Consider the following 72,089-nt stretch of genomic DNA (forward strand, 5'->3'; position numbering starts at 1 on the left):
TTTGTTGGATTTAAGGATCCAGTTCTTTCCATAAGTTTGGGAAGTTCTTATCGACTACTTGTTTGCATATATTCTCTGTTCCCTTCTCTCTTTCTTCCCCTTCTGGTATGCCCATTATTCTTATATTGCTCTTTCTGATGGAGTCAGAAAGTTCTTGTAGAGTTCTTTCATTTCTTTTAAGTCTCAAGTCTCTTTCTTCTTCCATCCCTGTGATTTCCAGATTTCTAGCTTCGATGTCACCGATTCTTTCCTCCATCTGGTCAACTCTACGACCTAAACTGGCTGTTTCATTTGTCATTTCTTTTGATTTCTTAATCTCCAGAAATTCTATTTGGTTCTTTTTTAAAATTTCAGTCTCTTTTGTAAAATACTCATTTTGTTCTTGATTATGTTTCTGAATTCATTAAACTGCCTGTCTGTGTTTTCTTGCATCTCATTGAGTTTTTTCAGAACTGTAATCTTGAATTCTCTGTCATTTAAGTCACATATTTCCATATCTTTAAGTTTATTTTCTGGAGACTTTTCAATTTCTTTCTGAGCTGTGTTGTTGCCATGGCTATTCATGGCAATTGATGATTTATTATTTCTCTTCCTAGACATCTATAGGAGTGGGTTGTGCAACAGGTTGATAGAAAGAGGTCTTTCTTTTGCTTTCCAGTAGGTTTTGGGATAATGTTTTATTTTCTGTGCGACTGCAGCCGTTTGTTCTGTCTCACACTGTAGTGTTATGTTTTCTGTGCGCTATTCCGGCTTCTCACACAGTGGTGGGATTCCCTGGAAGGCGGGCGTCTCCTCTGTGAACAGTTCGCTGGGGTCACAAGGCCCTGCCTCCGTGGGGAAATGCGGAGAACTTCTGAAGTTCCAAAGCTCTTCCTGCACCAGATTCAGAGCCCCTGCATTTCAGCAGTTCTGTTTATTCCTGCAGGGGTCCACCCAGATAGGTGGGGACAGGGGTGGCACCGGTGGGTTGTGAGAGATGGCCCAGAGCAATGGTGGTGACAACCACCTCAGCGGGTCCTGCTTCCACAGCTCCCTCCTCTTTGCTGGAAGTACTTGGGCTGTGAGTCCTTGACTGCAGACCACAGTTCTCAGAACTGCAAATATTCTGTTCTTTTGATCTGACACTGCTACTGTTCTGCTTCTAGCACTGGGCAGGTGGGGGCGGGTCGAGCTCTGGGAGGGTTGGGAGGGGGCAGCTAGTCTCAGTGTCTGAGTCTTCCATTCTTTACTCTGCAGTGAGGGCTTACCACTGTTTTCATCCTTCTTCCCTCAGTCTTTGCTCTGAGGTCTCTGCCATTAACGTTGGGTTCAGCTGTGTTATATGCTGTCCTCTCAGCCCTGTGGGCCATAAGCGGAGCCCTAGTAGCACGAGTTCTTTCCTCTTCTGTAGCTGTACTAGTTCCGGGACTCAGGGAGCTCGGAGCACTAAGCTAGGTCTGGGTCCTGAGCCTGCATGGCCCCGTCTCCGCACTTCTCCCTTCTCTCCTCCACCGCTCGAGCAATTTGTCCACCTGTAGGCTATTGCAGTAGTACGCCCCTTAGTCTAGCCGGTCTGCTGCGCAGGGAGTCCTTTGTGGAGTGATAGTTGTTCAACTTGTTGTAAATTCCAGGGAAGATTTCAAGAGGCACACCTCACACTGCCATTTTCACGACATCACTCTTTCTTTTTTCCCCTTAACTTTAGGAAGTATTGAACATGGTGACTGAAAAAAAGAAGGGGCTGGGAAATACATAGTGATAGTTAAATTTTATTGGGAGGTTTCCCACAGTGATGGAGCTATGCAATTTGGTTAAGGGTAAGGAATCTTAATGTGACTTTTACATTACATCAGTGGGTCTTTTATAATACTCGTGCCTACGTGAAATCTGTAATGGATTCATTTACTTATTGTAATAGTCATGAAATCTTCCTGATACATTTCAGTTTTTAAAACTATGTAGCATGTAATATATAGTTTTTATTTTATTACACTTTGTATTTTGGTATCACATAGTTGGTAGGCGTGAGTGTTTTCTCTATGTTTTTTTTTCTTTTTTTAAGTTATATTCAGTTGACATTCAATATTATTTTATATTAGTTTCAGGTATTCTGGGTTCATCATTTAGACTAAAATAATAGAAACTTTGAAAATTTAGAACTCAAGTTCTCTATCTCAAAACCCATATTACAAAGGGATTCCACTATGTCCTCAATCATTACATTATGAATATATTTAACTGTCTTCATCTAATTGAAGAGTACATGTTTTGCTTAAAATAATAACTAATTTTAGAAGCAGAGGTTCTTAAACCATATACTAAAATGTCAAATTTCAGAAGGTTTTTAGTTTCGCTTCTTAAATGTAAAATTTTTCATTTCTGTTATAGTTGACATTCCATGATGTCAGCCTCAAGTATACAGCATAGTGGGTAGGCATTTATATAATGTGTAAACTGGTACCCCGATTAGTGTGGTATCCCTGACACCGTACTTAGTTATTACAATGTTATTTACTGTATTCTCTGTGCTGTGCTTGACATCTTCATGACTATTTTATAACTGCCACTTTGTACTTCTTAATCCTTTTTCCATTTCAAGCATTCCCCCAACAATTCTCGAACCGGGCAACGATCAGTTAGTTCTCTGCATCTATAAGTTTGTTTCTCTTTTCTATGTTCATTTATTTTTTATTTTTTGCATATCACCAATACGTGAAATCAGGTGGTATTTGTCTTTCTCTATCTGACTTTTATCACTTAGAATAATACCCTCTAGGCCCACACATGTCACAAACGATAAGTACTTATTGTTTATTACAGACAAGTAGTATTTTGTTATATATATGTCCCACTTCTTCTTTATCCAAGATGATGGATCCTTTGGTTACTTTCTTATCTGGACTATTGAAAATAATGCGGCAACAACCATAGAAATGCATATTGCTTTTCAAATTAGTGTTTTGTGTTTCTGTGGAGGAAAACCCAGAAGAGGGACTGCTGTGCCACATGGTACTTCTATTTCTAAATTTTTGAGGAACTTCCATATTGTTTTCCATTGTCTGCTTGGATTTGCAGTCTCACCAACAGTGCACAAGGACTCTTTTCTTCACATCCTCAACAACACTTGTTGCTTGTTGATTCATGGATGATGGCCATTCTGACAGTTGTGAGGTGGTAGCTCATTGTGTTTTTAATTTGCATTGCTCTGATGATTAGTGACACGGAGCATGTTTTCGTATGTTTCTTGGCTATCTGTGTGACCTCTTTGGAGAAAAGTCTATTCAGGTACTCTTCTCATTTTGTAATCGCATTGTTTGTCTTTTGGTGTTAAGGTTTATGAGTTCCTTATATGTTTTGGATGTCAACCCTTTATCAAATATATCATTGGCAAATATCTTCTCCATTCACCCGCTCGTGACTTCATGTTGTTGTTGGTTTCCTTTGCTGTGCAGAAATTTTGTAGTTTGATTGTCGTGTATATGGGTCTTGCATTCTTAACCATTCAGCTACCTTATGTCTTTTCTGGAGCATTTAATCTATTTACATTTAAAGTAATTATTTGTAGGTACATAGTTATTGGCATTTTATTATTCACTTTTCTTCTCCTCCTCCTGCTCTTCCTCCTGCTCTTTTTCCGTCTTCTCCTCCTTCTCTTCCTCCTCCTCCTCCTACTTCTCCTCCTCCTTTTTTTTCTAGTCGTGGTTTTACATTTCTTGTAATAGTGGTTTCCTGGGGCTGAACTGCATCACCTCCTTTTTCTCTGGCAAGCTCTTTACCTCTCGTTTGATTCTAAATGAGAGCCTTGCCGGATACAGTGCTCTTGGTTGTAAATTATTGCGTTTCATCACATTTCTATATTTCTTGCCCATTCCTCTGGCCTTCAGATTTACTTTTGAGAGATCACCTGACAGTCTTATGCGAGCTCCCTTGTATATAACTAACTGCTTTTCTCTTGCTGGTTTTAATATTCTCTCTGTGTCTTTACCTTTTGGCGTTTTAATTCTGGTATGTCTTGGTGTGGGCCTGTTTGGCTTTATTTTGTTTGGAACTCTCTGTGTTTCCTACACTTGTGTTTCCTTCAACACGTTAGGGAAGATTTCCGTCATTATTTATTCAAATAGGTTTTCAATTCCTTTCTGTCTCTCTCTTCTCCTTTTGATAGCCCTACGAGTTCTGTTACACTTTATCTTGTCCCAGAAGTCCCTTAAAGTATTCTCTATCTCTTTTTTTTTTACTCATAATCATTTTTCATATCTTTTTCTTCTGTTCTGATTGTGTGTTTTCTGCTATCTTGTCTTCCAAATCACTGATTTGAACGTCTGCCTCAACCAAATCTGGTGCCGATTCCATCTATTAATTACTCTTTTCAGATGTTGTATTTTTCATAGTTGAGTTTTGTTAATGATTTCCATGTCCATTTTTTATGTTTGCTGTCTCGGTTGAAGTGTTACAACGTTTATCTATTTTTCCCCAAAGTTCACTGAGCGTCCTTAGAAGTAGTATTTTGAACTCTGTGTCTGGTAGATAGCTTGTGTCCATTAGTTCTTGTGTTTAGTTCTTTCTCTAGAGTTTTTTCCTGGTCTTTCGTTAGAGAAATGTTTCTTTCTGTCTTCTTTTTTCACTGCATCTTTATTGTTGTTTCTCTGTATTCTGTAGATTGCTAATTCTCCTCATCTTGACAGTATTGCCTTACATACCAGGTGTCGCATGGGGCCCAGTGGTACAGTCTCCCCGGTCACCTGAGCCGGGTGCTCCAGAAGCTCGTGTGGGTGGTGTGTGCCCTCCTGTTGTACTTGAGCCTTATTGCTGTTGGCACATCTGGGTGTGGAATTGACCCTCAGGACGACTGGCTGTGACTACAGTAGATGAACCTTTGTGTGTGGGCTGACCCCACAGAGTGAGATCGGCTGTAGCAGGGCTCCGGTGTCTGCTCAGTCCATGGCTTGGGCGTGTCATTTGTGAAGCTAATTTGGTGATGTTCTGGTGTCACTTGAAGCTGGTCCAAGGTGTGTTGGATTTGGGGCCTCTTGGGAGGGGCTGTGGGGCAGGCCCAGGTCAGCTGCTGCTTGTGCCCAACCGGGAGCCACCTAGGGGAAGCTACAAAGTGACCTGCTATGGATAGCTGCGTTTGTGAGTTTGTAGGCACCTGCGAGGCGCTATGTTGTGAAGCAAGACAGGCTGATGGATAGGATCCTAGAAAGAAACGGAAGTCCTCAATATCATAAATTGCAGCCCGAGTGGCTGTTGTAAACTAGAATTGTGATGATGCAACACCTCTGCTTCCTGAGTGACTCCCCATTACGTGAGTGTAGAATTCATCTGCTAGCATGACATGCGCCTTCTTTGATTTGGTTCTGATTCTGCAGTTGTCTCTCCATCCCTTTCTCAGAGTTCCAGGCTAACCCCATTCTTCTTCTGCCCTCACCTACAATATGTTATTTTATACGCAGGCTTTTGCGCCCGCTGCCCTTTCTGGACTCTCCTTCATGGTTTCCCTCAGTACCTCGTATGTCTTTCAAGATGCAGCCCTATTTTTGCAGCATCTGGTACAACTGATTGTTGTTTCTTTTGTGCCCGTACTCTACTTTCTTCATCTGAGGTGTAGAACTGGAGAGTGGTACTTTCCTTTCTGATTGTTTTCACGAATTGTAATATATCGACCCCTACTAGAATATAGGACAAAATCTTTCATTTCTATTTCCAGCTTCCCCTGGGTCTATGCCTATGATTCGATGGCTACGATAGCGGTTTGTTGTCTTACTGACAGAAGGACTGAGTGAGCGAGTGAACGAGTAAATGAATATGATGTTTGCTGAAGTTGGGTTTTTCTTTTCTTTTTTTTAATAGAAAGAAGCAACCAAGCCGGCAACTGGAAAAAGAGAAAATGGTGTGGATATTATTGAAAGTGCTCCACAAGAGCAAACAAAAACTGATATCTTGACTTGTGTTGATGGAGCATACCAAAATAATACAAGTGATAATTTAGTGACTATCTATGAATTCTTTCTAGCTTAAGTGCTGCTATACACAAATCTAACACGTGTAGATCCAACTGTGATTTTCATTTCTTATAAGCATTTCTTCCTATCTTTTTTGCAAAAGTATCCCCACTACTAACAACTGCTTCTTCTTGCAAATGCTTCAGCCCCCCGAAATTCTTTTCTGCTATTACTTTTATGGAAATATTTTTGAATGTGTATTTAAAATTCGTAGTGATATATGTTCATATTAATGTTCTGTGACTACATTTTATAGTTAAAATATCAGCATTAAGATTCGGAAAAGGAGCTGTGAAATCATGTTGGGATTCTGAGGTACTGTCATTTTTTATCATTATTATTTTAAATATCACCATTCAGTGATGTTAAAACGTAAAAGGTATGCTTTGACTATACTTTCTCACCTCTGCATTTCCCCACCTAAATTATTTTCTTATGGTTTAGCCTATAATTAATAAAATACATATGTGCTTAATATAATGAGACAGCGTAGTACAATTCTGCTAACTTGCAAGGTTCACTTAAGGCGGTCGGTGTAGAATAGTATAAAACAAGAAGGCTTCCAAGTCATAAGGAATCAGTTGGGTTCTGAAGTTAAGTTCACCTAAAAGCTAAAGCATTATTCCAGCTTGAAGTATGTCCAAATGCATGATTCTGTGGTTTTTATGGTTGTGTAAATGTCCTAATGAGATTCAGAAAGAAAGAATTTGGAATTTAGGGTTTTTTATACCTTGGAACTTGAAAAGATAATGCCTGCTATATGCAAGTATTATTGTATTTGTATTCTGCAATAGATCTGCAAGGAACTTTTCCAGGGAAGGAAGAGCATTGTTAATAGTAATACTATGTAGGATCATACTAACAACAATCGGCCGAGTGCTGCTTTAATACACAACAACTGCCCTGTTCAGTTAAAATAGCATGCATTGAGTATCTTGATGGCAACCATGCTTGTAGTAATAGAAGTACAAAGTAATGATGAGCCAATGTGAGATGACAGCTGTGAAAAGAGAGAGGAGGAGTGTGATCTTCTGATATAGGCAACTGCTGCCTACTGGTGTAGACACTGTGTTTGAAGATAAGAACACACTAGAACCCTGGATAGGTCACTTACTAGCTGTGGGATCTGGGGGAAACTTCTTTTTAATCTGTTGGATGTCAGTGACCTCATTCATCATAAAGGTACTTATGCCTACCTTTCAGGGTGTGAAATGAACTAATGTGGTAACAAATGTGAAAACACTTTGCGAAGTGTAAAGGGAGCTATAGAAATGTAAAATCAATGATCACAGTGGGCGGTAGTGACTTACCAAATGGTGGGGACACTTTTTGTAAACCTGAAGGACAATCAAATGGCAGTAGTGTCAAGAATAGAGTGGAAAAGTTAGAAGGGGCATGTGGATTTCTAATCTGGGGGATGCTAAACTTCAGGAGACTGTGATAGGCGATACCCTGTTGATGTGTAGTGTTTCGGTACTTGAGGCTCTGTTGGTGTGAGCTCAGTGTTTTGACCTGAAGTAAATGTCTGTGTGGGATACTGCCACGTGAAGCATGAGAAGGAGCCAGTCATTTGAAGGTCTAGGAGCGAAACCTGCTGGGCAGGGACAGCAATGGATCGTGTGGGTTCATCATTTTATTCTAGTGTCTTGGAATGGTCAGGAAGCAGGAAGAGGGCTAACCAGCATCAAACCATTTTTATATTTGTTGTTTGTGTGGAAAAGAAATAAACTGTGCATGGCAGATGCCCAGTATATTTGAGATGGTTAGTAAATAAATGTTCTTATCTTTTCCTGATTAGAATTTATTAAACTTTTTTGAAAAGTTGCATAACTATATATAATGTTTTTCCTATTGTTTATTTAAATATAATTTAACAAAAAGCTTTTCTTACAACTTTGTCATTCTATTTAATCATTTTTCCTATCAAAATTTTTATCAAATAAGAGTTTGGTTTTTCCAAGCTCTTGTTGACCTAGATGAAGTAGGTTCTAAAATGTTCTGTTTACACTCAACAGGACATACACCAAGGTTTCTTACCATGTCAAGCAAGTATCTTGTTTTAACACTAAAAAAACAAACAAACAAAAAGAATGTATCATTAGAAATATTTCAAGTTATAGGAAATACACTTTTCAAGGTATTAGTTCGGTGCAAGAGTAATTGCGGTTTACAACGTTTAAAAAAAATTGCACAAACTGCACTATCACTTGTACCAAACTAATATTTGCTTAAATACATATTTTTCAAAAAGTCCTTTTCTTGGAGATTATAACATTAATATTGTTATCCTGAATTGTTAACTAGAGATTGCATGAAGTGTCCATTAGTTACTAATCATGTTGTTTCCTAACCCCTTCAGCCGAGCATTGAAGTGGAAGATCCTGTTCCGTACAAACCTATAGGAATGGACGATGTGCAACCCTTCAGACCAGGTACACTTTGTAATACCAATTTAATTTTGGGAAGGAGTACGCAAGGACATGTGACATGCTTGCAGTCTTCTCTTCCTCATTCCTTTTTTTTGTTACAAATTTAATGGAAGGATTTGACATAAATAACGTGATGTCATTGTTAGTATCGGTGTTTGATGAAAAGGTATTCACAGGAATAAGAAAATGAGATTTTAAAACGGTGACTTCACTAAGATAGTTCTCCGTTTGTTCGATACCCTAAATGTCCCAGTTTGGAATCCCTGTACTTAATACGGGTTACCAATGATCACACTGGAAGATTTTTCCAGCGTTTTCAAATGGTCATTTGAATTTTAACATTTACCCAAGTAATCTCCAGTTGCTACCATGACAATTCTTTTTAACTTTACTTCCTCTTAGTGTTGTAACACTGATGGTCTTAAAACCAGATGTTCTGCTGAGCAGACACTGGCTATGTGTGTACGTGCGCCTATGGTGTCTTCGATTATTAAAAATGGGAGAGGTAATTAATGGTAATGAATATTTGGTAGACACAATCTTTGAAAATAACAATTCTGAAGCTTTTGTGCCTTGGGATGCTTTTATGCTATTAAAAATTATTGAGAATTCCAAAGAATATTTTTAAGTCGGTAGTCTCCATAGATAGTTACAATATTGGAAATAAAAACTGAACAATTTAAAATAGGAGCACACACAGTCATGCATTCCGTGAGCCATTGGAGCTACGACCCAGTAACCATAGAGCTATGATGTCACCATCAGAGCTGTGATATCACGGCTGTGGAAAGCTCTACTGTACACTTAGAAGAGAATGAGAGTGAAAATGGCAAATGACATTCAGTCTTTCTGTGAAAATAGCTTTGACCTTTTCGGGCCCCTCGACTGACAGACCTTGGGACTTCACGGATTCTCGCATGACATTGGAAACCACCGTTTTAAATGATTTACGGGCTTCCTGGATGTGAAGTGATAAAAGAGGATTTAAAGCTTCACTTCTACAATTGTGTTTTTCTTTCACTTGTCTTAAAAAGTTATAAGCTGAGAATATTGTTTAAAAAACAAAAGGAAAATAGTTTTGTTATATATTCATTTTCTGTCTCATGGTACCCTGTACTCTTTGGAGCTCATGGGGACCTCGTTTGATCCCATTTTTCTTTGTAAACAATAAGGTCGCCCAGGACTGTAATTTGTCATGTGAATATCTGTTTATCTAAGGCTTAAAAATGAATTCTGAAGATATTGGGGTATTTAGAAAAGACCATTTTCTTGTAATAAGTAGTTTCTTATTTGGAATTGTACCATTCAATGAAAGTTTTTTAAATCCATGTTTGTCACACATATTTAAAATTAAGATAAGCGGTTAGACATAACTTTTGATAATGACAAAAAATGTCACACACAGCACCATGTTAAGTAATAAGAAGAAAAGCTTTAATTGGAACCACATTATATAACAGAAATTGCTGAGTGACAATAGTTAATTCAACTTAACTTACGTGAATGGCAAGTATAGGACACCTAAAATAAAATGAGCTCTGAAGGAGTAGAGTGTTTGGGATAAAGGAGGACGTGGGACTGCTTCTCTGAAGAAGGAAGTTTTACAATATGGTCAACTTTGTGTTATTTTTACCTCCTCATAAACGAAAATTTTATTTTCAGATTTTTCCAGCTGGGATTCTACTTCTTTGACTTTCAATCATGGAACTTGTCAAATATCCGGGGATTCGAAATTTGGTGATAAAAGGCCATTTGCCACACACTCAATGAGACCTCTGTCAGCACCCACAGAGTTTGGACAGATGCCCGTAATAGACAAACGAAAGACGCAGGTTGTAGGTGTGTTCCTCTTACATAATTCTTCCCTCCATGAATTGTGTGAATCACAGCTACAAGAAAACAGAGAAAGCAAAGAAGGAAATAAAAAAAACAGAAAGAGTTCAACCCTAGCCCACCTCTGTGTAGGTTGATCGTAGTTATGAATTTCCTATAGTCATTTTGTAGCAAAATCTGCTTTATGTTTACGCAACTCACAGCCAAATGGAATAAGTTTTAGCAAGACATTGGCATTCTTCCTCAATCAGAGTAACATAAGGAAATAAGAAAGGGAATAAGGAGAAAGGGTGAATCCATTTAGACTAGTATTTCACGTACCCTGGGGAGTATATATGCATACATGCACACATATATAGGTACATATGTATATATGTGTATATATATATATATATATATATATATATATATATCTGTGTATATGTGTATGTATATAAATATATAAATATAAATATATACACACACACACACACAGATATACAGCAGAGGAAGTAAAAGTTCTTCATGTATTAATTGCCCACCAGTTGTATCAGTAACATTCACTCTACTATAGTCTTCAGGGGTGTTCCCAAACAAATATTTTTACATCACTTGAATCTGACGCTTTCAAAGTTCTGTGTTTTTCTATTGTGTATTTACAATGTATTTGAATTTTTTTTCTTTTAACAGTGGATGAGTGTTCTCAATGCGACCCTGCAAGCAGGTAGGATTTTATGGATTTCTAAAATTGCATGTTAACTAAGAGACTGCGGAGAGAAGCCAGTAAGCTTTAATGAGTGTTCTGCTCTGGGCTAGACCCTATACTATGTGCCTACCATTGGTTATCCCAGGTCGTCGGCACAGTAGATTTGCAAAGTAGCTGTGCTGTTCGGCCGTTTTTATTCATTAGAGGAGTGTGGTTCCAGGAGGTGGATTAATTGACACTTGGTTCCATAGTTACCAAGTGGCTGACCCGTGATGTGACCTTCAGCCTGCTTGGCTTCCCAAGTCCGTTCTCTTGTCCCTCAGCCTGTACTGAGAAGTGCCTGGACAGGTCTGGATTCAAGATTCAGGTGCACGTCAGGTGGCCTCAGAGAGTCCCGTTTAGTGATGCCTTAATGCTGATTTAGAAGTTTCCTATCAAGCCCAGTTAGCCCAAGCTTTTGTCTTAATGTACTTGACAATTGCAGCAGTCACGAGAACCTTGTTTTCACCATCAGTGTTGAGGGCAGATGTCAGTTCGCTGTACATAAGCAAGACCTAATCAGATAAATGTTTTCAGGTATAATGCGATGTACCCTTCTTGGGACGAATTGTTGTTCTGTAAGTGAAGATCATCTATGTATAGACTGTTGTGCTAATTCAGCACAAATTGAGAGGATATTTCTAATTGACTTCTCTACTTACTGACTCCTCAGACTGTGTTTTCCTTCTGGCTAATACCTTTACCTTGTTCTAGGAAGTTTTTTCTCTTTTTCCAGAGTCTTTCTTCCTTCTTCCATGACTTTTCTTGATTTTTTACCTTTTTCTCTGCTTTACTCGGGGTAGTTTTGTTGCTGTTGTTGTGTTATTTTTTTCCACTTCTGCCAGCTAAGTGTTCTCCATTTTTCTTGACAGAATCAAAAGTACATAGAATTCCAGGTGTTGAATGAATGTTATCAATTAATTATTCAAAACACCCCCTAGTACTTCATGCTGCCATTAATGTTTTGGTCAAGTGGTTGATCACATGAGGAGTTTGAACTGTAAGAGATTGAAGTGACTTCTTTGAGTACAGTGAGTGATGAAATGAGATTAGTATAGGTTTCTAAGCCCAGTACACTTCCTTCTTTATCATCCTTTGGGTGAGTGTTTTAATTATGGAAAGCTCTAGTGAATGCAATGGAAGAGGCTAAGAATGGAATTAGCAGGGGAATCCACGTTTCAAGAGGAACAACACAGGTTGGGATAGGAATAAGGCTCTTAGAGCAGAGATTAGATAGAGATCAGATGAGGGAAAAGAGATCAGAATGGGAGGGTATGACAAGGTAAAGAGAAATTACAGGAAGGAAGGACACAGGATGTTGGTAGTTGTCTAAAAAAGCAGATTAAAATAAGGGGCTCAAGGGCGTCCTGCCTGAACAGGTTGCTGCTGTTTTGTTTGTTGAATTGGAGGAACCAGCAAAATTTAAGGTTGGTATGAAAACATATTAAACCTTTGAGCCTCTGGAAACATTCTCTTTATAGCAAGTAGGAATGTGGTATCATCCACCTGCACCCGAAATTACAGAGGGGGTCCCCTTGAGTCCAAAGGCACTGGAGATTGCTGAACTACATAGATCAGCACAAGACACCACGGCAGGTGTCTTGTCACCTCTACCTCTTTGCCCAACGCGCTGATGTCCTTCCCATGGAGATGGAGGGTTGGGCAGAGGGAGGACTGATTGTGAAACCAGTAATGGAGTTGGGTAGGTGGTAACGTGCCTGTGTTGGGAGTGGATGACTGAGGCTCCATTTAGCTTGTTTTCCAGGAACAGGGAAATAGAGAACTCCTACTGTGGGTCATTTGAGCCCAACCTTGTTTCAGGAGTCTATGCCTTCGTAGGCTGAAGTTTTCAAGGTTGGAGATTGCCAGGAAGCTTTGCGGACAAGTGATCTGGGAGTGGGGAGGCTAACAACGTACATATTTGTTCTTTGACTTTTGTACATGTAAGTTGCAAACATTTCATGCATTTCAGGGACCTCACTGTAGTGTTTTTGAGTGAAAACAAGGAATGGGATAAGTTTAGTAACTGCTTTCTATGTTAAAGAAGCAAGACTGCCGTTTTTGACCCACACAGATTAATCTTTGAACCAGGGACAGACCTTGGAGAAGGCTCAGTGTATCATTCTATCTTGATTTAGGTCATTGCTTTTGTCCCAGTTCAGGTTCCTATTGTCAGCTATTAATTGCGTTTTCAATTCAGCCTTCAGGACTTTGGTGAAAACAAGGTACTCTCAGGTGTTGCCAACATGTTTGCTGTCGTTTTTTGTTATGGAAACTTAGAGTGTATCTTCATTAAATATTGCACGAGTTGGGAGTGGTGGAGGCAGCAATAGATAACTGATAGCTTTTCTAGAACATCATCTAAATTTTAATCGTATCAAGAAACTTCATTTCATATGCAGATAGCTGAATTGTACTCCTTTTGTTGTTGTTGTTGCTGCCTTTGTAAAGAAATGAACTCACTTGTGTCTGTTGTGTATCTTTCCCCGGAAGTCTTTCCTGGAAACCTGGCAGTGATGATTCATGGTCTACGTCAGACGATGGACTCTTCGATGTTGGTACCAAGGTAAAAGGCTCCTGTGTGAAATTAACTGTTGTGCTCTTAATTTAGTTTTGTGTAGCGCCGAGTTGTAAAATTTAGTAGTGCTCCACCTATCATTGTTTTATGTTTGTTATGGAAAATTGGTCAGCATGAACCATTTTATAACATATGACCATTTGATGCTTCGTTGTTTTGTTGTTGTTCTTTTAACTTTAGTAAGTATCGAAGTTGGGAGCTGAGAAAAGAAGGGTCTGGGAAATGTATTGTGATAGTAAAATTCTATAGGGAGTTTTCCCACAGTGACGGAGATATGCAATTTGGTTAAAGGTAAGGATTCTTAATGTGACTTTTACGTTATACCAGCCTGACTTTTATCATACTCGTGCCTAAATGGAATCTTTAATGGATCAGGTACTCATTGTAACAGTCATGAATTCTTCCTGATACCTTTCAGTTTTAAAACTATATAGCATATGACATATAGTTTTATTTTTTTACGCTATGTATGTTGGTATGGTATACTTGTTAGGAGGGAGTGTTTTCTCCATTATTTTTTCACTTACATCCCGTGGACATTCCATATTATTTTATATTAGTTTCCGGTATACCAGGTTCATCATTTAGACTTAAAATAATAGTAGAAGTTTTGAAAGTTTAGAATTCATGTTGTCTATCTCAAAACCCATATTACAAAGGGATTCCACTATGTTCTAAATCATTGCATTGTGAATATTTTAAATGTCTTTATCTAATTGAAGAGTATATGTTTTGTATAAAATAATAACCAATTTGAAAAGCAGAGATTCTTTTTTTTTTTTTTCAAGTTTAGTGTTTTAATGGCGTGTTTGATTACATGGTTTTTGATGCGTGGGCCCCTGTGCCCGTATAAGCAAGAGCGACACAGATTTTCATTTAACTGATATGCTGAAATACTCCATAGTCAAATCAACACTTGTTCTGTACCTATTCTGTAACAAGCATGATCTGATTTAATCCTCAGAATAGCTTTGTCAAGGAAGGGAATCCTCATGTTCAGAGATAAGGAAATGGAGTCCAAGGCAATCTAGGCAGCATGTCTTGCAGTAGCCAGGGAGAAGTTTGAGGGTTTGATGCAAAATCCACTTGGCTCCAAAGCTGATGATGCTCTTAGCTGCTCCCTATAAAAACATGTCCGTGAGATTTTATGCCCATTGACCATGATGCATTGACCAAAGTAAAGAAAGGAGCCGTGTCTGCAAAAGACAGGATCCTTTCTTTACTCTGGTGAAAAGCAGAGATTCTTAAAAACTACATAATAAAATATCAAATTTCAGAAAGTTTTTAGTTTAAATGTAAAATTTTTCATTTCTGTTACAGTTGACATTCAATGATGTCAGCCTCAGGTGTACAGCATAGTAGTTAGGCATTTCTATAATGTGTAAAGTGGTACCCTGATTAGTGTGGTATACCTGACACCATACTTAGTTATTACAGTGTTATTTACTATATCTTTGTGCTGTACTTGACATCTACATGACTATTTTATAACTGCCAATTTGTACTTCTTAACCCTTTAACCTTTTCAGTTTGTTCCCCAATACTCTTCCCTCTGAGCAACGATCAGTTAGTTCTCTGCACCTATGAGTTTGTTTCTTTTTTCTATGTTCATTTATTTTTTTTTACATATCACCAATAGGTGAAATCATGTGGTGTTTGCCTTTCTCTATCTGACTTTTTTCACTTCGAATAATACCCTCTAGGTCCACGCACACTGTCGCAAATGGTAAGATTTTGTTCTTTGTTTACAGCCAAGTAGTATGTTGTTGTGTATATGTACCACTTCTTCTTTATCCACTACGATGGATACTTCAGTTATTTCTTTATCTGGAGTATTGTAACTAATGTAAATAGAACCATACAGATGCATACATGTTTCAAATCAGTGTTTGGGATTTCTGCGGAGAAAAACCCAGAAGTGGGATTGCTATGCCACCTGGTAGTTCTATTTTCAAATTTTTGAGGAGCTTCCATATTGTTTTCCATTGTGTCTGGTCAGATTTGCAGTCCCACCAACAGTGCACGGGGCTTCCCTTCACATCCTCATCAACATTGGTTGTTTGTTGATTTATTGATGACGGCCATTCTGACAGGTGTGAGGTGGTAGCTCATTGTGCTTTTAATTTGCATCGCTCTGATGATTAGTGGCACTGAGCGTGTTTTCGTATGTCTCTTGGCTATCTGTGTGACCTCTTTGGAGAAAAGTCTATTCAAGTACTCTTCTCATTTTGTAATTGCATTGTCTTTTGGTGTTACGTTTTATGAGTTCCTTATGTGTTTTGGATATCTTCTCCCATTCATCTGGTCGTGTTTTCATTTTGTTGATGGTTTCTATTACTGTGCAAAAATTTTTGAGTTTGATGTCATATATATGGCTCTTGTAGTCCTATCCATTCTGCCACCTTATGTCTTGACTGAAACATTTAACCTATTTACATTTAAAGTAATTTTTATACGTATGTAATTATTGCCATTTTATTATTCATATTTCTCCTCCTCCTCCTCCTCCTCCTCCTCCTCCTCTTCCTCCTCCTCCTCCTCTTCCTCTTTCTACTTCTACTTCTTTTTTCAAGTCCTCGTTTCACATTTCTTGATACTGGTTTGTTGGTGCTGATGCCATCATCTTTTTCTCTGGCAAGTCTTTACCTCTCCTTTGATTCGAAATGAGAGCCTGGCCGGATGCAGTAATAGTAATCTTGGTTGTAGATTATTGCTTTTCATCACTTTCAATATTTCTTGCCAATCTCTTCTGACCTGCAAATTTTCTCTTGAGAGATCACCTGACAGTCTTATGAGATCTCCATTGTACGTGACTAACTACTTTTCTCTTGATAGTTTTAATATTCTCTCCATGTCCTAACCCTTTGGAATTTTAATTATGATATGTTTTGGTGTGGACCTGTTTGGGTTCATTTTGTTTGGAACTCTTTGTGTTTCCTACGCTTGTGTGTCTATCTCCTTCTCCAGGTTAGGAAAGGTTTCCATCATTGTGTATTCCAATAGGTTTTCAATTCCTGCTCTCTCTCTCTCTTCTCCTTTAGATAGCCTTACGTATGTTGTTACACCTGATATTGTCCCAGACATCCCTTAAAGCACTTTCTGTTTTATTTATATTTTTATATTCATTTTTTCTCTGTTCTGATTGGGTGTTTGTGCTACCTTGTCTACCAAATCACTATTGAACCTCTGCTTCACCAAATGTGGTGCTGATTCCATCTATAAATTATTCATTTCAGATATTGTATTTTTCATTTCAGACTTTTTTTAAACGATTTCTGTGTCCTTTTTATGTTTGCTGTCTCTCCGTTGAAGTTTTACTTACTTTGTCTATTCTTCCCCTAATTTCATCTAGCATCCCTATAATCAGTATTTTGAACTCTTATCTGGTATATTGCTTGTCTCCGTTTGGTTTACCTCTTTTTCTAGAGTTTTATCCTGTTCTTTCATTAGAGAAATGTTTCTTTCTCTCCTTTTTTCACTGCCTCTCTGTGTTTGTTTCTCTGTATTCTGTAGATCTGCTAATTCTCCTCGTCTTGACAGTATTGCCTTACATACCAGGAGTCGTGTGGGGCCCAGTGGTACAGTCTCCCCGGTCACCTGAGCCGGGTGCTCCAGAAGCTCGTGTGGGTGGTGTGTGCCCTCCTGTTGTACTTGAGCCTTATTGCTGTTGGCACATCTGGGTGTGGAATTGACCCTCAGGACGACTGGCTGTGACTACAGTAGATGAACCCCTGTGTGTGGGCTGACCCCACAGAGTGAGATCGGCTGTAGCAGGGCTCCCGTGTCTGCTCAGTCCATGGATTGGGCGTGTCATTATGGAGCTATTTTGGTGATGTTCTGGTGTTGCTGAAACTGATCCCCAGGTGTGTTGGATTTGGGGCCTCTTGGGAGGGGCTGTGGGGCAGGCCCAAGTCAGCTGCTGTTTGTGCCCAACCAGGAGCCACCTAGGGGAAGCTACAAAGTGACCTATTGTTGGCAGCTGCCTTTGTGGGTTTGGAGGCACCGGGGAGAGGCTATGCTGTGACACAAGACAGGCTGATGGATAGGATCCTAGAAAGAAACGGAAGTCCTCAATATCATAAATTGCAGCCCAAGTGGCTGTTGTAAACTAGAATTGTGATGATGCAACACCTCTGCTTCCTGAGTGACTCCCCATTACGTGAGGGTAGAATTCATCTGCTAGCATGACATGCGCCTTCTTTGATTTGGTTCTGATTCTGCAGTTGTCTCTCCATCCCTTTCTCAGAGTTCCAGGCTTACCTCATTCCTTTGCTGCCCTCACTTACAATATGTTGTTTCACACCTCCGGCTTTTGCACCTGCTGCCCTTCTGGAATCCCCTTCATGCCTTCCCTCAGCACCTTGTATAACTTTCAAGATGCAGCCCTATCTTTGCAGTATCTGCTGAGCTTCCCTTATACAACGGATTGTCGTCTCTTTTGTGCCCTTACTATACTTTATTCACGTCAGGTGTCGAAGTGGAGAGCGGTACTTTTCTGTTGTTATTTTTCATGTATTATACTCCTACTAGAATGTAGGACAAAATGTTTCATTTCTATTTCCAGCTTCCCCTGGGTCTGTGCCTATGACGGCTACAGTAAAGTTTTCTTGTCTTACCTACGGATGGACTGAGTGAGTGAGTCAATGAGTAAATGAATAGGATGTTTTCTGAAGTTGGGTTTTTCTTTTCTTTTTTCTTTCTTTTTTTAATAGAAAGAAGCAACCAAGCCAGCCATTCGAAAAAGAGAAAATCGTGTGGATATTATTGAAAGTGCTCCACAAGACCAAGCAAACAATGGTAATTTGACTTGTGTTGATGGAGCACACCAGAATAATATAAGTGGTAATTTAGTGACTATCTATGAATTCTTTCTAGCTTAAGCTCTGCTATAAAGAAATCTAACATGTGTCGATCCAAATGTGATATTCATTTCTTTTAAGCATTTTTTCCTATCTTTTGGGCAAAAGTATCCCCACTACTAACAACTGCTTCTTCTTGCAAATGCTTCGTTCCCCTGAATTCTTTTCTGCTATTACTTTTATGGAAATAAGCACGACTGAATGTGTACTTAAAATGCATAGTAATATATGTTCACATTAATGTACCTGTGACTACATTTTATAGTTATAAAGTCATCATTAGGATTAGGACAAGATGAAGATGAAGAATCACCTTGGGATTCTGAGGTACTGTCTTACACTATTATTATTATCATTACTATTTTAAATATCACCATTGAGTGATGTTAAAATGAAAAAGGTATGCTTTGACTTTACTTTCTCGCCTCTGCATTTCCTCATACAAATCATTTTTTATGGTTTATCCTATAATGAATAAACTAGCTATGTGCGTAATATAATAAGACAGCGTAGTACAATTCTGCTAACTTGCAAGTGTCACTTAAGAAAGTCAGTGTGGAATAGCATAAAACACTAAGGCTTCCAAGTCATAAGGAATCAGTTTGGGTTGTGAAGTTAAGTTCACCTAAAAGCTAAAGAATTATTCCCGGTCAACCTATGCCCAAATGCATGACTCTGTGGTTTTTGTAGATGTGCAAATGTCCTAATGAGTCAGAAAGAAAGATTTTGGATTGTAGGGTGTTTATTTTTTAATAATTTGGAACTTGAAAAGATAATGCCTGGGACATCAAAGTATTATTATATTTGTAATGTCGAATAGATCTGCAAGAAACCGTTCCAATGAAAAAAGACCATAGTGAATAGTAATAATACGTAGGATTATACTAACAGTAATCAGCTGAGCGCTGTTTTAATACAGGACAACTGTCTTGTTCAGTTAAAATAGCATGCATTGAGTGTCTTGATGGCAACCATACTTGTAGTAATAGAAGTACAAAGTAATGATGAGCTGATGCGAGGTGACAGCTGTGGAAAGAGATAAGAAAGGTGTGATCTCCTGATACAGGCAACTGCAGCCTACTGGTCTAGACACTGTGTTTGAGGAAAGAACAGAATGGAATCCTGGATGGGTAACTCAATAGCTACAGAATCTTGGGAATAGTATAAAACACGTAGGCTTCCAAGTCATAAGGAATCGGTTTGGGTTGTGAAGTTAACTTTACCTAAAAATTAAAGTTATTCCAGTTCGAACTATGCCCAAATGCATGACTTTGTGGTTTTTGTGGATGTGTAAATATCCTAATGAAATTCAGAAAGAATTTGGATAGTAGGGTTTGTTTGTAACTTGGAACTAGGAAACATAATGTCTGGGATATCAAAGTATCATTATATTTGTATTGTCAAATAGGTCCGCAAGGACATTTTCTACAGTAGGAAAAGCCTGGTGAATACTAATAATATGTTGGATTACACTAACAACAATTTGGCTGAGTGCTGCTTTAATATGTAACAACTGTCGTGTTCAGTTAAAATAGCAAGCATTGAGTAACTTGATGGCGACCGTACTCGTAGTACTAGAAGTACAATGTAATGATGAGCCAATGTGAGATGACAGCTGTTGAAAAATATAAGAAAGGTGTGATCCTCTGATATAGGCAACTGCAGCCTACTGGTGTAGGCACTGTGTTTGACGATAAGAACACACTAGAATCCTGGATCGGTCACTTACTAGCTGTGGGATCTTGGGGAAACTTCTTTTTAACCTGTCGGATGTCAGTGACCTCATTTGTCGTAATGGTACTTATGCCTACCTTTCAGTATGTGGAATGAACTAATGTGGTAACAAATGTGAAAACACTTTGCGAAGTGTAAAGGGAGCTATAGAAATATAAAATCAATGATCACAGTGGGCCGTAGTGACTTACTAAATGGTGAGGACACTTTCTGTAAACCTGAAGGACAATCAAATGGCAGTAGTGTCAAGAATAGAGTGGAAAAGTTAGAAGGGGCATGTGGATTTCTAATCTGGGGGATTCTAAACTTCAGGAGACTGTGATAGGCGATACCCTGTAGATGTGTAGTGTTTCGGTACTTGAGGCTCTGTTGGTGCGAGCTCAGTGTTTCACCTTGAGTAAATTTCTAGTTAGATACCAGCTTTGTGCTGGGCAGTTAGACACTGAATGGGGAAGTTCAGGGGTTCAGCTGTAGCTGTAGGAGCAGAAAAACAAATGAACAGTCCATTGTAAGTCACTATATCTGGGTCATTTAAAGAGAATGGAGAATGCTGGGTTAGAGAATATTGTCATGGGGGGGGCACGGTTGTAGTTGGAATAGGAGTGGGAGTGCAGTTTCGGTGGTCAGGAAAGATCTTTCTGAGGGTGACAAAAACGGCCAAGTGAAGCATGAGAAGGAGCCAGTCATGTGAAGATCTAGGAGCAAAACCTGCTGGGCAGAGACAACAATGGATCACATCTGTTCATCATTTCATTCTAATGTCTTGGAATGGCCACCAAGCAGGAAGTGGGGTAACCATCATCAAACTGTTTTCATATTTGTTGTTTTGGGTGGAAAAGAAATAAAATGTGCATAGTAAGTGTCTGGTACATTTCAGATGACTATAATAAATAAATGTTCTTATTTTTCCCTGATTAGAAATTATTATACTTTTTTGAAAAGTTGCATAACTATATATAACATTTTTCCTATCATTTATTGAAACACAATTTAATGAAAAGTTTTTCTTATCTCTTTGCCACTTGGTTCAATCATGTTTTTCTATCAAATTTTTTGTCCAATAAGAGTTCGGTTTTTCCTAGCTCTTGTTGACATAGATGAAGTAGGTTCTAAAATGTTCTGTCTAAACTCAACTGGACATACACCAAGGGTTCTTACCATGTCAAGCAAGTATCTTGTTTTAACACTAAAAAACAAATCTGTCATTAGAAATATTTAACAGTTATATCAAGTACACTTATCAAAGTATTAGGTTGTTGTGAAAGTAATTGAGGTTTAAAAGGTTAAAAAAAATTGCAAATCTGCAATTACGTTTGCACGAACCTAATATATGCTTAAACACATATTTTTCAAAAAATCCTTTTCTTGGAGGTGATAACTTTAACATTTTCATCCTGAATTATTAACTAGAGATGGTGTGAAGTGTCCATTAATTACTAATCATCTTGTTTCCTAACCCCTTCAGCCGAGCATTGAAGTGGAAGATCCTGTTCCTAACAGAGCTGTAGGAATGGACGATGTGCAACCCTTCAGACCAGGTACACTGTGTAATACCAATTTAATTTTGGGAAGGAGTACGCAAGGACATTTGACATGCTCACAGTCTTCTATTCAGACTTACTTTCCTTTGTTACAAATTTAATTGAAGTATTTCACATAAACAACGTGATGTCATTGTTGGTATCGATGTTTGAGAAAAAAGACATCGACAGGAATAAGAAAACAAGATTTTAAAAGGGTGACTTCACTAAAATGTTTCTCCTCTTGTTTCGATATCCTAAATGTCCCAGTTTGGAACCCCTGTACTTAATAGGGGTTCTCAGAGGTTAATAATCAAACTGGAAGATACTTCCAGCGTTTCAAATGGTCATTTGAATTTTGACGTTTACCCAAGTAAGCCTCAGTTGCTACCATGTCATTTGTGTTTTAACTTTACTTCCTCTTAGTGTTGTGACACTGATGGTCTTAAGCCAACCAGATGTTCTGCTGAGCAGACACTGGCTATGTGTGTACGTGCGCCTATGGTGTCTTCGATTATTAAAAATGGGAGAAGTAATTAATGATAATGAATATTTGGTAGACACAATCTTTGAAAAAAGGCATTCTGAAGCTTTTGTGCCTTGGGATGCTTTTATGCTATTAAAAATTATTGAGAATTCCAAAGAATATTTTTAAGTCGGTAGTCTCCATAGATAGTTACAATATTAGAAATAAAAACTGAACAATTTAAAATACGAGCACACACAGTCATGCATTGCGTGAGCCATTGGAGCTACGACCCAGTAACCATAGAGCTATGATGTCACCATCAGAGCTGTGATATCACGGCTGTGGAAAACTCTACTGTACACTTAGAAGAGAATGAGAGTGAAAATGGCAAATGACATTCAGTCTTTCTGTGAAAATAGCTTTGACCTTTTCGGGCCCCTCGACTGACAGACCTTGGGACTTCACGGATTCTCACATGACATTGGAAACCACCGTTTTAAATGATGTACGGGCTTCCTGGATGTGAAGTGATAAAAGAGGCTTTAAAGCTTCACTTGTACAGTTGTTGTGGTTTTCTTTCACTTGTCTCATAGATTTAAGCTGAGATTGTGTTTAAAAAGCAAAAGGAAAATGTTTTGTTATGTATTTGTTTTCTGTCTCATGGTGCCCTGTACTCTTTGGAGCTCATGGGGACCCAGTTTGATCCCATTTTTCCTTGGAAACAATAAGGTCGCCCAGGACTGTAATTTGTCATATGAATATCTATTTATCTAAGGTTTAAAAACGAATTCTGAAGATATTGGAGCATTTAGAAAAGACCATTTTCTTATAATAAATAGTTTCTTATTTGAAGTAGTACGATTCATTAAAAGTTTTTGTAAACCCATGTTTGTCATGCATATTTAAACTTAAGTGGTTACACATAACTTTTGACAGTAACAAAAAAAAGCATACCCTGCACCATCTTAACTATTAAGAAGGAAATATTTAATTGGAAACACATTATGTAATAGAAATTGCTGCGTGACAATAGTTAATTAAACTTACCTATGTAAATGGCAAGTGTAGGACACCTAAAATAAAATGTATTCTGAAGGAATAGTGTGTTTGGGGGAAAAGAGGACGTGTGACTGCTTCTCTGAAAAAGGAAGTTTTACAAGATAGTCAACTTTGTGTTATTTTTACATCCTGATAAATGAAAACTTAATCCCAGAATTCAGATTGGGATTCTACTTCTTTGACCTCCAATCATGAAACTGGTCAAAGATGCAGGGATTGGAAAGTTGGTGATAAAAGGCCATTTGCATCACACTCCATGAGCAAAACTCTGTCAGCATCCACAGAGTTTGGACAGATGACCGTAATAGATAAACTAGAGACTCAGATTGTAGGTGTGTTTCTGTTATGTAATTATAGGCTCCATGACTTGAGTGAATCACAGCTACCAGAAAACAGAGAAAGCAAAGAAGGAAATAAAGAAACAGAAAGTGTTCAACTCTAGCCCACCTCTATGTAGGTTGATCGTAGTTCTGACTTTCCAATAGTCATTTTGTGGCAAAATCTACTTCATGTTTACTCTGTTTATGGAACTTAACAGCCAAACAGAATGACTTTTAGCAAGACATTGGCATTCTTCCTGAACCACAATAACATATGGAAATAAGAAAGATAATGAGGTGAAAGCGTGATTTCCTTTAGACTAGTATTTAGCATACTCTGGGGAGTGGGCAGCAGAATTATACTTAGAACATTAGGACCAGATGGGAAAACTTCATAAAGACCTAAAGGTTGCCTAGTGAAACAAAACATAGTTTCTTAGCTTTAGTTTTATATTCTGAATTCAAAAGTATCAGTTAAAACTGTATGTATTGTAAATGAAAAAGCACCTTCCGAAACCAACAATCAAATATTTCTTGGATTTTCTATGGCTTTATATATTTTAGAATTGACTTTCCCAGCAGTGATGGGAATCTCAGCTGTGTCCGCAGTCTGTCTCCTCTTCTCTGTCTTCTTCCTTAAACCCCAGTGCTGAATCCTCAAAGGTGAAAAGAAATTTTCAGAATAGTAGAGGAAAACATTTCAGATATAAGGAAGGGTGTACACTGATAAATGCATCAGAAGTAAGTCATTCTGGAAACAATGAATGACATTGCAGTTGAATCTTAGGGTGTTGTTCAAAAGGTATATTACGAGGTAGAGAACAGAGTATATAGTGCAACTCGATGTGTTTGTACTGCATTTCTAAATTGTAGGGTTTTTTTCTGATTGTTTTTCTATCGATGTTCATTGAATGAATTTGTGGATGAATTTTTGACATGTTTGTATGCCTTTCACTTTGTGACATCTCATATTTCCCAAATGGTTTGTTAGCTAATTAGAAGTGTTAGCTAATTAGAAGTATTTCTTAAGTAAAGTAAATATTCAGGAAAAGATGACGCTTAATTTGAAGTCTCAGTTGATAAGATGTTATTTTCTGTATTTATAAAGATTATAGCTTTTATCTAATTGTTCTAAGTAGTTCGTTTTAACTAATACATAGATTTGTCAGCAGGACAACACCTAGGAATGACATCAGAGGAAGGACAAGCGAGGCTTGATGGAAATGAAAAGAACTACACACATGTATGTGAAATTTAATTTTAAATTTCTAGTATAATATGGTTTTCTGTGCTTTAATAATATAATAGAGTCCAATTGAAATTACCTTCCATGCTAGCCTTTTAGAGTCAAAAGGTCATAACTGAATGATATTTATAACATTTGAACTAGTTACAAAACTTAAAATGTTGTTAGAATCTATAGATATTCATAGCTCAACTTTATCTTTGGATTGAGGCAAAAAAAATAATAATAAAGTCCTGAATGTTGTTTGCTCCTTTAATTTTTATAACTCCCTTAAATAAAAAAGAAAGTAACATCAAATACTGAATCACATGATGAGACAGTTGAAATTATGAACCATGTAAAAATGATGGCCACTGATTCAGGCTCACGTGAAAGGAGTCATGATTTTCAGGGGTTCAAAATGTGCAGTTCCGTATGGCTGGTCACTAAGGCCAAGGTTAGAGATGGATTCTTCCTTGTGACCTCTGTGTAATGGACTCTGCGTCTACATTCAGGGAGAGAATGGGGTCATGCACTCAACTCAACTGCTTTTTAAGAGAATCACATCTTCTCAGGATGGGACCTTTGGTTGTTAGGACACAAACAGTAACTTTCTAATATCTTTCCTTTCAGTGTAGGAAATCAGTAAATATGATTTAATTTTTTGTCTGCTCTTACTAGTGGGTATTGAATAAGTTAGAATTGGATGCAACAGATAATTATATCAATGTATAACACAATGTGTAACACTCATAGTGTATAATGTGAATTAATATTTAGGAATTTACTTCTCTTACTGATTGATGTTAATGATGTGGGCTTCTAATTAAAGTTTGCCTATTCTCCAGTTATTAATCTTTAAAAGATATTCTTAAATTCACTGTAGGGGCTCACTATTTAAGACATGGTGAGGTGAACTATTTTAAATGAGAAAGCCTCTGTGACATTAAAAATCATCTACTGTTTCATTTTTTGGGTGGATTTAACATATAACCAATTGTTTAGTTCAAACAGTGACAAAATTAGTTTTGCGGATTCATGTTTTTCTTCTAATTTAGACTAAGGCAAGTTATTTTTCACTTTCTAATTAAAGTCCGATAATTTGGGAGTAAGTAAACGTAGATTAAGATTTTTAACAGTTAAATTTTAGTTATATTCTAATTTTTCTTTGTTCATATTCGATTCTCTAGGTTGTACAAGAGGAAAACAACACTCAGAGGCCACTTTCCCGAGAACAGGACAACAAAATATTACATGACACAGTTCTGACCAATTGCCTTCAACAACAAAAGGAGACAGAAATAAATCTTAAGAAAATGAATTCTGAGGTATTTTGTTTAGTCATTTTCAAATATGTGTGTATGTACATATTTTAAAAACCAATGTTGTACATATGGGAATTGTAGAGGATTTTAAAAGTGTGTGTGTGTGTGTGTGTGTGTGTGTGTGTGTGTGTGTGTGTATTTTAGGGAGAGTGACATTTTTGGTCCATTGCAATAAATTATATTCTTGATTGAAATCCTTTTATGTCCAACAGTCAAGTAGTGACGTTCCCAATGTGTCATCTAAAGGGGAGGTTTTCAATACTTTTTACAGGGATCGATGAGCTTTCTACAATCTCAAAACTATTGTTACTAATAACAGAAGTTTCAATTTGAGGCAGTGATTTCATCCCCTTGCTGTATTAGTAGAGAGGTCAGTTTTCACTTCCGCTGATTGTAAGGAGTAGAAGTATAGCCAGTGCAGAGACCATCTTTTAGATCTCATTCTCCTACTTTTGAGAAAAGGAACAATTTGTTCCAAGTAGAGTCCTATTTCAGTGCTAGGAACTTTTGAAGAAAATTGTATGCCATGATGCATACTTAGTGATAATTTATTGGTGAGTGTTTTATTCAAAGAAGTCAGTGTGTTTTCCCCTATTTCTCATTTATTTCTCCTTTAAACATTATGAAAAGGAAACAACACTTAAGCAGCAGCAAATATTTTCTAACAATAATTTTCTATTTTCTAAGAAGAGCTCTATAATTTTTAGCCTATTTACCCTGAGTTTTTTTTGAAATCTAAGGCTTCTTTTGAATTTATATATTTACACTAGAAGAGCAGCAAGCACCCTATTGTAGAGTCCAAAGTCCTGGGAAAAAATCCTGAACTTGCTCATCTTTGTAATCATTCTATTTGAAATTGTGATAACGAAGAGTTCATTGATGTATAAAGAAGTGCTTAGCGTAATGCCTAGATTTATCAGTGATTAGTAGATTTCATCTTACAACTGACTCTGAAAATATTAGAAAAGTAGAATATCTTTTGAGTATTCTTGGGAAAAAAAATTCTAGGAAATGTAATCAGTCCAAATGTATGCAGAGTGAATACTCTTACTGTGGGATAGGTGTATATTCACACGGTGACCTCTATTTTAAAATGTAGTCAGACTTCTTAATCTTCTATTTGATGCCTTCTGGGTTTGCTGCCTTTCCAGTTCTGAGACTCTTAAAATTCTCTGATGATTTTAAAATTCTCTTTTTCACTTTCATGGATTCAGCATCTTATATTATTATTTTTTTAACTTTGGGGAATTTATGCTCGTATAAAGTTGGAGGTTTGGATTCAGCATTGTATTTTTACAGTGGGATATCCACGTACTGCAACCTTTTCATTATATAAACACTTAGGTTCTTCTTTAATTTCAGAGGATATCATGATATGTCATTTCATTGAGTGCTAGCTACAAGTCTCCTTTGTTTTACTTAGGATTCTGAGAGTTACGAAAAAGCAAAAGACATGTTGCATGAAAATCACGTGTTGCAGGATGAAATCGCCATACTAAGACTACAAAGGGACACACTCATAACTCAGAAGCAGGAAATGGAAAAAAAATACTTTGAGGACACTGCAAATGTAAAAGAAAAGAAGGACCGTCTTCAAAAGACAATAAAACAGAATGACGAAACGCTAACAGAAACAGTATTTGAATATAACAGACAGCTTAATGTCCCAACAGCTGAGAATACAATGCTGAACTCTCAACTGGAGAATGAAAGACAAAGCAAAGAAAGATTGAAAACAGAAGCGGAATCCGACCATCATCATGAGTTTAGTAAGCAATTAAGACCCCTACAAAATTCTTTCCAGGAATTAAGAGATAAATGCTTGCATTTCGTGGACAACATCGGGTTTGCTATGTGTAACCTAAAAGAAAACAGTGAGATTCATTCTCAGCAACTTCCTAAAGCTGGAAGTAAATCCAATAGCTTAGACACTGAGCTCCCTCACGCAAGATATGATGTCAGAGAAAGGACATTGGTTTCTGAACCTGTACTGAAAGACCTAAACCAAACTCAGTGTCAAGAGGAGGAAATTGAACACATGAATCAAAGGGAACCAGAAAAATTGAACCCGTATACTGGAAAGCTGGAATCCCTAAAGGAGGAAAGATCTGACCTACAGAGTGGAAACATGCTTCTTCGAAGGCAACTGGATGATGCATTCCACAAAAGTGACAATAATGAAAAGTCAGGAATGAATATTGAAGAGCAGCTTCAGGGGCTTAGAACAGTGCGTCAAGCTGAATGTGAAAAACAAGATCCAGTGGTGAAAGAGAGCCATAAGGAGTTAGTCAGCAAATTGAATCACTTGAAAGGAAGAATGTGCCAGTATGAAAACGATAAATCAGAAAGAGAGGTAAGTATCCAGAAAGATAGTTTTCACATTTCCTGAAAGAAAATTCAATGTTCAAATATTTGATGATGGCTAAATGTTGAATCTAGCAGAATATTAAAAATATATAGATTACAAATGTATTTGCTCTAACAGCTTAAAAGCATACATTGTATCCAGCAAACAAAACTTAGACCTGTGAGGTGCTTTACTTTGAGTAAAGGCATTGTGTTGACTATGAAATTTTAAGGTATAAATTGTTATTAGATACATATTGATATGAATGATTTAGTCTTATACTGCTACAATAATAATTTTCATCTTTCTGTTACCACATTGTAATACCATTATGAAGCAGATAAATGGAAATGCTCCTATGCAAACTGAGTTTTTAGAGATAGAGGTTCAATTAAGTGGATTACCTAGAGAGTTAATTCTAGATTTCCCACATGAACTGAAGTGTAGATGCTGTCCCTTTCCCTCAGTAGTTTCTTCCACATTTTAGTTGGTATAATTTTGTTTTTATTCATGTCAATTTGATATAAATTGGAACTATTTCAGTCTCAAATAATGTATTCTTAGGACCTGTGACCTCTTTAAAGGCAGCTAATTTTTCATTAAATCATAATTTGGGACAAATGTGAGGAGTTTTATCAAAACTCTACTTGATTTAATCTTCCCATTGCTATCTATAATTGTCCTTGAATATTTTTACAAATTCATTTTTCTCATCGCAAGGCCCATTTACTATCATTTGGACATAAGTTTGTCCATTTCAAAGAGAATTTAGCAGTCTCTGATTTATTAATTTGGCACTGGGTCTCCATTTTCAGACGAGTGAGGGGAGGCAGGATTCATGTGTAGCAGGAAGGGAGGTCCAGGCCATGAAGACCACTGGAATGAGTTTGCTTTTCTTCTAAGATACAGGAATCTGTTGGAAGGTTGTGAGCAGTGGACTGCATATGTGAGGACCTGTGAAGTCAATTTAAGCCTGTGATAAAAAAAGGGGGAAAACATTCCACAATGTATACTTGACGACCGCTAGTCCCACCGACATACCAATTTCCCCTTGAGATGTCAGTAGATTGTTAAGCTCTGCGGCTTCATCAGGGGAAGTGGAGAGTGGGGCTGAATCTGTTGTTCAAGTAACCTTCGTAATAGTGAGTGGGCAGCAGGATAACACCTTCTGTGTCTTACCCAGATTCAGTAGACAGAATTGTGTCCAAAAGAAGAAAACAAGGTGAACTGATGCATGGGGTGATCTTTTTCGAGTTACATATTATATTAATATGTTAGAGTTAGCAAATTTTAACATAATTTAATAGATGTGATTATAAGATCACTAACAGAATCATCTTTCTAGATGCTTGGGAGACGATTTCAACAAGAGCTACCTGACTCCACAAAAAAACTGTCTATGTCAGAGGCTTCACTGGAGGATAGATCACGTTACCGTATGAATTCAGAAGCTGAGACACAGGATTTCAAGACATTAGAGCATATCAGGAGTCAGGTATGTGTGAAATGTAACCTGTCAACAGTTCATCTATAGTTGATTAATATAAAGTGTTTTAAGACCCTGATTTTCAAGGGCAGCTTTCTTTTGTGTTTTCGGTGTAATTAATTTATTATAATTTTATTATCTTTATAATGCACTTCTTCCTTAAACTCTGGCTTCCATCCTGCTATTTGCAACGTATGTTTTTTCTTATATCTATACCCTTGGTAACGTTGAGAAATAGGCAGCATTCCTCATAGAAATTGAGAGACTTTCTTCCTACTAAACAATATTTTGTAGTGATATCTCCATTACCAGGATGAAGCAGCCATTTAAAATCAGAAGATAATGCTTACTAGAACGATTCAGAAATTTGTCTTATTTCTTATCATCACTTTTGTAAATGGTTACAGCATTGGTATATATTTCATGGACTTCAAACTAACTTGTACAGAAAGTTCAGTATACAAACCAGTTGAAGTAGGCATTTCCTTCATTTTGTTTTCATTTTTGAAATATTGTAAAAGTGTAGAAATATGTTGATCATTATAGTATGCACACCCACAATAGAGAATTAAGAAAATAATCCAGATTCACTATATTTGTGTGTTTTTTAATCTTCATTGGGATGCAATCCCCATATCATATTTCACCATTTAAAATATACAATTCAATATCTCTTGTTACATTCAGAGAGATGTGGAACTATCACCACAATTATAGAACATTTCCATTACCCCCAAAAGAAACCCCACATCCCTTAGCTGTCACCCTATCTTCCTGTCTCTCCCAGCCTCAGGCAACCACCAATCTACTTTCTGTCTCTGTAGATTTGCCTACTTTGGATATTTCATGTAAATGGAATCACACGATGTGAGGTCCCTTGTGACTCGCTTCTTTCACGTAACATCACGTTTCCAGGGTTCCACCGTGTTGTAGCACACATCAGTTGTGAGCTATTTCTTCCTATTGCCCAATGTTGCTTCACCTTGTGGACAAAATACTTACCCATTCATCAGCTGATGGAACTTTGTGTTGTTTCCACTTTTTGGCTGTTAATAATTCTGCTATGAACACGAGTTTACAAGTTATGGTGGGAGCCAGTGTTTTGATTTCCCTGCCCCCGGATTTCTGGCTCCCAATCTGGCCTCTCCATGAAGCTTTCTCTGACTGTTTGAACTCTCATTGAACCCGTGTTCCTCAGCACTTGTCGGATAGTCTGTGCAGAGCAATCAAGCCCTAAATTTGACATAGTTTCAATTTTTCATGAGAGAGAATTCTGTCTTTCTAAGTATAAGTTTGTCTAAGGGGAAATAGTATTTGATGTGATGGCACCTATCCTTGCATAAATTGAAAATGTTTTCTTCAACAGTTGTTAGGATAAAATTAAATATTTTATACCAAACCAATACTTCCCCTTGGAGACATTGATATAATTAAACTTTTATTCTGAAAATATTTCTCACAATTATATATAAAACTGAAAGCACATCTCCAATAGAAAATTGTTCAGTGAAATGCTCATGTTCCCCCTGTCCATAAAAATAAAAAACTGAAATAAAAGGGAGCCAGCCCTTCCTGTCTGCAGCCAGCCAGGGTGTACAGGTCGATAGCACATTCTAACTACAGCTCGGAGGACGGCTTTTCTGATCTGCCAGAGCGTGCTGCTTCCATCTGCTCCTCTGAGTTCTGACACATCCCCACAGAACCAGTTGCTGGGAAGGAATTGATTTGGAAAGTTGGCTTTAGCACTAGAGTCCGTTATTTCCATATCAGTGGCTTTACCCTGCCTCTCACGGTCATATAAATTGTATGCTCAATCCAGGAGGTGGTATTTGCATTGTAGTCCATACTCATTATGGACTACACTGAGTGTACATAGGAACGTATACATTATTACAAGCAGAGAAAATGTACTGTTGGCTCTTGGAATTGGTAAAAGGATTTTAGTACTGGGGTTATATTCTGGGCTTAATGCTCCCCATTTTTTGACATTGCTGATAGTTTGATGAATGATTTCAGTGTAACTGGTGTAAGAGACCACTTCCATTCGCATCCCATCTGTGTAAAATATCAAATTTTATTAGAACCTAAAATACAGCAACAATAATGCTAACTGCAAACCCTTTGATTTTACTGTGTGCCATGTCCTTTTCTATTACATATGTTCCCTAATTTAATCTTCCCAATATCCCAGTGAGGTAGATGCCACTATTGTCTCATTTTATACATGAAGAAACTGAGACCCAAAAAATTTAAGTATTTTGCTCAAGGTCACCCAGCTAATAACTGGTGGACTTGGGATAAAAACCCAGGCATTTTGGCTCTTATTTAGTTACTGCCCCTCAAACTATTCCATGACTATCTGACTGCCCCCAAGAGTAGCCTGTTAACTTTCATAATCACTGGACTAGCCTGGTAATTCACTTATGTGAATATTTAAAATTAGAGTTGATGGGATGCTTGGAATACAGTATGTTTGATTTCTTGGGTATTTGTACCACAAGGTATGATAATTGTGAGAACTCATTCAAGGAAAAGTGCTCCATACCTCGTTGCTGAATATCACTGCGGTCACAAAGCTCCCTTTGGGAAGCTCTGCACCAATGCCACCGCCTAGTTCACAGTTCAAAGCACTTCTGGAACTCTTTTTCTGGAATGGCCATCATTGCTGTCATCATATTACCCTTGATGTCCTGAATGTCATCAAATAGTCTTCCTTTCCATATTTTCTTTATCTTTGGATAATGACATATTTAGTCACTGGGGACCAGATCAGGTGAGTAGGGAGGGTATTGCAATACAGTTATTTGTTTACAGGCTAAAAACTCCCTCAGACACAGTGCCCTGTGAGCTGGTGCATTGTCGTGATGCAAGAGCAATGAGTTGTTGGCTAAAAGTTCAGGTCGTCTTAACTTTTTCACACAATCTTTTAAGCAATTCCAAAGAGTAAACTTGGTTAACTGTGTGTCCAGTTGGTAGAAATTCATAATGAACAGTCCCTCACATATATATAAAAAAAGGGGAGCAACATCATTGCAACAGGTTTGCGAACTTAATTGTCAGATGTCATAGATCATCAGTAAACATAACTTTTTCTTTATTTTAGCTGCAAGAAGCAGGAGCTCGACATCCAGAGGATGCACGATGCACTGAGAAGATGCAAGATCACGTGCAAAAGTATAAGTTAAAGCAGCACAGAAAATAACTTGAGTATTTATAAAGCAGATGTGTAGTGTAGTATGACCATTAGATCAGTTATAACAATAAACACATGAGTGTGAACCTGGGTCAAAATGTCAGCTTTGAGCTACCTTGAAAAGAATAATTTGTGTACATTATCTCTAATTTTGCACATTATGCAAAATTCACAACTAGAAAAATAGCACAATTGCCAAATCATGCGCTTTTCAAATTGTAAGATTTTATGTAGTTGCACCATAGATATTTGTTCAGTGATTATGTGGTATGCTTTAAAGTCAATGTGTGAGAATAATTATGTCAAAATATTCACTTTAGGCTTAAAGCTGAAAATACTGACCTAATACTGACAATTCAAAAGCTAATGGGCATAATCGAACAACTTCACAGGCACCTGTCAGGTACAAGTTTGGTAAGTGAATCTCTTCATTTCTGTCATACTGCAAAGGAATTTCTATGTCTGTCATAGTACCATATAAGGATATTTTAGACAATAAGAACAGTCTCATTAATAAAAGTACTGTATTCATGTTGATACTACTTGCTGGGAGTAACGTAATTCCTCTCCACAGAGAAAGAAATCTCAGTTCATAAAATTAATGATTTTTGTAGTAAGATTTTTATAGAAAAAGATTGTGATAGTCTAAAGGCAATATTTGACATACACCATGTTTCAATTATCCTTTCGTTTGTCCAACATTTGGGTTTTTCCAACTGTTGGCTATTGCTATTTATGCTGCCACAAACATCGGACTACAAATATCTGTTTGAGTCCAGGCATTTGAGTAATGATTTGATCCAGAATTCTAAATTTCCCTTGAAATCTAAACCCTTTAGTGAGATTTGGAGAATGAATTACTTTTAATGTTCTAATTTGTTTTCTTCATCATTAACGAATACTGGGTCATTAGGCAAATGTTTCCTGAAAAGAATATACTTTTCTCCTTGTTGGATTTTGAAAAAGAAAAGAGATGGCAGTGTAAAAGTAGAAATGAATGCCCAATCAAGTCCTTACATAGTAACATAGTGCTTCTAGCTTTGCAAGTTTAGAAACTAATCTTTTTCCACTCACTTGAGTTAATCATACGCTTTTAAAGATTGAACAGTTCGATGTCAGAAAAGATTGATGTGTCATCCAGGATGACAATTTCCTGATGGACAGTGAAAAACGTGTCACTATCTTTCCTAAGCAGAGCAACATTCCTCTGCCATCCTCCTGTCCTCTGTAGGAGAGGCTCCCTAGGATTTCTCATCATAAGATCGCATTGTGACCCCTGAGGTGGACCAATGACATAGATGTACCTTCCAGCTGGTGTCTTTCAGTCACAGTAGCCAGGTCTAAGCAATTTCATTAGACAGTCATGCCCATCAAGGGAAACAGAAGATTGTTCTGATGGTCCTTCTTGTGGCCAAAGAAACTTTGAAAAAAAATTTTTGTCTAGACTTCTTGTCAATTAAGTCACATTATGTTGCTAACATACTTTTCATATGAGTGACATGATAATGTGTTGATAAGGAGTCTTACATGAATGTGAGTTCCATGAGTTGTCACATCACAGCTTTATAGAGAAATCTATTATATTAAGGTATCAAAAATTGAAAAATTGGGGATTTGTGGTCGAGATAGCAGAGTAGGTAAATGCCATGCTTGCCTCCTCTCACGACCACATCAAAATTACAACTAAACTACAGAACAATCATCACTGAGCATCACCTGAAGTCTAGCTCAACCAAAGTCGTCCTACCTCTAGGGACATACAGAAGAAGTCACCTCGAGACTGGTAGGAGGAGCAGAAAAACAGAACGAGCTGATGCCAGACCCTTGTGCTACTGTCAGAAGTCTAGAGGGATATCTTGCTTGTCGAGGTCCACTAGGGGTGTGAGAGGTCCCAGCTCCACACCAGGCATCCTAGCCCAGGATTCCAATGCTAGAGAGAGATGTCCCCATAGCTTCTGGCTGTGGAAACCACTGGTCATTCTGGTTGGGTGAGATGAAAAGGGTGGCTAGAGTCCCAGTTGATTCTTTTATAGGGCTTGGAATGGGCTTACTAACTGACAGATTCATTTGCCCTGAACTCTAACACTGGGCAGTAGTTCAGGGATATAAGGGGAGGAACTAAGTTTTTTGCCTTTAGGGTGATGGCTGGAGGGGAGCTTCTTCCCACACAGAGGTGCTTGTGGAATCCATTGTTTCTGTACTGATCCATCACCTGTTGCAGTGTGAGACATAGACGGCCTCCATCTCTTGAGTCTACATCAACCTGGCTAACACTGTCCACCCCACCCTGGTGATTCCCTGAGAACCTGCCCCACCTAACTTGAGAGCCAACCCAAGCTTCTTCCAGTGACTTTTCCAAAAAAAAAACATCCTGTCTTGGCTCATGCTGCAGACTTGCCTAAAATCTCTCAAAGGTTCACAAAACCTAAACAAGCGTTATGTGGCCTCAGCTGTCCTTTACTTCTTGCTGTGTAGACCCAAGATGGCACTAATGGAAGCTGGCTGTGGTTCATAACTGGAACTCTTGAGGCACCTCCAAAGCCGGTGCAGGTGGCGCCATCTGCATACTGCTTTGTGGTCAAGCTAGGTGGCCCTCTGCAGGACATAGGCTGCGGCTGAACTAGGCCTGTGGCCGGGCCACTTCTAGGAGTCCCTAGGGCTGACATACCTGGTGGCCATCTTTGGACAGAGCAGGAGCATCACCGCTCTGGTGCCTCCCAGAAAGACACAACCAAAGTGTACACAGGGCAGACACCAGTGCCCTGCTAAAGCAAATCCTGCTCTATAGGGGCAGCCCCTGCAAAACAGCTCCTCCACTGTAGTCGTGGTCAGTCCTCACAACCACACAGTCTGAGCATCAATACCTCCCATTGACATGCCAACAGCAGCCAAGGCTGCACTACAACAGGAGAGCACAGAGGACTCACACAAGGGGCAGAGCTGCCGCCCCCGGCTCTGGGTACCAAGGAGGCTGTGCCACACGGCCCCACAGGACACCTACTATATAAGGCCACTCAAATAGGCCTGGGAGACACAGCAGTCCTACCTCATACACAGAAACATTCAGAAGGAGGGAGCCAACATGGGGAGTCAAAGAAACATGCCAAATAAAAGAACAGAAGAAACCTCCAGAAAAATACTGAGCAAGATAGAGACAAGCAATCTATCAGATGCAGAGTTCAAAACACTGGTTATTAGGATGCTCAGGGACCTCAAGAAGAACTTCCACTAAGACATAGGAAACATAAAAATGAAGATAGAAAACATAAAAATGAACCAGTCATAAGTAAAGAATAAAATAACTGAAAAAGCGAATGTCTTAGAGGGAATGAAAACTGACTAGATGAAGCAGAGAATCGAATGAGTGATTTAGAAGATACGGTAGCAGAGAATACCCAGTCAGAACAGCAAAAAGAATCCAAAATATGAGGACAGTTTAAGGGACCTCTGAGAATGTCAAGCATACCAACATTATCATATGGGGTACTACGAGAAGAAGAAATGAAGGAATTCGAAATGTACTTGATAATGACTGAGAACTTCCCTAACTTGGTAAAGGAAATGGACATATAAGCCCAGAATTTCAAAGAAGATGAGCCCAAACAGGCCCATACCAAGATACGTCATAATTAAATGCCAAAGTTTATAGGCAAATAAAGACTTTTTAAAACAGCAAGAAAAAAGCGGTTAGTAACCTGTAAAGGAGCACCCATAAGACTAGCAGGTGATTTCTCAAGAGCAACTTTGTAGGCCAGAAGGGATTGGCACAAAATATTCAAAGTGATGAAAGACATGCCTACAACTAAGATTTCTTTACCCAGCAAAGCTATAATTTAGTATCATAGGACAGATCAAGAGCTTTCTGGAGGAAAAAAAAAAAAAACTGAAGGAGTTCATCAGTACCAAACCAGTATTACAAGGAATATTAGAGGGACTTCTTTAAAAGTAACAAAAAAGGAAGAACAAAAACATCAATCATAAAATAGCAGTAACTACATATCTATGCACAATCACTTTATGTGTAAATAGATTAAATTCTCCAATCAAAACACAGGGTGGCTGAAAGGATAAGAAAATAAGATCCTTACATATGCTCCCTACAACAGACTTGCTTCAGATCAAAAGACACAGAGACTGAAAATAAAGGGATATTTCATGAAAACAAAATAAAATTTAAAAAGCTGTGGGAGCATAAATATGGACAGATAATTTTTGACAAAGAAGCTAAAAACATACAATGGACGAAAGACAGCCTCTTCAATAAATGGTGCTGGCAGAATTGGATAGCTACGTGCAAAAGAATGAAACTGGACTGCTATCTGTCACCATGTACCAAAATTAATTCAAAATGGATCAAAGACTTAAGCATAAGACCGGACACAATAAACTGCATTGAAGAAAACATAGGTACTAAACTTATGGACCTTGGGTTCAAAGAGCATTTTATGAATTTGACTCCAAAGGCAATGGAAGTAAAAACTAAAATAAACAAATGGGATTATATGAAACTGAAAAGCTTCTGCACAGCAAAAGAAACTATTGACAAAATAATGAGGCAACCAACTGAATGGGAGAAGATTTTCGCAAAGAGTTCCTCTGATAAGGGGCTAATATCCAAAATATACAAGGAACTCATGAAACTCAACAACAAAAAAACAAACAACCCAATTGAAAAATGGACAGAGGACCTGAAGAGACATTTCTCCAAAGAGGATATACAAATGGCAAATAGACATATGAAAAAATGCTCAACATCGCTAATCATCAGAGAAATGCAAATGAAAACCACAATGAGATATCACCTCACCCCAGTCAGAATGGCTTTCATCAACAAAACAAATAGTAACAAGTGTTGGAGAGGCTGTGGAGAAAAAGGAACTCTCATACACTGTTGGTGGGAATGCAGACTGGTGCAGCCGCTATGGAAGGCAGTGTGGAGGTTCCTCAAGAAATTACGAATAGAATTACCATATGACCCAGCAATCGCTCTCCTGGGTATCTACCCCAAAAATATAAAAGCATTTCTCTATAGAGACACGTGTACGCCAGTGTTCATTGCAGCTTTGTTTACTGTGGCCAAGACATGGAAACAACCAAAATGTCCTTCGATAGATGAATGGATAAAGAAGTTGTGGTACATATACACAATGGAATACTATTCGGCGTTAAGGAAAGATGATATAGGAACATTTGTGACAACATGGATGGATCTCGAGAGAATAATGCTAAGTGAAACAAGCCAGACAGAAAAAGCAGAGAATCCTATGATTTCACTGATATGTGGTATATAAACCAAAAAGAACAAGACAAACAAATGAGAAACAAAAACTCATAGACACAGACAATAATTTAGTGGTTACCAGAGGGTAAGGGGGTGGGGGGTGGGTGATGAGGGTAAAGGGGATCAAATATATGGTGATGGAAGGAGAACTGACTCTGGGTGGTGAACACACAATGGGATTTATAGACGATGTAATACAGAATTGTACACCTGAAATCTATGTAAATTTACTAACAATTGTCACCCCAATAAAATTAATTAAAAAAAAAAAGCTGTGGGAGCAATACTTATATCACACAATATAGACTTTTAAACAAAGGCTATCACAAGAGTTGAAGAATGACCCAGATATCCCACTTCAGAGTATTTATCCAAAGAAACCGAAAAATGCCAATTCGAGGCGACGTGTACATCAATATGTTCACTGCAGGATTCTTTACAATGGCCAAGATGTGCATGCAGCCTATCAATGGATGAATGGATAAAGAAGAGATGATACATGTATGCAATGGAATATTGCTTGGCCACAGAAGGAAATGGGCTCTGGCCATCTGTGGCGGTGTGGATGGACCTGGAGAGTACAGTGCTGAGTGGAGTGTGTCAGACCGAGAAAGATGCACTGTGATTGTGCTTCTAAGTGGGATTTAAGAACAGAACAAACAAACAGAAAAAAGTTCATACATACAAAGAACATTTTGTTGGTTGCCAGCTGGAAGGGGGTTTGTGAAGTGGGTTAAAAGGGGAGAGATTAAAAAGTACAAATTGGTTGTTACAAAGTAGTCATGGGGATCCAGGGTATAGTATAAGGAATGTATTAATGATATTGCAATAACAACACATGGCATCAGATGAGTACTAGATAATTTAGGGTGATAGATGGGAGAGGAGTTAGGAGCAGGGCCGAAAAGGTGAAGGGGTTAAAAAGTACAAATTGGTAGTTACTAAATAGTCATGGGGATGTAATGTAAAGCATAGGGAATATAGTTAATACTATGACAATAACTATGTATAGTGCCAGGTGGGTACTGGATGAGTCAGGGGAATCACTTTGTTAAATTACTTAAATTCTAACCACTATGCTGTACACCTAAAATTAATATAAAATAATATTGAATGTCAAAAAATTGAAAAATTTGTAAGCACACCCAAAACTGATTAAGCTTATACCAAAATAATGAGGGACGATAGGTTCCTAGGGGAAGTAATTAGGATCTCGACAGAATTATCAGCCACCATAAGGTCTACCCTGTAAATCAAAAGTTTAATTACGACAGGTTTCAACGAATTCGATCAATAGCCCCCCAGGTGAGAGAGTACCTGGGTTAAGATATTTGATTCACACAATGTGAGAGGAAGCATCTGGACTGGGAAGAAAGGATAGCTCCAACTGACTTAAGCTGTCAAACAAGATGGTGGAGTGTACTTGCAAAAGGAATTTCAGAACACTTCCATAGGTCAGGTCAGGTCCCAAGGAATAGGAAGTTATTCAATAGAGCAAACAAAAATGGAAAGGCGAATAGTAGATAATGTGAACCTTAAGAAAAAACTTATGCATTCTGAGAGAAAAACAGGACAAAGTATGCTGGTCAACATCCTAAGGGTGAGGAGCTGCCAAGAACTGAAAATAACGCTATGTTCACAGTAACAGTGATAAGAATCCCCATGAAATGTACCAGATGAGCTGATCCACAGCAAGTCATGGTTTATGAGTGTGTGGTTGAGGGACACTGTCTATGAGGAGCTTGAGGGGAAAAAGGAAAGTACAGATGACCTCAGTAAAGGGGTCAAGGCTGCCACTGTAGATGAGGGAATGTGGTTTGAAGCACTGGGATTTAAGGAGCTGAGAGCATTTAAAAAGAGGAATAGAAAAGGGTCAAGGCCTGACCACCAGGACTGCTGTTTAGAGATGAGTTGGGCTGAGAAGACTATAGAAAGGGTGTGGGCATCCTTATCAGTTGCTGCTGAGAAGTAAAGCAGGACAAGGACTAAAAGAGATTACCCTGAAAAATGTTTTCGCGCAATTATAAGGACAGAAAGTCAGGCTCTCATGTAAAAGAAGAGAATAAGTGGCGAAAATATGGACCTGGGGATGAGACCACATATTAAAGAGGGTTAGAGTCTAAGGAGAAAAACAGGATGACAGAAAAAGTTACAGGAATCAAGAAAAAGTTATGTTTTTACATAATATAGAGAAGATAAACTTTAAAGAGAAAAATATTTACTAGAAAAGGAGAAATTGAAACCTATGGAAGAACGCTTACAGAGAATGAGAGTCTTCATCTGATGCTCATGTCAGATTATCACAATGTAAGGGGGACTGCACAGGAAGTTTTCAAAGATTATCATACGAAAATGTGATTCCATAAACCCTGTAAAATCTTGAAATGTTGATGAAAATGTCTCTGGGAGCATTTCTTGAAACTAAAATGTAAAGAGAACCACTATTTAAATCTATTCTTTAACACTTAGTATTTTTACATGTAAAAGCCTCTGTTTTTAAGAAAGTTTGGCAATTTAAATTCCAGGAAACCAATGATGACACTGTAAAATCCATTTCAGCTGCTTTAAGAAATGTCATTGTTTTTGAACTCTGTCCTTATTGGCATCAGGTCTACAACTACATTTTATACACCTGTGTACACATATTACTCATGAGCTCATGAGGAATCATATTTTAAAGAAAGAAGAGTGAGTCTCTAGATTTTTAAAATTAACTTTCTTTAAAAATGTTTTCCAAAGTCTGAGGATGAAAAGGAACAATTAAAGTACTATGAGAAGTTAGAATCTCTGCAATATAATATGAATCAACAAAAGAAGAAAAATGATGAATTAGAGACAGAGGTTACCAGGTAAGGTTTTAATATTTCAGATCATGTCAACCATTAATTACTATTTCATTATAATTCTTACTTTATGAAAACCTAAGTACAAATGTATTTCATACCTGTAATTTTCATAATTAAAAAAGCTATCCTACTTACAAATTTACATCAGAAACTCACAGCATAGTCAAACTTGTGTGAATGCCAAAATATTATACCTACTTTTGAATGATTCCTAAAACTATAATGACCGTGTCTTTTGCATATACTGTCAACTGCACTCTTCCTGGTCTCCCTTGAATCTTTATTTCTGCAGGATGTCTGTGCTCTCTTTGGTAATCTTTCCTTCTTTTCGTAGTGTTCTTGCCTTCAGCATTCTAACAGTTTAATGTCTAAAAACCTATCTGTGGTATTGTTTAACAACATCAGAATTGTTATTGATTTGGCTTCTATGTTCTTTCTACTTTTTTGTCAGTTATAAAATATGTCATACATACCAAACCATATGTATAACTTAAAAAAGAATGAGATGAGTAATCATCTCACTCAAATAATAATGGAATCTTTCCCAACGTCTGGGAAGCCCGCACGTGGCTTGCTTTCTGTTTACTTGCTGCTTACTGAATGAAGTTCTTTCTCTGATTCTCCTCAGTGTTTTTTCTCCCATGTCACTGTCTTTCTCTGCATTGTTTTGTATTCTCATTTTGTTAACTTTGTGCTAGCAAAGATCTCTTCGTAAAACAGACTCGAAGAGACTGTGACACATTATCTCTCCAATTTCCTTTCTTCTAAAGCCCTGCCCCTTTCCTTTCCCCTCCACTCAGACTTCAGATTTTTCTTTCCGGTTTCTCTTTCTATTTTGAATGATCTCTTGTTGGTACGTACTTTCTTTTCTTCTGGTAGACTGTGGTCAGTAGGCACCGAATGGTATTTTGGTGTTTTTTCAAAACATCCACATATATTATACTTTTCTTCTTCACCTTGGATACTAATCTCTGGTTTATAGCTGATATTTAATATGTTTGATACTAACAATCTTAAGTGGATATTAATAATACTTTAATTATAAGAACCTTACATTGTTACAATATGAAGTCTGTATCATATGTATCACAATTGTTTTATGTTACTTACCTAAGATTATAATTTAATTAGTATGCTTTCAAACTCTTATACTGGAACAAATAGGAGAGGATCATAATTTATAGATTTGTTTATTTTGTATGATAGACATATCATCTCTTTAAATAATTACTAAACATTTACTCTTAAAGAATTTGACTTACTCGTTTTCTACAATTCTGCAGACTGAAGACCCTCTTTCAGAATACAAGGATGCTACATGACAGTCAAAATGGAGAGGTTAGTTTCCTTGGAGATTTAGAACCCAATCAATCTGAAATGGATATTCAGATGGCTAGGTTAAAACAGAAGGTACTTTGTAATCCGTTTGGGACCCAGAAATCACTTAATTTGGGGAAATAGAAACCACTCAATGCTTTGAGCAGTACAATATTGATTTCTCTCTTAATTTTACAGACTCAAGCAGTGAAAAAGATAGCTTATTTTCTATATCATTTTTCTATAAAAGGGCATACTGTTACCTCTCCTATGTCTCAACCCTGGCTAGTGATCTAAAGCCAAGAAGGACACCGTTGCATGACCCCAAAGCACTGGCTCCAATCTTCATTGAGATGTAATGAACATAGCATGCAGTTCCATCATTTAAAGTGTGCAGTGCAGTGGCTTTTAGTGTATTCAAAGCTTTATGCAGTCATCATCACAATCAGTTTTACAACATTTTCATCACCCTGGAAAGTATCTGTGTACTGTTAGCCTTCACCGTGTGCCAGTCTGCCCTTCCCACTCTTCCTAGCCCTAAGGAACCACTAGTGAACTCTCTGCTCCATATTGTGGTTTTGATGTAGTTTTTTTCTGATGAATAATGATGCTGAGCAATCTTTTCCCATGCTTATTATCCATTTGTATAACTTTTTTGAAAAACTGTTGTTTCAATTCCTTTGCCCTTTTAAAATTGCACTGTCTCTTTCTTGTTGAATTGTAAGAGTTCTTTATATATCCTGGATACAAATCGCTTATCAGATATAGGATTTTCAAATATTTCTCCCTTTCATTAGCTTGCCTTTTTAGTCTTTCAATGGTATCCTTTAAAGCACAGAAGCATTTATTTTAATGGAGTCCAGTTAATCTATTTTTTTAAACACTCAATTACGAACTCTTTCATGAAGACGTATACCTATGCTTTCTTCTAAGCTTTTATAATTTTAGCTTTTACATTTTGAGATACTTTTTATATCTGGTATGATGTAGAGCTCTAATTTTTTCTTTTGCATGTGGATATCCAGTTGATCCAGTATCATTTGCTCAAAAGACTATTCACATCCAACTGGATTTTTTAGCACCCTTGTCAAAAATCACTCGGCTCTACATATGAGGTTAATTTCCGGATCCTTAATTTTGATTCATTGATCTATAGATCTGTCCTTACGCCATTACCAAATCAAATGTTATGAGAACGCTTCCCCAGTCATCTTGCATATTACCAGATGCCTTATGGAATAATAAAATGTCAATGTAGGGGAATATCTTTAATTCCACTTCTGTGGAGATGTTTTGCTTCTGGATGGAGACTGTGGCCTCCAGACCTTGGTGACCTTATGACATGATGGGATATTAGGCTTACAAAGTCGACTCATTCCTTTTGTTTTCTTCATTCAAAACATTAATCTTTAACCCAGTGCCTCCCTTTCACTCCCATTTCCATGAAATGTCGGTAATAGGATCTGACACTTGGTGGACAACTTTCTTCATTTTGTCTATCTCCTAATCCATAGCCTCTTCCATAGATTTCACTGTCTAGGAAGGAGAAGATGAAACCTGGACCATCTGCTTTCCTCTTTAGAAATCTCTCTAATCCATCATCTTGCAATTGAAAAGTAGATTCTGTTTGACCCGGTTCTTTTCTGAAACACTGGTGCCAATCTTGTTCTTGGCATAGATCCTACATTCTCAGAAACACATTGAGATGCATAGTTGTACCTTTAGCTTCATATATAATTAATGGAATAAATATTTCATCCCATCCAAAGAAAACATTTCAAGAGTACAGCTGTTAAAATTCAGGAAGTAATTAATCAATCAGAAACAAATAATAGATTCGTGATGTGAATTATAAAATGTCAAAGCCTTTTTGTGTGATACGGAGAAGTATTTCGGTATAAGATTCAGAAGACATGGTCTTCCCTTTTCATACAAACAAGCTTGAAGTACGGTAAAGGAGAGATTGTATTTAAATAGTGCCAGAGGACACTATGATTGTTTTACTACTGAGATTAAAAATGATTCCATAATGCTCTCTATTTCCTCACCGAGGAAAAGGAAGTGAAGATTGAGTACTAGATTGATGAATAAATATTGAAAGCTGCCTATCTCTTTTAGAATTTTAGGGAATGGAAATCAGGAAAAAGGTTTGATTTTGGTTATTAACTGGCTATTTCTAGTTTTACAACTATCATACTAGAAATCATATGTCTCCTTGCCAGTCTTCCTTATCCTGTACGTTGAGGGAAGCTTCTAAAGATGCCTACCTGCCTAGCTGTCATTGAAGGGAACCCTTGAGAAACTTCTTATGCCTTTCTTGTATTCACTGCTTCTTCTCTTTAGCATTGTGTGTCATTAATAAGTCAATCTCCACATTACTTAGATTACACCATAAAGGAGACTAAAGGCATACCTCGGAGATATTGCAGATTTGGTTCCAACCACAGCAATACACTAGTAACCCAATAAAGTGAATCACAAGAATTGTGCATATAAATTTATTTTACACTAGTCTGTAGTCTATCAAGTGTGTGGTAACATTATGTCTAAATAAACAGTGTACATACCTTAATTAAAAAGTACTTCATTGCTAAACTGCCAAACATAATCCAACTTGGTCGGAAAAGTGGTATTCATACACTTGCTAAATGCATGATTGTCCAAAGCTTTCAATTTGTAAAACATAGTTGCAAAACACAATACAGCAAAGTGCAATAAAAGAAGATATCTGTAATTAATAACTTAAAAGGTACGTTTACTATTATCTCTTTTTTTAATCCAGAAGGTGTGGCTATTTTTTCCTTAACTCTCCAATGGAGTGGTTGAAATAAACAACAGTTATTTGACTCACAGATCCATACTTAAGAAGAGTGTGGCCAAGGCCATCTGTCTCCGTTCCCCTCAGCTTCAATTGGGGCAGCTCGATGGCTGGAGGCTGGAATCATTTGAAAGTTTGTACAGCAATGTGTCCGGTAGTTGGTGCCTACTGTTGGTCGGCTCTCTAGCTGGAGGAGACAGCAGGAACAGCTACACCTGAACACCCAGCTCGCATTGTGGCCCGAGCCTCCCCACAACACGGGGCTGGATTCCAAGGTTCAGATCCTCAGAGACATAACCAACAGGAGCTGTGTTGCCCTTTGTGAAGGAGTCTTGGAATTCACACGAAATGTCTTTCAACATATTCTGTTCATTAGGAGCCAGTCACTAATGTTGACCCATATTCTAGTGGTTTTATGCAATGAATATTTCAAAATTTACGGACACATTTAAAAACCACCTTGATCTGTCCACTGGCCACAATTCTTTACATTCCCCCCACATGGAAAATACACTCATCCCTACACAATACTCGCCACAAGTCTCAATTTAATGGCATCAGGCTCAGGTTCCAATCTAAGATTTTACCATCTTAGTCTGGTGCAAATGGGGATGAAGGGCCTGGGTTTTGGTTTCTAGGATAAAGCTCCTTGAGGACAATTCCTTTCAATATGAAAACATGAGAAAGGAAGAGACAAGTTATCTACCACCCACACACCCAACATTCTGCTCGACTGCTGAAGTTTCCCCTGCAGAAATAGAAAGTGGAAGGCACGTTAGTCCATAGCAATTCTGAAATACAGCCTGATGTGTGCTGCCCGTTCTTTGATTAGGACCTAGTCCTAATCATGCCAATGCTTCTCCATGGCCCTTTGCTGTCCCCTGTGAGCTCTTTGTTCTGTCCTCTTCATAAGAAATGACCTGTGCTTGCAGCTCTTCCCTCAGCGTCATTCCTCCACCCAAATGCCTAAGACCCACAGGCCTCCTCTTATTTTTCACTCTCTTGGTGTTTATTAGTCCAAGGTAACAAGGTGGTTTTTTGCTACTTGATTATCCTAAAAACTTGGAGTTGCGTGAGAGTTTATTGGGGTTCGTGCCATTAGAAAAGCCACCGTCATACATCGTTTTGAGATAAGCTCTTGGGCTTCCTGTAGCTGTTGTAGGACCATGCCTTTAAAATTCTTTTCCTCTGAAGAGCCTTCCAGGAATTTAAGGCCCCACCTTAACTCTTTCGAAGTCTTGAGGAAGGCTTTACACTCTTGTCCTCATCCGTAGATCATGTCTTCCTGGGAGCACAGCGAATTTGATCTTCACTCAGAAGCCATTTCTTCATTTTAGCATGATTTGACAACAGGGCATGTGGGAGAGGCTGTAAATGGGAAACACATTTGAACACAATAAGTCCTGGTTCCTTTACAGTTCACAGTCTTTCGTTAGCTCATGTATCTCATGGATTTTACTTGGTTACTTCACAGCAAGAGTCCCCTTTCATCCGGATGTCAGACCCATTTTCTTCACTAGCTGAGAAGTCTTTGTGGCCAGCCTCTTTAGGGGCCCGCAAGCCCCCAATAACCGTCTCTTGGAGGCTCTTGTGGGTGTCGTTCTCATTCTTCTGCACATCCTTTCGGGTTCCACCTACCTCCTGGTGGAAAGGCACTCCTACAGGTTTTAGATTGCTTTTCTTTGTGGCCTCACACCATTTTGAATATCAGTATCAATGCCAGTTGTTCATTGCTGCTCAAGAAACCAACTCAAAAGCTAGTGGCTCAAAACAGCATCTGTTTTGTTCATCAGTAATGCAGTTGAGTGAAGCTCAGTGAGACTAGCTCATTTCTGTTCCACTTGGCATCAGCTGCGTTGCCATGAAGCTGCGAATGAGAATCATCTAAAGGCTGTTACACACACGTGTAGCAGTTGAAGCGGGGTTTTGGCCGGGACGCCCACTGGGGCTGTCTCAGCGCGAACATCTGTAGGAGGCCTCACTGTGTGTCCTGGGCTTCTTCATCTGCACAACATGCTGGCTGGGTTCTCAGGGCGAGCTTCCCGAGAGAAAGTCAGATGGAAGCTGTATCACATTTTCTGCCGCAGGCATAGCATTCTCACAGCAGTTCTGCCCTATTCCATGCACTAGAATCCAGTTACTTCCTAAGGCCAGCACATATTAAAAGGGAGGGAATTTCATGGAGAAATGTCAAGAATTTGTAGCCATGTTTTAAAAACACTACATCAATCCACTCTCCTCATCTTACCAAATAAGCATTGTATCTGCAGGAAAGTAGTTCTACCCAACTCAGTATCACTGAAATCCCAGCAGATTTGTTGTTATTATTGCTGTTTAGGATGTTCTTGTATATTGTGGAAAGAGAGGATTACAAGATAGCATTATCGAATTAAGACACATTTTTGTTGTTGAAAAAAATGTAGCGATCATCTCACTAAACATTCACAGTGTGAGATGTGATTTCTCCTTAACCTTGGGAATCATTTCTTCTTGAAAGCAATTCAAATTACCATGAAACATTTGTAGCTGACGGAGGCCTAACTATCTCAAGATGAGTTACTTGTAACTCCCTAAAACTTCGTAAGAAATTATGGAGAGTTAAAATGGGGAACAGGTGAGAGACTATCAACTCAGAGGTGACTTACAGTCATTTTATAGAAGAAAAACATGAACCAATCATTCAGGAAATCGTAGAAAATCAAGTACAGATGTTGTGTGGCAAAGTCGATGACAATAAAGGATACATTTTTGAGTCTCCTGGTGCTTTTCTCTTTGTTCTTCATTCTGAGTAATTCAAGTTTCCACATTCTAAGGATCTACTGCAGTATTGATGACATTTTATGGCAACTGAGTTTATTTCACAAGTTGATACTGGTTTGGGGTTAGACTATTCTCAGTCAACTTCCTTCGTAACCAAATCATACTATCTTACTCATTCAGAATGATGCTCTCAAAGCAAAACTGGAAACTGCATCTTCAGAATGTCTCCATCTGTGGGGTGGCCAGTTGGCTCCATGGTTAGAGCATCGTGCTGGTTCCAATCCTTGGTAACCAAGGTCGCTGGTTCGATTCCCACATGGACCAGTTAGCTACACCCTCCACAACTAGGTTGAAAACAATGGCTGGAGCTTGGAGCTGAGCCCCCAGTGAGCGGCCGGCCAGTTGGTTCAGTGGTTAGAGCGCAGTGCTCATAACACCAAGGTTGCCGGTTCGATTCCCGCATGGGTCAGTGAGCTGTACCCTCCATAACTAGTAGATTGAAGAGAACAATTTGACTTGGAGCTGAGCTGCGCATCCCACAGCTAGATTGGAAACTGTTACTTGACAGGGAGCTGATGGGTCCTGGAAAAAACACTGTTCCCCAATTATAAAAAAAAAAATTGTTTCCAAAAGTTTTTTTTTAAAAAAGATATCTATACCTTGTTGAAGAAAATCAATCTTAAACAGGAGTTATTATCTATGAAAGGAGTACAAAAGTCATGTGAAAAAGTAGAGAATAAAAAGAGTGGAGATAAAAATTATTAAACCTCAAAATTCATATAGTCACGAATGTGGTAGAAAAGAGTGAAGCAGAACACAGTAATTTCTGGGATATTGAAGACTGAGCGAGACAGGATGTAGTAGAAAAAATTTTTTTAAATCTATTTTTACAGGTTAATTCATTGATTTTTAACACGCCTTAATTCATTTTGCTGCAAATTACGTTTTCGATATACATAGTGTATGTGATTCTTCTACTCCCCTTAACGGCAGTTGTTTTTATTTTTTATTTTTTTAGATTTCTGGAACTAAGGTGGTATTTGCTTCTCCTTTTAAATATTTCAGTTCCCATCATTATTATCACTCAATTGATCTTTGAGATTTGTTCTTTCTGGATAATCATTTGATTTTTAAGACCAATTGATATAAAACGAGACTCTTAGGAAATACAGAAAATAAAGTGCACCATATTCTTAGATTATTCAGTCATATTGTTCAATTTTTAAAATTTAATATTGATTCTCTTATTGGAATAGTCAAATGAGATGATTCAAAATATTTTCATGATTCAGATTTATTTTATTCCGTATTGATGATAAATATTTTAAACTTCAGCTTTTTTCACATTTAAATTGCCGTCCAAATCATTGACTTAAAACTAAAGAATACAAATAGACTGTAATTATTCAGTTTATAATTATTTTTAAAATGTATCCTTTCCGTTGGCTTTAGGAACCAGCAGCATCTCAAAAAAACGTACACCCGTTAAATGACCATGTTGGCGCTTCCATAAGTGACATGGAACTCAGAATTAAACGTCTGGAATCTGAACTCTTCAAAGTGAAAACTTCTTGTAAAATAGAATTGGAAGAATGTAAACACCTCTACCTAGAAGACTTAAAACTTAGAACATCATTGGAAAACAAACTAAACAAGTAAGTCCACAGTCAGAGAAAATCAATCGAGCTCATTAATTTGCCTCTAAAGTATAATTTTTGTCCAGGCAGATTCCTGAGATTGATAGGAAATGAAAGCTTACTAAATAGTATAATTTTGGAAAATGATGTTAGTGAATAAATTACTTTTAAAATGTTAGTTAGTTCAGGACATTTGCATCTCTCCCCATTTTTGGTTTTACATGATTGTATTTTTCCTTCTAGCGGTTTTCATAGAGTTAATCTGATCTACCAGTCTTTAAGCAAAGTGTTTTTGAAGCTTTATGATTTAGACAACACTATTTATTATAAAATTGCTTGTCAGAATTCCCCTAAATAGTTTTTAATGAGGTAACTATTATAAGATAACAACTTAAACCCAAAGGGTTAAGTACTCTGCATGTTCCGGCACTTGGTACATGTACTGTCTCCATTGTGCTCTGTGTTATTATCTCTGGAGGTCGCTTTCAGACAAGCTCTTCTTTCTAGTCTTTCTGATGTCCACAAGGCATATATGTGAAATATAGCGGAGGGTAAACAACGTAGGGGTGAGGGTAGTATAACCCAAGAAGTGGCTAAAAAGATAAGGTGGTGAGCCTGGGGGGGTGTGTGGAAGACAGAAAGCGCAGAGCCCACGCCCAGCGCCTTGGTCACAGTGTTATATTATAAGCTACACGCCCGCGGAGCGGTTTCATTCAGTAGGATCACCCACCAGGCTCCCTCCTTCTCCCCCAGAGGCTGTTGTTCTACATGACACCTCAGTCCTCAGGGTAATGAGGGCGTTACCCAAGGGCGGTGACAGCAAAGGCTTGAAAATATCTTGGTGGGATTTTTAAAAAATTCTAAACTCATTTGCTATGTACGTCTCATGGCAATCCTCAAGAATCTTATTGGTTCAGCCATTGCAGAAGGCAGCAAGTATTATCTGTGAAGCCGTCGATTTCACTGATAGCCCGTGTCCTCCCCTCCCTACTTTGAATTTCTTCTTAGTCTGGCATCCCCATAGAAACATATGTGCTTGTTTAGGATAATTTGAAAGCTATCCCTGTGCATGGTAGGTCTGCCCTGACGCATTTTCAATGTTAAAATGCTGTTTAATGGGAAATTTCTTTTACTATTTATTATGGCAACTTGAAAAAAATGCAAGTCATTCAGGAAAAATAAAATACTAAGCCTTTGTTCTTACAATCTTCACAGTGCTAATGATACGCTGGCAGAGATGAGAACCCAGCTTCTCATGAAGACACCACGGAACACTTTACTCAGCAGCGCTCCTGGGAGGCCTGTCCTGCTGCCACCTTGTATTGGAAGGATAAGTGATGGGTTCCTACCTCTAGGAAATCTCGCTCCAAGAGAACAGTCGGTGATTCCTAGGTCAACCCCACAGACTTCTAATAATAATGACACGTTCACCTACTTCATGAAGGTTAGTTATCTTCTTTCCTTTGGGTTTCAGTTGTCCGATATAATTCTTGTTCTTAACTTGGTGAGATTCTGAGTTGTTTCATTGACTAATGCACACAATGTGAAAGGCATAATTATGTGTGCTAATGTAGGAAGGAGACAGAAATTTTACAATCTTTTGTAAGTCCCTGCATCTCCCATGTTTTAAGAGCTAACTGTCATTAACTGTATTCAATAAATGTAATTGACTGACACATTTTAAATTTCTGGAAAAGCTGCTTTTCAATTAGATTTTACAAATGAAATGTTATTGCCTAACAACGAATGGTATGCTTTGAGATGCTTTGGCTTACTTCTGCATTGGTTTTAATTTGGCGATGGTTTATAACAATTTTAGTTGTCCTACAGCCCAGTTTTGCCACCCCTAAGCGTAAGTGAATGATTGACATTCACTCACTATATGTTGATGTTTCTTATTTCCATGAAACCGAGGTAAATCCTTGTTATGAATTCTGCAAACTTGTAACACTGAAAAGATTAATTTGTTCTTTCTAAGTTAAAAGTTGTTCTCTTTGTACATAATAGTACATCCTTAATTTCTATTTTACTTATAGCATTTTTTATTTTGATGAGTTAAACTGTTTTGCTTAAAAAGTAATAATAAAATAAAATATCTTGCTAAGCAACAGTACATTTTCTAAAGAGGTAAATTGAGCAAATATTTGAATTTTTAAAATGAAGTTCACTTATATCTGTACATCTTTTCTTTTAAATGGAGATTTAAGGAGATTAAAAAGAAATAGAAGTTGTAGCTCTAGAATTTAATTTAATTAGTTTCAGGTGCACAAGACAAGGTAATACTTAGACGTTCATCATTTATATCCCTCACACTGTGAACCCCCCCTCCCCCATTTCCCCTTTCACTATCCCTCCGACCTTGCACTGAGCCTTCACATTATATATATAAAATTATAGTTGGCATTCATTATTGTTCAGCTTTGGGCGTACAGTAGTACATTGATCAAGCATCTACATCTTCCCTGAGGTGGTCTCCCAGATGGGACCTGTGTCCATCAGATACCCTACAAAATCTTTACAACATTATTGATTACGTTCCCGAAATTATTTTTCAAAAACCCTGAGGCCATTTTGTGGTTACCGACTGTTTTCTAATCCCCTCACCGTCCCCCTTATCCCCACCCCCCCCATCTAACAACCCTCAGCTTTTTCCTCTTTGTCCCCAGAACTGTTTCTGATTAGTTCATTCACTGATTCTTTTCTTTACATTCCGCATATAAGTGAGATCATATGGTACTTGTCTTTCTCTTTCTGACTTATTTCGCTTAACATAATGTTCTCTAGATCCATCCATGTTGTTGCAAATGGTAAGATTTCTTTTTTCTTTATGGCTGCGTAATACTCCAATATCTGTACATTTTGGCATCACTTGAATAATTGATGACTGAGGTGGCAATGATATGGCATCTTTAATAGCAACTTGTTTTCTTTGTGTAATATTGTTATTAAAATGTCCATTTTTGATCTCATTTCTTAAGTTCTTCATTCAGCTCCAGGATTTCTGTTTGGACCTTTTTTATAGTTTTCATATCTTAGATAAAGTACTCCTTCTGTTTGTTAATTTTACTCCTGAATTCGTTGAACTGCCTTGTGAGTTTTCTTGTATCTCTTTGAGATTCTTCATGACTGCTGTTTTGAAATCTCGGTCACAGAGATCACAATCTTCGTGACTTTGACTTGGTTTCTGAAGTAGTGTCATCTTCTCTCAGTGTTACCATGTCACCTTGGTTGTTCATGCTGCTGGATGGCTTGTTCTTCTGCAGGCTCATTTGAAGTAGTGAACACTTTCTTATTTATGTACATTTTGATTCGAGCAATTCAGCAGCTAGATAATTAGACGTCTCTGTTTTGTTTTTCAGTAGCTGATGCAATAGCACAGTTTCTGTTGTCTCTCACTGGTGCTACTTGAGCCTGGGGGGTCCAGGTATGGGGGCTTAGCTGTGAGTGTGGGAGTGCTGGCCTGGGTGACCAGGGTGATGGGTGTTGCCGCTGTATCCAGATCACCAGGGAGTCTGGGCACCAGCACCGTGGGAGGGAACAGGGGAAGGGGGTGGTCAGGGAGAGCCTGTCTTGAGTCCACGGAGCCCACCTGGTTCCCCGTGGCCCTGGTAGCACTGTGCTGTGGGTGGAGGCTGGAGAAGTATTTCTGCTGCTGCTACTGGTCTCTGGTGGTGCCAGCACTGCTCTTCCTTCCTTCCTTCCTTCCTTCCTTCCTTCCTTCCTTCCTTCCTTCCTTCCTTCCTTCCTTCCTTCCTTCCTTCCTTCCTTCCTTCCTTTCTTTCGTAACAGCTTCAAGGAGATGTAATGAACATAGCATGCAGTTCACTCATTTAAAGTATGCAGTGCAGTGGCTTTTAGTGTATTCAAAGCTTTATGCAGTCATCATCACAATCAGTTTTACAACATTTTCATCACCCTGGAAAGTATCTGTGTACTTTAGCCTTCACCGTGTGCCAGTCTGCCCTTCCCACTCTTCCTAGCCCTAGGGAACCACTAGTGAACTCTCTGCTCCATATTGTGGTTTTGATGTATTTTCTGATGACTAATGATGCTGAGCTATCTTTTCACTTGCTTATTGTCCATTTGTATAACTTCTTTGAAGAACTGATGATTCAATTCCATTGCCCATTAAAATTGATTCGTCTTTTTCTTGTTGAATTGTAAGAATTCTTTATATATCCTAGATACAAATCGATTATCAGATATAGGATTTTCAAATATTTCTCCCTTTCATTAGCTTGCCTTTTCAGTTTTTCAATGGTGTCCTTTAAAGCATAGAGTTTTTTTTTTTATTTTAATGAAGTCCAGTTAGCTACTTTTGTTTGGTACTGTCATATCTAAGACACAATTGCCAACTCCAGTCATGAAGACATGAAGCTTCTTCAAAGCTTTTATAGTTTTGGTTTTTACCTTTTGAAATAATTTTATATATGGTATGATGTAGAGGTTTAATTTTTCTTTTGCATGTGGATATCCAGTAGAACCAGTATCGTTAGTTCAAAAGACTGTTCATGCCCAACTGGATTTTTCGGAACCCTTGTCAAAAATCACTTGACTATATATATGAGGGTTAATTTTTGGATCATCTTTTCCAATTTATTGGTCTATAGATCTGTCCTTACGCCATTACCAAATCAAATGTTATGAGAACGCTTCCCCAGTCATCTTGCATATTACCAGATGCCTTATGGAATAATAAAATGTCAATGTAGGGGAATATCTTTAATTCCACTTCTATGGAGACGTTTTGCTTCTGGATGGAGCCTGTGGCCCGCAGACCTTGGTGACCTTATGACATGATGGGATATTAGGCTTACAAAGTCGACTCATTCCTTTTGTTTTCTTCATTCAAAATATTAATCTTTAACCCAGTGCCTCCCTTTCACTCCCATTTCCATCAAATGTCGGTAATAGGATCTGATACTTGGTGGACAACTTTCTTCATTTTGTCTATCTCCTAATCCATAGCCTCTTCCATAGATTTCACTGTCTAGGAAGGAGAAGATGAAACTTGGACCATCTGCTTTCCTCTTTAGAAATCTCTCTAATCCATCATCTCGCAATTGAAAAGTAGATTCTGTTTGACCCGGTCTTTTCTGAAACACTGGTGCCAATCTTGTTCTTGGCATAGATCCTACATTCTCAGAAACACATTGAGATGCATAGTTGTACCTTTAGCTTCATATATAATTAATGGAATAAATATTTCATCCCATCCAAAGAAAACATTTCAAGAGTACAGCTGTTAAAATTCAGGAAGTAATTAATCAATCAGAAACAAGTAAAAGATTTGTTTGGGGCAGACAGCAGGAAGACCTACACCTGAACACCTGGCTCGCATTGTGGCCCGAACCTCCCCACAACACGGGGCTGGATTCCAAGGTTCAGATCCTCAGAGACATAACCAACAGGAGTTGTGTTGTCCTTTGTGAAGGAGTCTTGGAATTCACAGGGAATGTCTTTCAACATATTCTGTTCATTAGGAGCCAGTCACTAATGTTGACCCATATTCTAGTGGTTTTATGCAATGAATATTTCAAAATTTACGGACACATTTAAAAACCACCTTGATCTGTCCACTGGCCACAATTCTTTACATTCCCCCCACATGGAAAATACACTCATCCCTACACAATACTCGCCACAAGTCTCAATTTAATGGCATCAGGCTCAGGTTCCAATCTAAGATTTTACCATCTTAGTCTGGTGCAAATGGGGGTGAAGGGCCTGGGTTTTGGTTTCTAGGATAAAGCTCCTTGAGGACAATTCCTTTCAATATGAAAACATGAGAAAGGAAGAGACAAGTTATCTACCACCCACACACCCAACATTCTGCTCGACTGCTGAAGTTTCCCCTGCAGAAATAGAAAGTGGAAGGCACGTTAGTCCATAGCAATTCTGAAATACAGCCTGATGTGTGCTGTCCGTTCTTTGATTAGGACTTAGTCCTAATCATGCCAATGCTTCTCCATGGCCCTTTGCTGTCCCCTGTGAGCTCTTTGTTCTGTCCTTTTCATAAGAAATGACCGGTGCTTGCAGCCCTTCCCTCAGCGTCATTCCTCCACCCAAATGTCTAAGACCCACAGGCCTACTCTATTTTTCACTCTCTTGGTTTTTATTAGTCCAAGGTAACAAGGTGGTTTTTTGCTACTTGATTATCCTAAAAACTTGGAGTTGCGTGAGAGTTTATTGGGGTTCGTGCCATTAGAAAAGCCACCGTCATACATCGTTTTGAGATAAGCTCTTGGGCTTCCTGTAGCTGTTGTAGGACCATGCCTATAAAATTCTTTTCCTCTTAAGAGCCTTCCAGGAATTTAAGGCCCCACCTTAACTCTTTCGAAGTCTTGAGGAAGGCTTTACACTCTTGTCCTCATCCGTAGATCATGTCTTCCTGGGAGCACAGCGAATTTGATCTTCACTCAGAAGCCATTTCTTCATTTTAGCATGATTTGACAACAGGGCATGTGGGAGAGGCTGTAAATGGGAAACACATTTGAACACAATAAGTCCTGGTTCCTTTACAGTTCACAGTCTTTCGTTAGCTCATGTATCTCATGGGTTTTACTTGGTTACTTCACAGCAAGAGTCCCCTTTTATCCGGATGTCAGACCCATTTTCTTCACTAGCTGAGAAGTCTTTGTGGCCAGCCCCTTTAGGGGCCCGCAAGCCCCCAATAACCATCTCTTGGAGGCTCTTGTGGGTGTTGTTCTCATTCTTCTCCACATCCTTTCGGGTTCCACCTACCTCCTGGTGGAAAGGCACTCCTACAGGTTTTAGATTGCTTTTCTTTGTGGCTCACACCATTTTGAATATCAGTATCAATGCCAGTTGTTCATTGCTGCTCAAGAAACCAACTCAAAAGCTAGTGGCTCAAAACAGCATCTGTTTTGTTCACCAGTGATGCAGTTGAGTGAAGCTCAGTGAGACTAGCTCATTTCTGTTCCACTTGGCATCAGCTGCGTTGCCGTGAAGCTGCGAATAAGAATCATCTAAAGGCTGTTACACACACGTGTAGCAGTTGAAGCGGGGTTTTGGCCGGGACGCCCACTGGGGCCGTCTCAGCGCGAACATCTGTAGGAGGCCTCACTGTGTGTCCTGGGCTTCTTCATCTGCACAACATGGTGGCTGGGTTCTCAGGGCGAGCTTCCCAAGAGAAAGTCAGATGCAACCTATATCACATTTTCTGCCGCAGGCATAGCATTCTCACAGCAGTTCTGCCCTATTCCATGCACTAGAATCCAGTTACTTCCTAAGGCTAGCACATATTAAAAGGGAGGGAATTTCATGGAGAAATGTCAAGAATTTGTAGCCATGTTTTAAAAACACTACATCTATCCACTCACCTCATCTTACAAAATAAGCAATGTATCTACAGGAAAGTAGTTCTACCCAACTCAGTATCACTGAAATTCCAGCAGATTTGTTGTTGTTATTATTGCTGTTTAGGATGTTCTTGTATATTGTGGAAAGAGAGGATTACAAGATAGCATTATCGAATTAAGACACTTTTTTGTTGTTGAAAAAAATGTAGCAATCAGCTCACTAAACATTCACAGTGTGAGATGTGATTTCTCCTTAACCTTGGGAATCATTTCTTCTTGAAAGCAATTCAAATTACCATGAAACATTTGTAGCTGACGGAGGCCTAACTATCTCAAGATGAGTTACTTGTAACTCCCTAAAACTTCGTAAGAAATTATGGAGAGTTAAAATGGGGAACAGGTGAGAGACTATCAACTCAGAGGTGACTTACAGTCATTTTATAGAAGAAAAACATGAACCAATCATTCAGGAAATCATAGAAAATCAAGTACAGATGTTGTGTGGCAAAGTCGATGACAATAAAGGATACATTTTTGAGTCTCCTGGTGCTTTTCTCTTTGTTCTCCATTCTGAGTAATTCAAGTTTCCGCATTCTAAGACTCTACTACAGTATGTATGACATTTTATGGCAACTGAGTTTATTTCACAAGTTGATACTGGTTTGGGGTTAGACTATTCTCAGTCAACTTCCTTCGTAACCAAATCATACTATCTTACTCATTCAGAATGATGCTCTCAAAGCAAAACTGGAAACTGCATCTTCAGAATGTCTCCATCTGTGGGGTGGCCAGTTGGCTTAATGGTTAGAGCATCGTGCTGGTTCCAATCCTTGGTAACCAAGGTCGCTGGTTCGATTCCCACATGGACCAGTTAGCTACACCCTCCACAACTAGGTTGAAAACAATGGCTGGAGCTTGGAGCTGAGCCCCCAGTGAGCGGCCGGCCAGTTGTTTCAGTGGTTAGAGCGCAGTGCTCATAACACCAAGGTTGCCTGTTCGATTTCCGCATGGGTCAGTGAGCTGTACCCTCCATAACTAGTAGATTGAAGAGAACAATTTGACTTGGAGCTGAGCTGCGCATCCCACAACTAGATTGGAAACTGTTACTTGACAGGGAGCTGATGGGTCCTGGAAAAAACACTGTTCCTTAATTATAAAAAAAAAATTTGTTTTAAAAAGTTTTTTTACAACATTATAGAATACCTTCCCCAAATTAATTTTCAAAAGAAAAACCCTGAGGCCATCTTGTGGTTACCAGCTGCTTCCAAATCCCTTCACCTTTCCCCTTATCCCCAACCCCCTCCCACACACCCATCTAACCACTCTCGGTTTTTTCTCTGCGTCCCCAAAACTGACTCTGATTAGTTCATTCACATAGTCTTTTCTTTAGATTCCATATATAAGTGAGATCATATGGTACTTGTCTTTCTCTTTCTGACTTATTTCACTTAACATAATGTTCTCTAGATTCATCCATGTTGCTGCAAATGATAAGATTTCTTTCTTCTTTATGGCTGCGTAATACTCCATTGTATAAATGTACCACAGCTTCTTAATCCAGTCATCTACCGATGGGCATTTTGGTTGTTACCTGATCATGGCATTGTACATCAGAAGCTAAACATTAATGAATGCCAACTATAATTTTTTATATATAATGTGATGGTTCAGTGTGAGGTCGGAGGGATAGTGGATGGGGGGAGGGGGGTTCACAGTATGAGGGATATAAATGATGAACGTCTAAGTATTACCTTGTTTTGTACACCTGAAACTAATAAATAAATTAATTAATAATAAAAAAAAAAGTTTTTTTATAAAAAGGTATCTATAGCTTATTGAAGAAAATCAATCTTAAACAGGAGTTATTATCTATGAAAGGAGTACAAAAGTCATGTGAAAAAGTAGAGAATAAAAAGAGTGGAGATAAAAATTATTAAACCTCAAAATTCATATAGTCACGAATGTGGTAGAAAAGAGTGAAGCAGAACACAGTAATTTCTGGGATATTGAAGACTGAGCAAGACAGGATGTAGTAGAAAAAAATTTTTAAATCTATTTTTACAGGTTAATTCATTGATTTTTAACACGCCTTAATTCATTTTGCTGCAAATTACGTTTTCGATATGCATAGTGTATGTGATTCTTCTACTCCCCTTAATGGCAGTTGTTTTTATTTTATTTTTTTTAGATTTCTGGAACTAAGGTGGTATTTGCTTCTCCTTCTTAATATTTCAGTTCCCATCATTATTGTCACTCAGTTGATCTTTGAGATTTGTTCTTTCTGAAAAATCGTTTGATTTTTAAGACCAATTGATATAAAACGAGACTATTAGGAAATAAAGAAAATAAAATGCACCATATTCTTAGATTACTAAGTCATATTGTTCAATTTTTAAAATTTAAAATTGATTCTATTATTGGAATAGTCAGATGAGATGATTCAAAATATTTTCATGATTCAGATTTATTTTATTCCGTATTGATGATAAATATTTTAAACTTCAGCTTTTTTTACATTTAAATTGCCGTCCAAATCATTGACTTAAAACTAAAGAATACAAATAGACTGTAATTATTCAGTTTATAATTATTTTTAAAATGTATCCTTTCTGTTGGCTTTAGGAACAAGCAGCATCTCAAAAAAACGTACACCCATTAAATGACCATGATGGCGTTTCCGTAAGTGACATGGAACTCAGAATTAAACGTCTGGAATCTGAACTCTCCAAAGTGGAAACTTCTCGTAAAATAGAATTGGAAGAATGTAAACACCTCTACCTAGAGGAATTAAAACTTAGAACAGCAGCGGAAAACAAACTAAACAAGTAAGTACAAACAAATTCAAAGAAAATCAATCGAGCTCATTAATTTGCCTCTAAAGTATAATTTTTATCCAGGCAGACTCCCGAGATTGATAGGAAATGAAAGCTTACTAAATAGTATAATTTTGGAAAATGATGTTAGTGAATAAATTACTTTTAAAATGTTAGTTAGTTCAGGACATTTGCATCTCTCTCCATTTTTGGTTTTACATGATTGTATTTTTCCTTCTCGCGGTTTTCATAGAGTTAATCTGATCTACCAGTCTTTAAGCAAAGTGTTTTTGAAGCTTTATGATTTAGACAACGCTATTTTTTATAAAATTTGTTGTCAGAATTCCCCTAAATATTTTTTAGTGAGGTAACTATTTATTATAAGATAACAACTTAAACCCAAAGGGTTAAGTACTCTGCATGTTCTGGCACTTGGTACATGTACTGTCTCCATTGTGCTCTGTGTTATTATCTCTAGAGGTCGCTTTCAGACAAGCTCTTCTTTCTAGTCTTTCTGATGTCCACAAAGGCATATATGTGAAATACAGCAGAGGGTTAACAACGTAGGGGTGAGGGTAGTATAACCCAAGAAGTGGCTAAAAAGATAAGGTGGTGAGCCTGAGGGGGTGTGTGGAAGACAGAAAGCGGAGAGCCCACGCCCAGCGCCTTGGTCACAGTGTTATATTATAAGCTACACGTCTGCGGAGCGGTTTCAGATCAGTAGGGTCACCCACCAGGCTCCCTCCTTCTCCCCCAGAGGCTGTTGTTCTACATGACACCTCAGTCCTCAGGGTAATGAGGGCGTTACCCAAGGGCGGTGACTGCAAAGGCTTGAAAATATCTTGGTGGGATTTTTAAAAAATTCTAAACTCGTTTGCTATGTACGTCTCATGGCAATCCTCAAGAATCTTATTGGTTCAGCCATTGCAGAAGGCAGCAAGTATTATCTGTGAAGCCGTGGATGTCACTGATAGCCCGTTTCCTCCCCTCCCTACTTTGAATTTCTTCTTAGTCTGGTGTCCCCATAGAAACATATGTGCTTGTTTAGGATAATTTGAAACCTATCCTTGTGCATGGTAGGTCTGCCCTGACGCATTTTTAATGTTAAAATGCTGTTTAATGGGAAATTTCTTTTACTATTTATTATGGCAACTTGAAAAAAATGCAAGTCATTCAGGAAAAATAACATTCAAAGCTTTGTGTTTTACAATCTTCACAGTGCTAATGAAAGACTGGCAGAGGCTAGAACCGATCTTCAGGCAAAGGAACAGCCGAAGGAGTTTCTCAGCACTGCTCTTAGGAGGGGAGTCCTTGAGCCACCATGTGTTGGAAGTTTGAATACTGAGTTACTCCTCAGTGGAAATCCTGCTCCAAGAGAAAACTTGGTGATTCCTAACTCAACCGCACGGGCTTCAAATGACAGCATGGGGTGTTACTGTACCAAGGTTAGTTATATTAGCTTCCTTTGCTTGGGTTTCAGATTTCTTTATTTTTTATTTCTTTGATATAATATTGTTTTGTTTTGTCTTATATATTCATTGGGGTGATATTGGTTAGTGAAATCATATGGGTTTCAAGTGTATATTTCCATAATACATCATGTATATATTTCACTGTGTGTTCACCATCAGAGTCAGTTCTCCTTCCATCACCATGTATTTGACCCCCTTTTCCCTCTTCTACCTCTCTCTCTCCCCCCTCACCCACTAAGTGTTGTCTGTGTCTATGAGTTTTTGTTTCTTTGTTTGTTGTTGATGAAATTTTGAGTTGTTTCATTGACTAATGCACACGAGGTAAAAGGCATAATTATGTGTGCTAATATGCATAGAAAGGAGACAGAAATTTTACAATCTTTTTTTAAGTCCCTAGAGCTCTCATGTGTTAAGAGTTATTTATTATTATTTAATAAATGTAACTAAAGTGATACATTTAAAATGCTTGAAACTTTGCCTTTAAATTTTATTTCAGATGTTAAATATCATTGCCTAATATATGCTTTGAGATGCTTTGGCTTCTTAATTGGTTTTAGTTGGAGATGATTCATAAAAATTTTAAAGTTTTGTGCATCCCAGTTTTTCTTCCCCTAAGCGTAAGTGAATGATGGCCGGCCAAACACCTAACCACAAATGGATGTTTATTATTAAATGAAACAGATATAATCCTTTTTATTAATTCGGCAAACTTATAATACTGAAGAAAGATTAGTCTCTGTTTTTATGGTTAAAGTTATCTTCTAACAAGAGAGTATATCCTTAATTTTTATTTTATTCATAGCACTATCTATTTCAGTGTTTTAAAATGAGTTGCTTCACAGTTGTACATATTCTAAATAGGGACATTAAGCAAATAATTGAATTTTTAAAATGAAGTTCACTTATGTCTATATGTCTTGACAACATTTGGGTAATTGATGAGTAAGGTGGCAGTGCTAGGGAGTCTTTAAATCACAACTCGTTTTCTTCGTGTGACGTGGTTGTTAAAAATACTCATTCTTGAGTTCTTGACCAGCAGGAGTTCTGTTCGGTTCTGTTTCATAGTTTCCATCTCTTTGATAAAGTTCTCCTCCGGGTCATTAATTTTACTCCTGAACTCATTGAACTGCCTTGTGAGTGTTGTTGTATCTCAGTGACATTCTTCATGCTGTTACTTTGTTTTGTTTTACCCTCCAAAATGTTTGTTACATTTAAGCAACGTGGAGAATACAGGAAGGAAAGCACAAATCATCTGCTCGGAACAATTGGTCTAATTTATATGCAGCATACAATATAGAAAATTAGTTTAAAACGGTTAGTAGAGGTCAAATTGAGGAGGGCTTTAAGTGAGTTTGATTTTTTTTCCTAGGCAGCAGTAGGCATAAAAAGGATAATGAAATAATAATTCTTTCATGGGGGAGTATATAATATGTGGCAGAGAGTCTGTTATCTCCTTTGTATTTGAAAAATTAAGTGAAGTTTAATGTATGTCGTTAGTTTCAGGTGAACAAGCTTTTCCTGGTTCGTGCTAATCTTTGGCCCTACAAGTAAATACTGTATGTCTTTTGACTATTGACATATAGTATTTTATATAATATAGTATATAATATACTCAGCTTCTTGCTGGGGCTACAGCTGAAAATAGCTCAGCCCTGTTTCTCTTTGGCATGACTCGACTGTGTTGAACTGGGTTATTTTAAGCTGAGGGCCAGATTGCTGATTGACAGGTGTTATATATGTGCCTGAAAGTCATCAAGAAGTGCTATTTTTTTTGGTTTGTTTGTTTCACTGTGCAGAAAGTAGTTCTGGGTGTCTTCTTTTTTTTTCAGTGAATGAGTATTATTATTTTTAACTCTTTTTTATTATTAGTTTCAGGTGTACAAAACAATGTAATAGTTACACATTTATAATTTGTATGCCTCACATAATGATGACCCCTCTCCCCTCATCAACGACCCCTCTGACATCAGATACAGCCATTACATTTCCACTGCCTCTATCCCTCATGCTGTACTCTACTTCTTGTAAAGATATATATACATACATGTATATGTGTGTGTGTGTATAACAATTGTAGTTAACATTAACATTCATTATTGTTCAGCTTCAGCTTCAGGTGTACAGTGCAGTTGTCAGGCATCTACATCATCTCTGAGGTGCTCTCCCTAATGAGACAAGTGTAATCAGATACCCTACAAAATCTTTACATTATTGATTACATTCACCAAATTGACTTTCGTATCCCCATAGCAACCTTGGGGTTATCGATTGTGCTTTGTAATCCCCTCACCTTCCCCCTTATTCCCACCCCCCTCCCATCTAGCAACCTTCACTTTTTCCTCTGTGTCTCTGAGACTGTTTCTGATTAGTTCACTCATTTATTGTTTTCTTTAGATTCCACATATAAGTGATATCATAAGGTATTTGTCTTTCTCTGTCTGACTTATTTCACTTAACATAATGTTCTCTAGGTCCATCCATATTGTTGCAAATGGTAAGATTTCCTTCTTCTTTATGGCTGTGTAATACTCCATTGTATAAATGTACCACAGTTTCTTAATCCAGTCGTCTACCGATGGGCATTTTGATTGTTTCCATGTCTTGGCTATTGTGTATAGAGCTGCAATAAACATAGGGGTGCATACATTTTTTTGAATTAGAGTTTTGGATTTCTCCGGATCGATGCCTAGGAGTGGAATTGCTGGGTCATAAGGTAGTTCCATTCTCAGATTTTTGAGATACCTCCATGCTGTTTTCCATAGTGGCTGCACCAATCTGCAATCCCACCAACAGTGCACAAGGGTTCCCTTTTCTCCACATCCTCGCCAGCGCTTGTTGTTTGTTGATTTATTGATGATAACCATTTTGACTGGGTTGAGGTGGTATCTCATTGTGGTTTTTATTTGCATTTCTCTGATGGTTAGTGAGGTTGAGCATTTCTTCATATGTCTGTTTGCCATCTGTATGTCCTCTTTAGAAAAATGTCTCTTCATGTCCTCTGCCCATTTTTTAATTGGGTTGATTGTTTTTTCGGAGCTGAGTTGAGTGAGTTTTTTAATAAAGTTTGGATATGTCAATGGCAGATATCTTCTCCCATTCAGTAGGACCCTTTTTTGTTGTAATGATGGTTTCCTTTACTGTGAAAAAAATGTTTAGTTTGATGTAATCCCATATGTTTATTTTTTCTGTTGCTTCCCTTGCCCAAGGGGATGTATCAGTAAAAATCTTACTCCGGGTAATATATGTAAAGTTGCTTCCTATATTGTCTTCTAGGAGTTTTATGGTATCAGATGTTACATTTAAGTTTTTGACCCATTTTCAATTTATTCTTGTATATGGTGTAAGGAGGTGGTCCAGCTTCATCTTTTTGCATGTGTCTGTCCAGGTTTCCCAGCACCATTTATTGAAAAGACTGTCTTTACCTCACCGTAAATTCTTGCTTCCATTGTCGTAGATTAAATGGCCATATAGGCGTGGATTTATTTTTGTTCCGCTTGTGTGTTCACTGTTAACTTGTCTTCTGAGTCGCTGATTTGATTCTCTGACTCATCTAACCCACTGGTAATTCCTTCAAGCATGTGCTTTATTTCACTTGTTGTATTCTTTAGTTCTAACTGGTTGTTCATTATGATTTCTCTATCCTTCTTTATGTCGTCACTAAGCTCTTTAAACATTCTTATCGTCAGTGTTCTGAACTCTGTCTCTGATAGATTGGTTACCTCTATTTCATTTGGTTCCAATTCTGGAGGTTTCTTCTGTTTATTTTATTTGGGACATGTTTCTTTGTTTCCCCATTCTGGTTGACTCTCCGTGTTTGCTTCGATGTATTAGGTAGATCCCCTAGGATTCTCGGTCTTTGCTGGGTTATCTTATGTAGTGTGTGTCCTTTATATCTGACTTGCACCACTTCCCTATTCTCCTGTGCGTGTGCTCCAAAGGTGACCCTGGTGTTGTGTATATTGTCCTGTGTAAAGTTGAACTTTCATTGCTTTTGGCTGGTGAGTAGGTGGGGTTGATCCTAGGCCGCCTAGTTGTGAGACTTAGCTCTGCCCTCGGTGGATGATCTGCTGCGTGAGGGTTGACCACTCCAATTAGATTTGGCCTCTATGGGCTCTTGTGCCTGTAGAGAATTCCCTCTGGGTGTGTCACTTGTAGGTCAAACCCAATAATACTCTGGTTGGGTCTGGAGTTGGTGTCAGGAGGTGTCGAATCTTGTGACTCTTGGGCTGGGCCCTGGTGTAGGGCAATTTCAGAACAAAGCCAATCACCAAGCACAACAGCAACAACAAAGTCAAAACCAAATACACTCACGTGTGAAAACAACCAGTAACCCACACTCAACACAGGCAAAAATATCAAAGATACAAAAACAAAACAAAACAAAAAACGCAGCGCCAGTCTTGGCTTAAGCCCACCAAGTAATCTCCAGGCCGTCCTCTGCTGTACCAGAGAGTCCTCTGTGTATTGTTCAGGCAGAGCCGGTCACCTGGTGCCCAGAGTGACCCTGGGACGGCAGATGTAGATGAGTGGGGCTATCGGGTCTGGATGGTAGTTTCTACAAAGTCAGTGCAGTTTCTGCTCTTGCCTGCACATATGCACACTGAGAGTAACACAACCAGCCCTGTGCCCAGGTCTCCTGAGTCTTAGGTCACTTCTTCCGTGTGTGTGTGCGTGCGTGCATGTGTACGTGTGTGGTGGGAGATTTCTGAGCTGCTGAAAGCCCAGAGCTGCGACTGCTGCCTACTGCTAACCCCTGGGCATGTCTCCACAGTTGTAATTGCCCTGCCCAGGGCAGGTCAGAGAAGGTGGGGACTGGGGATGGAGGAGTCTTCTCTCTCTCAGCCCAGCAGTGTCACACACTTCCCAGCTTCTTCCCTGGGTCGCAGTAGCTACAAACCGGGTCCTCCCAGATCCTGAGCACTATGGGTCCTCTGTAATCTGACACTACTCCTCAGATCAGGGATCAGCGTGAGTCTCTGGAAGGGTGGGGGTAGGATTGGGAGAGTCGGGGGAGGGGCCCAGGTATGGTGTTTATTTCCTTTGTCCCACCTAGGGCCCAGCTGGGGGTCTCAGCTGAGGTGACTGCCTCAAACTCTGCATATGCTGCTCTCTGGGCAGGGAGATGAGCTGTGGGACGCAGGGAAAGAGCCCACCTCCTGGCTCTTGTGGTCTCTGTTCTGTCCTGGGACCACCTGCACCTCCGCAGCCATGGATGCGGGCCACGTCTCCCTTCCCACTTCCCCTGCTCGCCCAGTTTGCCCACCTTCAAGTCATCCTCCTACAAGTCTCTTAGCTGTTCTGTGTGATGAGCAGAGAGCATGACTGCTGTTTTGAAATCTCGGTCACAGAGATCACAATCTTCCGTAACTTTGACTTGGTTTCTGGAGAAGTGTCATCTTCTCTCAGTGTTAACCATGTCACCTTGCTTCTTCATGCTGCTGAGTGGCTTGTTCCTCTACAGGCACATTTGAAGTAGTGAATACTTTCTTATGTAGGTACATTTCGATTTGAACAATTAAACAGATATATAATCAGAGGTCTTTCTTTTGTTTTCAGTAGATGGTACAAGAGTGTAGTTTCTGTTTTCTCCCACAGGTGCTCCTTGAGTATGGGGGGTCCAGGGGCGGGGGCTTAGCTGTGGGTGTGGGAGTCCAAGCCTGGGTGACCAGGGAGATGGGTGTTGCAACTGTATCCAGATCTCCAGGGTCTCTGGTCACCACCACCACACAGGTGGGGGAAGTGGGTGGTTGAGGGGGCCTGTTCTTGAGCCCGCTGAGCTGATACCTGGTTCCCTATGTCTACTGGTAGCACTGTGTGTGGTCGTGAGACTGGAGAATTGTTTCTGCTGCTGCTACTGGTCCCTGGTGGTGCCAGCACTGCTGCATCTGGAGAGGGGTGGGGGGATGCTGCTGCTGCCCCGCTTAGCCTCCCCTGGGCAGTGATGTGGGAGCTGCACCCCGTCCCCTCCACCGCCACTGCCTTTGCTGGGGCTTCAGGCTCAGCCTTGTCCCCCTGGAACTGCAGCTGTGGGCTGTCCCTGTGCTTTCCTCCATCCTGCCTCCCTTTCACATCCAGTGCACCCTCCTTCCCTTTTACAGATGCGTGGTCTTTTAAGGAATCGTAGTGTGTTGAGCAGAAGATCCTTTCTTGGGCTGTAGATGCCCGATGAGTTGTAGATATCGTGGAGATAGAAAGGGGTTGTCTCTCTTGACATGATGTTTACATCATTCCAAAGAATATCCATTTTGATCAATGCAGGGTGGTTTGTGGTTTTGATGGTGTTTTGTGGCCTCCTTTTTTTTTTTTTAGTTTTATTTTATTTTTACATCCCTCACAACGTGAACCCCCCTTCCCCCATCCACCACCACCCCGACCTCACACCGAGCCATCACATTATACACATAAAATTATAGTTGGCATTCATTAATGTCCAGTCTCTGGTGTACAATGCCATGACCAAGCATCCACCGCATCCCTGAGGTGGTCTCCCAAACAGGACACATGTCCATTGGACACCCAACAAAATCCCCAAACACTATTGAGTAAGTTCCCCAAAGTAATTCTCAAAAGACCCTGAGGCCATCCTGTGGTCACCAACCGCCCCCCAATCCCTTCAAACTTCCCCCCATCTCCAACCCCCTCCCCCCCGCCCATCTAACAACTGTGGCCTTCTTAATGCAGAGAAACATAGCACAGGCCTGTGCTAAATGGGGCTCCAACCTTGTGTTTTCATTTAGCTTCCCCTTAATAAATCATAGGAGAACAAAGCCAAGGATTTTCGGACAGCCCTTCGGCTAAATGGAGTCCAAGTCCTTCAAAGAGGTGAACCTGGAGGAAGGACTGGGTACAAAAAGAAAGTGAATGGCCAACGCTTCTGTAAATTCTTAAGCATGATGCACAATTAAAATGTTCTCAGTGGTTTCACCACAGAAATCAGAAGATGAAAGAGTGTAAAGGCAGGAGCAATGAGAGAGAATATGCTTGTGGACATTTTTCCTTTAATTATTTTTTGGTAGGAAAGAGGTGTTTAGTTTTCAGTATTTCCTCATAAATTTTAAAATTGTTTATGTTAAAGTCAATGCCCTCATTCCAAGGCCAACGTTGTTCCCTTGTGAGGCGTTGTGTTACCCAATCATGCAAGGCTGAATAAGAGATGGAAAAGCCCCACTCTGTCAAGATCCAGAGATAAGTGTCCCAAATCACTAGGGAACACTGGAAAGACTGATGATGCAGTTGTGATGATGTGAGGTTGGACATAAGTGCACTAGATGGTAAAGAGAAATCTGTTTTGTGTTTCCCATTTCGCTATACTTAACCCCCACCATGAATATTACCTGTGTTGGTTTATATTGGTCAGCCAAATTTGATTCTGAGGAAAAGACAAGTCATTTTAAGGAAGAATTTCCTCAACTTGAGTTTGCTTTCTTTAACTCATGATTTTCTCCTTCAAGTTCCCTTTTCTGTGTTTAGAAATGTTTATGCTTTATAAATTGAGTGTGTTTGACTTCTGTTAATAGGACTTGTGATATTAATCTGTCTTTATTTTTATTAATGACTTTAAAGCTAATACTTGAGTTAGAAAGCTACTATTTTGTTTCTCATGCTTTAACATTATTGAGCTACATGACAAAGTTTTACATATTCATTTTCTTTGAGTTGTACTCAGAAATTGATGGAATTTTCCGGAATATGAGGTAGTAGCTGGCATAGCACGCTAGCCTCAATAGGGAGACTTATCCCATTCCTGGCCCGCAGCTCCTTGGTTTGGTGACCTCAGGTGACCTATATAATCTCTGTGAGTCTTGGTTGCCTCTTATGCAAAATTAGGGACTTTCACTAAATCAGTGACTTTCAGACCTGAAAAATATTCTTTTTATCAAAGAATAGTACCGTTCTTTGAGAAAATTTTTTTTGTTTAATGACTCTGTTTTCCCAAAAATAAGACCTAGCCGGACAATCAGCTCTAATGTGTCTTTTGGAACAAAAATCAATGTAAGATCCGGTCACATCACGTCACATCATATCATATATCATACGCGGTCTTATATCATAGTAAAATAAGACCGGGTCTTAATTAATTTTTGTTCCAAAATGCATTAGAGCTGATTGTCTAGCTAGGTCTTATTTTCGGGGAAACTCGGTATATAAAAACAGAGACCAAGGGTGGCCAGTTGCCTCAGTTGGTTAGAGTCCAAGTTCTTAACAACAAGGTTGTGGGTTCGATTCCCACATGAGCCAGTGAACTGCGCCCTCCACCGCTAGATTGAAAACAATGGCTTGAACTTGGAGATGAACCATGGTGGGCAGCCGGTTGGCCCAGTGGTTGGAGCACTGTGCTCATAACACCAAGGTTGACAGTTCGATTCTCACATAGACCCGTGAGAAGCAATGGGTTGAGCTTGGAATTGGGCTGCTGGTGGGGAGCCTGTTGGCTCAGTGGTTGGAGCGAGGTGCCCATAACACCAAGGTAACCGGTTCAAGTCCCACATTGGCCAGTGAGATGTACAATCCACAACTAGATTGAAAAAAAGAACAATTTGACATCCGGGAAAAGCAAACTGTTCCTCAGTAGTCCCCAATTAACACAAAACAAACCAAAGCAGAGACGTGTAGAGCTACCTAGCTAAAGGAGGGATGCAGACTCCTAAGCTGTGCTATCCCGTGGGTGTCCCCAGTGGAACCTGAGCTTTCTCCGAGACGTAGTCTAGTGAGAACTGCCAGTAATGAGAAAATCCTTCTAGTTGAAATCCTTTGAATTAAAGTTTGCTGATACATTTTTTGTGTATAATTTTCTCACCTTTCTATATATTTGATAAATGGAAAGTATAAATAAGACTGCAGAAATGTTGTCCCTATTAATGTTGGACTTCAAGCTACTTCCACCATCTGAACACACTCCTCACCTAGAAATAAACATACCGTGTTTCCCCAAAAATAAGACATAGCTGGACCATCATCTCTAATGTGTCTTTTGGAGCAAAAATTAGTATAAGACCTGGTCTGATATTATTTTATATTACATAAGACCCGTTCTTATATTATGTTAAAATAAGACCGGGTCTTATATTAATTTTTGCTCCAAAGGTCGCATTAGAGCTGATGGTCCAGCTACATCTTATTTTCGGGGAAACACGATAGAAAGTGCTGAAGTAAATATTTAAGAAAAGAGCTGTTTTGGGGGAAAATAATAGTAATGCTACGTTGGTAGTTCCTCAATTCAAGTCGTGTAAAAATGTGATTTACATTTTATATTGTTGATTAACAATAACTTAAAACTGTTTCATGAAAGTCCTCTCCCTTTCTATGGTATTTAGTTATTGATTTTACACGGCCTGTCTGGTGATGTTGTTGTCACATTATTCACGTTATAAGCCCTTTCTATCAGGCCATTCACAAAAAAAAGTGTTATGCAAATATTGGAAAACAAATTTGTCTTCCCCTGTCGGTGCCTGCAGACGAGACGAACAGTCCCTGAAGTGGGGAGTGAGGATTGAGAAAAAATAGAAGAGAGACAAAGATGGGATCGGGAGGGCAGGCAATTCTAAGTAGACTGCCGCAGTTCTAAGTAGACTGCTTCAGATCTAAGTAGAATGCCTCAGCCCAAGTTTATTTTTGCAGCTTATATACTCTGGGCATCAAAAAGTAACAGAACTCTCTGCAATCTAGTAGTTACAATAAAGGTAATACACAAGGGCCTGTTTTTTGGCCAGCTCCACACTTCCTGACCTTGTCTAGTTCTGTGTTCTCAAAGTAGCAAGTTTTGCCTTGCTGGGAGCACAAACCACTCAAGGAAGTCAAAGGCTCAACATTTCACAAAACAACACCTGCTAGCACTTCAGCACGGTTTCCCACAGGTCCCCCTTTTTTATATAAAATTAACACAAGGGTCGTGCCTGGCTTAGGTGGTTGGTACAGATATGTCCATTTACCCATCATAGGAGACCATCCCTCTAGCGAACGGTTCCTGTCTTAGGTTATGTACATTCTTACCAAATCCTTACCCGTCTTTGGCTGCCGACCCATTGTAGGGGCTTTATACACGGGTGTCAGCGACACGGTGGACCTGGGCAGATAATCTCAACTCATGAACATTTGTTTGGAGATTGATGAAGCCCTTGAGTATTATCTTTCTGAGCAACGGAGTAAAACACATGAATAGAAGAACACCAACAAAGATTATTACAAAAGGCAGTAGCAAATGGAACAGAGCTAGAAAGGAGGGGAATTCTCCTCTGAGGTCCGAGTACCAAGGACCTGAAATGTTAACAGGTAGCATAATGAAAGATGATCGGTGGAGAACTATAGCTCTACTTTTGTCATTTGACCAATTGATGCTATTACTTAGGTTACACTGTATACAAGATACATTAAACTGGACCCTGTCAATAGGGGTGATGTTAGAATTACCAATCATAAGCACATACGGAGCCTTGACACAAGCAGTGGTATTGCCTTCTACCTTGCCTTGTCCCTCGTCCATACTCATAGTCACTGTATCCACTGCTCCCACTAGTTTCCAAATATGTCTTGGGGGCCGGGAGGTATACTGTCTCCAAAGGATGGATCTGTTGTTTTTTCTGTTCTCCTCACCGCAAGGACCATGGGCTTGTTGTGGAGGTGGGTTTTTATCCCTGATGTTTTTCCATCCTGCTGGCTGGTGGAATGTGACACTCTGTCCTTGGTTGTCTCCGTGACTTGTCTGGTTGCCCACACGGAAACATCCGGTAACATTGACAGTCTTTGT

General features: G+C 38.7%; 1 long non-coding RNA gene across 2 annotated transcripts; it reads left to right on the forward strand.

The window, feature by feature from the left end:
• The first annotated feature begins 6,586 nt into the window (after positions 1–6,586).
• Positions 6,587–41,166, forward strand: LOC308495586. Of its 2 annotated transcripts, XR_013993009.1 has the most exons (14): positions 6,587–8,410; positions 10,070–10,246; positions 10,910–10,943; positions 13,458–13,530; positions 18,255–18,339; positions 18,667–18,728; positions 21,601–21,673; positions 24,676–24,746; positions 25,919–26,056; positions 27,477–28,406; positions 29,746–29,895; positions 32,990–33,060; positions 33,400–33,493; positions 41,100–41,166. It is a non-coding gene; the product is annotated as an uncharacterized lncRNA (long non-coding RNA). The 2 variants fall into 2 exon arrangements; XR_013993010.1 differs by lacking the exons at positions 6,587–8,410; positions 10,070–10,246; positions 10,910–10,943; ... (2 more) ...; positions 18,667–18,728; positions 41,100–41,166 and having other exon boundaries at positions 20,054–21,673.
• Positions 41,167–72,089: the final 30,923 nt, after the last annotated feature.

The sequence above is a fragment of the Rhinolophus hipposideros genome (genome assembly GCF_964194185.1).
Source record: "Rhinolophus hipposideros genome assembly, contig: HAP1_SCAFFOLD_112, whole genome shotgun sequence".
Taxonomy (NCBI): Eukaryota; Metazoa; Chordata; class Mammalia; order Chiroptera; family Rhinolophidae; genus Rhinolophus; species Rhinolophus hipposideros.